We start from the raw sequence: 72,089 nt of genomic DNA, 5'->3' as shown, positions 1-72,089 counted from the left end.
ACTTTAACAGTTACGCCAAGGCTCTCCTTCTATCACTGACTATAATATTCCATTCAAATCATCTCATGCCAATATTATGCAAAAATATTGAAATAAAGAAATGTAAATAAGCATAAAAGGACTTAACCAGCAACTTTAGCAATTCCAAGAACAAGACCAACAGTAGAGTATGTGAAGGACATAATTGCAGCAACAATAGAGAGCCACCACACTTGATCAAAATCAGGGATCTGAGAGAACAAGATTTCAATGACACCAAATGCTATCATATATCCATTACTAGACATATGGCAAGGATCTCTCCTGTGACTCTTGTGGAAACAATTTGACCTTTTTATTGCCCTGTGAAATCAAAGATTACTAATTGAGTGCCGGACTATAACATGTCTTAAAAGGATTTAACTTATACAAGCTGATAGCGTAATATTTTTTTTACACTATCAATGTATTAATTTTAACTTATTGTAATAGAAGATTTGCTTTATTTTTCATGTAATAAAAGATAACCATCTATAGTTATCTTTTAGGTGACCTGATAGTGTAACTTTTAAAGAAGAATGATTAGAAGTTAAACTTTGTTTGAAAACATCAATACTTACAACATACTGACTGATGCAGCAATGGTGTATCCAATAGCCACGCCAAACAAGTTCAAGTACTGAATCAATCCACACACTTTCACTTTCTTCCCTCCTAATAAAAAATTTAAACAACTTCAGCATCAGCACGTTGTTGAAGGCTTATAATTAAGTAATTATTAAAGTTTTCTCTAACAATTTAAGCTTATGGATAATATGGTCACACAATTAAATATGGTATCAGAGTAGGCAAGAGGTCTTAGTTTCAAATGTATAGTAAAGTAGAGTAATTAAAAGTACGTCATTTATAACAGCTTAAGTTTTTAGATGTGATAGTCGACAGAAATAACAAACGAGATACATTCATTGATTTAACTAACCTAATATTCCCTTGACAGCCTCCATATATGTGTGATTCCTAGGGCCATTGGCAGGATCTCCAGTTCTGTAGCATTGAGACAGAAGATTTGAAGTATATAAAATGACAAAAGCAAAAAGGATCATTACAGCAGGTCCTGCTACCCAACCAAGTTGTCCTATTGCCCATGCTAATGAGAGGACTCCTGAACCAATAACAGCTGTGATTATATGTGATGTTGCAGTCCAGAAAGTCCCTGCAATACAAATTTTTATGCTATCAGATCACCTAATTAAAAAATAATCCACACGTCTGTTTATAATAAATGAGATTAGTAACCTGAAAACAATATCGATATCGCAGATCTACAGCTTAAGGAGAAACCTCTTTTTTTTTACCCCCACTAGATTGGAACATATTTAACCATGGTTTGAGAATAGATTTCCAATTTAATAGGAGTTGAAGAATAAATTAATTTTGTATTTGTTAAAGTACTTATTTGTGTTCTTGATGTTTGGTGACTTGTGGCACCAAATGTAATTTAAAAGTGCAGCCGATTCACAAGGTATTTCATGTTCACACCAGGTTCGGGAAAGGGTCGCATATCAAGGGTGTTGATGTAGACACCTTACCCTAATCCAAGCATTGTTGTTTCCGCGGCTCGAACCGGTGACCTATAGGTCACACGGAGACAAATTTACCGTTGCTCCGGCCAAGGCTCCTTCACAAGAAGAATACAACAAATGTAATTAATATTATTTAAAGAAGTTTACCTGTTCTCTTTAAACGGCCATCATCATCAAAGCATTTGGAGTAGTTGGTTTGAATGTTTATTGGCTCAGTTTCCTTTTGATGTTTCGGTTGGACATCCACTTGGAAATAGTGCTTAACATCATGCCTTTCTTCTACCTAGGATATATTTTGAGAAGAGGGAGAAGAATGTAAGAATTCTTGAGATAAAAAATGCAGAAAGTTAAATTCTTAATTGTATTATAATTACTCACTTCACCATGGTTTATTCTGGCAGGAAGAGTTCGACTCCTTGACAACATATTGCTGGTATAAACTGAGTATAAAAATGAGATAATTGGTAAGCTGGTTTTCTTCTCTAAATGCAAGTGTGAGTAGCATTTTATAAAGGAGGTTACGAGATCTATGAACCAGAAATGCAAGGGGACAGAAACTTTATGGTACTGTGCAACTTTCCTTTTTTAAGTATTTGTAGGAAAATGTTATTATTCAATATTACTATAATTAATAATGAAACAGTAAACTTTTTGAAACAAAAAACAGAAACAGAAAGTTAGCAGCAATAGAATGTCGGAATAATATTTGAAAATAATTTAGGAATAAATCGAGCCCACTGAATGCATAGTGTATTTTTAAGGAAATTATTCTCATCAAGTACCCGAGGTACTGGAATATTATCCTCCCATGATAGAACAATTTAACTCACCAGTGTATTGGTACCAAAAACTCTGATGAACTTCGAACCACTCAATGGTTGTAAAATACACTGGAAATTTTGTGTAGAAGAAGAAGAGGAGGAGGATCAAAGAATTTCGTAAGGAAAGATTCTGGGATCAAGGCATATTTAAAGCCATTTTCTGGCCCGTTTGAAATATTCCGGGAAGAAACGGACCGGGTCGCGTCGCGGGTCCTGAGTTATTTCGGGTTGAATTTTTGTTAATTAATTAAATAATTAAAAGAAATTTTGTCTAAAAAGATTAATCAATCAATCGATCTTTGACCGAATAAAGCTGAAGCCGAAGCCGAGCGAGCGACAATGACGACGGCGCGAGACTTACTTTCTTTCCAACTCATTTAACACCAAGAGAAGTATTTTCTCAATATAAGCACATTCACTTTTCTTTTCACCACCAATGAGGGACACTTGCTTTTTCCAAAGGAAAAGGGAGCTCACTTTCTCTCTACTTTCTTCCCTCCATAATCAATCAATCGATCTTTGACTGAAGCTGAAGCCGAGCCGAGCGAGCAACGACGACAGCGCGAGGCTTACTTTATTTCCAACCCATTTAATACCAAGAGAAGTGCTTTCTCAATATAAGCACATTCACTTTTTTTTTCACCACCAATGAGGGACACTTGCTCTTTCCAAAGGAAAAGGGAGCTCACTTTGACTCCACTTTCTTTTCCTCTATTTCCCATTCACCAATCTTTTAATGCCATCAATCGATCTTTGACCGAATCTGAAGCCAAAGACGAAGACAAAGCCGAGCCGACCGAGTGAGCGACAATGACGGCGCGAGGCTTACTTTCTTTCCAACCCATTTAATACCGAGAGAAGTGTTTTCTCAATATAAGCGCATTCACTTTTCTTTCAACCACCAATGATGGATACTTGCTCTTTCTAAAGCAAAAGGGAGCTCACTTTCCCTCCACTTTCTTCCCTCCATTTCCCATTCACCAATCTTTTAATCCCAATAATCCCCATATGAATGGGGAATGGCTATAAGACAAAGGAATGTACGGACGAGTATGTGATTTACATGCAAGGATTAATTGTATCTGGATAAGTAGGTTTCCTTTTGAACTTTCTGTAGTGCACTTATATTGGATATACTCAGTTAATCGGTAAATTTAATATCTTTAAACCGTCGAGCTTTGTTGTATACCTAGACAACATAAGTCACACAATCAACCCTTAACCATCTATGGTTCTCATAGTTGTGTTTGTTTCAACCATGAACACCGCCTGGTTTCATGAGTGCTTAGAGAATGAGCCTTTACTTTCATTCCCCTTGAAGCGGCTTACACTTCACACTCATATAGGTGATTTCTAAACGTGTAATCCTATAGACACACTATCTGGTCACTTCCTTCCACACTTAGCAAATCATTAAAAAGTTTAAGCTTTATTGACTCATCAAAAAGCCTTAATGCTTTACTCTGATTTCTGAACATTGTCTTCATCACGAGAATGGGTTGAGTTATTTGATAATATTGAACAGTCATTCATAACTTTGTTTGATCTCTTTGAACCTAGCTCTTGGGATCTCCAGTCTGCTAAGTAGAGTTATCGCCATGATAACTTGTCCTAGGCCTTAACCCAATTCCCTTTGATGATCTTTCAACTGCCTCTCTAGATAGGCCTTTTGTAAGTGGATCTGACACGTTATCTCTTGACTTTACTCAGTCAATCGTGATAACACCACTAGAGAGTAGTTGTCTAACGGTATTATATCTCCGTCGTATGTGACGATATTTTTTGTTATACATAACGCTCCCTGCCCTGCCTATTGTCGCTTGACTATTACAATGTATATATATAGGTGCCAAAGGTTTGGGCGAAAATGGAATATCTTTCAAGAAATTTCGGAGCCATTCAACTTCTTCACCGTCCTTGTCTAAAGCTATGAATTCACATTCCATTGTAGAACGGGCGATGCATGTTTGTTTTGATGATTTCCAAGACACTGTTCTACCCCCAATTGTGAAAACATATTCACTCGTGGATTAACTTCAGATGATCCGGTGATCCAATTTGCATCACTATATCTCTCGATCACAGAGGGATATTTGTTATAATACAAAGCATAATTTTGGGTATGTTTCAGATACTCCAAAACTCGTTTCATTGCCATCCAATGTATTTGATTGGGATTACTTGTAAACCGCCTCAGTTTGCTAATAGCACATGCTATATCTGGTCACGTACAATTCATGATATACATCAAACTTTCCAATATTTTTGCATAGTCCAGTTGTGAGTCACTTTCAACTTCATTCTTTTGAAGTGCATAACTCATGTCAATTGGAGTCTTGGCAATCTTGAAATCCAAATGCTTGAACTTGTCAAGTACTTTTTCAATGTAGTGAGACTGTGATAATTCTAGACCTTGTGAAGTCTTGTGAATTCTGATTCCTAAGATCACATCAGCAACTCATAAGTCTTTCATGTCGAATTTGCTAACCAACATATGCTTTGTAGTATTTATATCTGCCATATTTTTGCTCATTATCAACATGTCATCAACATATAAACAAACAATGACTTCATGACCTGGAGTATTTTTAATGTAAATGCATTTGTCACACTCGTTGATTTTAAACCCACTTGCCAATATTGTTTGGTCAAATTTGACATGCCATTGTTTGGGTGCTTGTTTAAGTCCATAAAGCGACTTCACCAGTTTGTACACTTTTTTTCTTTACCCGAAACCACAAAATCCTCACGTTATTCCATGTAAATCTCTTCCTCCAATTTTTCCTTTAAGAAAGTTATTTTACATCCATTTGATGGATTTCAAGACCATACACGGTTGTCGGTGCCACTAATACCCTAATAGATGTTATCCTCGTTACTGGCGAGTAAGTGTCAAAGTAATTAAGGCATTCCTTTTGTCTACAACCTTTGACAACAAGTCTTGCCTTATATTTGTCAATAGTGCCATCAACTTTTATTTTCCGTTTAAAGATCCATTTCGAACCTAAAGGCTTATTTCCTGGAGGAAGATCAACTAATTCCCATGTATGGTTATCCAAAATTTATTGAATCTCACTATTGACTGCCGCTTTTCAAAATGCTGAATCAGAAGATGACATAGCTGTTTTGAAAGTTTGAGGCTCATTTTCAAGCAAGAATGTCACAAAATCTAGTCCAAAGGAAGTAGATGTTCTTTGACATTTGCTACGCCTTGGATCTTCTTCACTTAGAGTATTTTCCTTTGGTTCTTCCCGTGGTTGTTTAGATCTTTCACATAACGACTCACATTCAGTTTTATACAGATAGATGCTTTCAAAGAATTCAACATTATCTGATTCAATTACCATATTAACATGAATTTCAGGATTATCAGATTTATGAACCAAAAACCGACATGCTTTACTGTTTGTAGCATATTCAATGAAAACACAATTCACATTTTTTTGTCCGATTTTTACCCTTTTGGGTAAAGGTACTTGTACCTTGCTAGACACCCCCACACTTTGAAATATTTCAAGTTAATTTTTTTTTTCTTTCCATTTTTCATATGGAATAGATTGTGTTTTGTTATTGGGTACTCTGTTGAGTATTCAGTTAGCTATAAGGATAGCTTCCCCCCACAAACTCTGCGGTAATTCGGAACTTATTAATAACGAATTCATCATTTCCTTTAATGTCCGATTTTTTCTTTCCGCAATTCCATTGGATTGAGGTGTGTATGGGACGATAATTTGATAGATAATTCCATATTCCGTATATATTTCTGCAAACGGAGATTCATATTTTCCACCCCTATCACTTCTAATCATTTTAATCTTTTTATTCAATTGATTCTCCAATTCATCCTTGTATTGCTTAAATGCTTCAATTGCTTTATCCTTACTATTAAGAAAATAAACATAACAATATCGAGTACAATAAAAGTTATAATACTTTTTCCCACCTCAAGATGGTGCCAATTTCATATCACAAATGTCAGTGTGAATTGGCATGTCCCTTTTTCTTATCCATTTTCGGGAGACGACAATCAGGGGCTTTGTGACCAGCTTTTTCACAATTGTAATAGTTGCCCTTAAATTTCTTCTTGTTCTGCTCCTTAATCTGTCCAGAAGACCTCTTCCTCTTCTTACTTTTTGGAGCAGTCTCTTCAACGATATTAGCTCCCATAATTGTTGAATTTCTACGAGACTTCTTCTCCGCTGTTTTGTTGTGTTCCTCAATCTTGAGACGAATCACAAGATCTTCCAACTTCATTTCTTTGCGCTTGTACTTAAGATAGTTTTTGAAATCTCTCTACGAATGAGGTAATTTTTCAATCATTGCAACTACTTAAAATGCTTCATTCACTACCATACCTTCAGCAATAAGATCGTGAAAAATAAGTTGAAGCTCTTGAACTTGCGTTCCAACAGTTTTGTTGTCTATCATTTTATAGTCTAGAAACTTGGCAACAACAAACTTTTCCAAGCATGTATCTTCAGTCTTGTACTTCTTCTCAAGTTCGTCCCATAATTCTTTCGAAATTTTCATAGTACTGTAGATATTGTACAAGTCATCCTCCAAAGCAATTAGGATGTAGCCTTTGCAAAGAAAATCAGACTGTTTTCACGCTTCAACAATCATAAATTTCTCGTTGTTTGGCATGTCCGCAGCAGACACTAGAGGTTCTTCACTGGTGAATTTCTACATACTAAGTGTAGTAAGCCAGAAGAACACCCTTTGTTGCCATCCTTTGAAGTTGGCTCTAGAAACTTTTCTCGGTTTCTCGGCCGGTAGCGCAGCAGTTCGGCTTGATGAGGCTATCAATACAATAAACAGTACTGTAATTAATGATAAACAGTAAGTTTAATAATAAAAATTGAAGTTTTTATATACTGTTTCACAGAAAACGATGAAGTTTTTATGTTCTTCAAATCGTTTCTAAATTTTAATACTCCGATGGAGTTTTTATTTCTTCAAATCAGAATAGAAAAAATTCAGAAGGAGTAGAAAGCCACACAAGTTTTAATCTCCAAAAACATAATACAGATTATAATATATAAACTAATTTCCTTAAGATTGTTATCCAATCTAAAGACGAAGCCGAGCGACGATGACGACGGCGCGAGACTTACTTTCTTTTCAACCCTTTTAATACCAAGAGAAGTGTTTTCTCAATATAAGTACATTCAATTTTTTTTCTACCACCAATGAGGGACACTTACTCTTTCCAAAGCAAAAGGGAGTTCACTTTCCCTCCACTTTCTTCCCTCCATTTCTCTCACTAATCTTTCAATCACAACAAATACAAGGAGTAACATTATGTTAAAATACAATTACATTGTACGTAGATCTTTATGTTCCAATTAGATTGAGTCGTGTCTCCGTCCAAATTTAAATTAATTGAAAAAATAACATTGTATGGTCTCTCTCAAAATAATAGCCGAAATTGTAACTTTTTTTGTAGATTTTGTACATTTTTGTATGTTGTATACAAAAAAATATATAAATTTTATACACTTTTATAGCTACCGAATGTAAATAGTTTTCGCCTCGGGCTAAAAGTGATCTTTGCCCAAATTAATTTTCCATGCTTCCTATATAAGCGTCCATAAAATATTCCTTGGGTGACATGATAATGTACGAAGTTTTTTGTCGCTATATAATTTAAATCCTTTATTGATATATAGTTTGGGTAAGATTTTTTTGATTCTTTGAGTTCCTTGCTGCAACTTTTTTTAACCTATGGTCAAGAGTCTTGCATATAAATAGAATAGTAGCCAAAAAAGCGTAAGCATTATCGTTAGGTATTAGCTCTATCTTTAAGAGCTTCATTCACCTTAATTAACAAGAAATCAATAATTTTCACTTATAGTATTAATTGTGATGAAATTAGTTACATCAAGTGAGATAATGGGAATCAAACGAAAGTGGAATAAGATCACTATACTTTAGATATAAACATATAATAAGACGGATAAGAATAAAATCATTATGTCAGGAAAGTATCTAACAAACGAAACCTCACCTTTATATACTAATAATTTTATGTTAATAATGATATTCAATATTCATCACCACTTAAAAGACAATGCTGCCCTGTCAAAATGATAGAGGTGAAAATTGTGTTATAGTAAGTCTTTTGTAGTTAACATATTTAATGACATGTACAAATTCGCACTATTAATTTTTTTTGATATAAAATTTAGACAAATCAATCCAAATAGCCGTTCACCCAATCGCTTAAATTAAAAATACACGGTAGAAGTATAATATATGCATAATTTATATATTATATGTGTATAATTGTGTATAATTAATGTATAATCTATGTATATAACTAGAAAAAGTAAACAATATGAATATAGCTATTTGTGTAAAGATCCCTAAAATTTACATATATTTTAAAGTTTATAAAGTATTATATATATATATATATATATATATATATATATATATATATATATATATATATATATAGGAGTATAATTTTTTATAGTTAGAAATATTTTGAATATTCCTTCAATTGCCTGGTTGGTTTCCTAACCTAAATTGCGAACAAGTTTATCTGAATACAAAATATTTTATGCGTCGGGCTACTTTTTTTTGCTGGACCAAATTGAATTGTGACATTACTACATGACGAAAAACTTACATGTTCATATTCCACACACAACACATTTTGCACTACAAGGCTTAATCACTTTTTCTTGCATAAAAAAGGAAACAACCAATGACCAATATCATAATTCACATGTTCTTTGCCAAGGCTAAATCAACTTTCACTACTGATACATGTCCTATGTACTGTTTGGAGTCCATTATTGAAATTATAATGGCTTGTGGAAATTATTGAATTGTGTGAAGTGATTCCCATATTTTAAAGTTGGCCGAATGTATGAAAGTTATAGGTTCAAGTTTTATCAATTATCAGTAATATAACACACAACTAATATTATATGCCCCGGTTTCAAATAAATTGTGATCGCTTGTATAAATTTTTATTGTGTCGCTCCGTTCATTTAATAATCTTTTAATTCAATATATTGAAAATAGTTTCTCTAGCACTAAAAACTCTTTATATTTCTTACTAACATAAAAATTTCTAAAAACTTGACATACATGGATCCAAAGTAAGCAATTAATGGAATTACTAAAACGTAATCCTAACTAATTTGACATTTACAAAGAAACATTTCAATTATTGGAGTCAAGTAGCAAAATCTGGTCTACACGTAAAGAGATGTGTTATAAGTATAATTAGGTAAATAAAATATCCATTCCTTAATACTTTAATTTGAAAATGAAATGATTCCCACAGTTTAAATGGGAAGATTTGAAGCTGGTTAGAGATGAGGGAAAATCAAGAAAGAGAAATTTGTTAGTTCCCTTCCCTCAACTTTGGAGGCTTTTCCCATGGAGCAATAAGGACTCGATGGTAGAAATGCCAAGAATTCTACTTCTCGGCCTATCATTCCCTTTTTTTGTTGCTCGAATTAGAGGTTTTGACCAATATTGTCCTTTATCTTTGAGGGTAGGTCTATTTTGATCCCTCAAATATAACCCTGAGCATATTTAGTCCCTTAAGTATGCTAAAGTGGAGCACCTTTAGTCTCACTGACACAATATATTCAAAAACTAACGGTGTTACCCAACTCTGATTCATGAAGCGAATCTTCTGCTCTAAAGCAAAATGTTTCCTCTCATTTTATTGGATAACGCAAATTATCACTTTAATTCCTCATTTTTAGATAATGTCTTCTAAAATTTTGATCTTGAAAATATCCCATTCTGTGCCAGTTTTCAATGAGAAAATGACACTGTATAGCCGCCGTTAAAATAATAGCCAAAAAAATATATAAAATTTATAAATTGTTTTGTGTATATATATACATTTAAAAATTTTGGTTGATTTTTCCAAAAAGAAAAGTTAAAATTTGAAAAAAATAGAGCTGCCAGGATCACTTCTAGGCATGTTATTGAAGCAAACGAATAACCAGGTTGTATTATCATTTTTAGCCCGTGCCAAAAATTATTTACATCTGGTAGCGGAATAAGTATATAAAGTATATATATATATATATATATATATATATATATATATATATATATATATATATATATATATATATATATATTTTATATATTTTTCGGCTATTATTTTTGTAGCGGCTATACAGTGTCATTTTCTCATTGAAAACTGGCACAAAAGGAGATATTTTCAGGTCAAAATTTTAGAAGACATTATCTAAAAATGAGAAATTAAAGTGATAATTTGCGTTATCCAATAAAAAAAAAAAAGAGGCAACTTTTGCTTCAGAGCAGAAGATTTGCTTCATGAATCAGAGTTGGGTAACACCATTAGTTTTTGAACACATTGTGTCAGTGAGACTAAAGGTGCTCCACTTTACCATACTTAAGGAACTAAATATGCTCAGGACTATATTTGAGGGACCAAAATAGACCTACCCTCAAAGATAACGGACAGTATTAACCTCCTCGAATTATATCGGGCGAAATACAGCAATAGTCACTTTTAAGCCCGCTATTTAAAACATATTCACAACTTATAATGTATTTAAAAATTAGTCAATTCACCCAAACTTCAGGACTAAGTATCCTGAATTTGGAAATTCAAGACTTAGTATCCTAAATTTTTGAGCTGCTAATTTGAAATTCAGGATTAAGTATCATGAATTTCTGAACTACTAATTTAAAATTCAGGACATAAGATTCGAACTTCGGGACACAATTTTCGAACTTTAGGATACGATATCTTGAAGTTTGAATTTTGAGGTTTAAACTCTAGGACGTCGTGTTTGAGCGAAATTGACTAATCTTTAAATATATCGTAAACTATGAATATATTTTAAACATGTTAAAAATGGCTACCTGGTGTCATTTCCATAATTATATCTTTGGGTCATTTACGCAGGAAGAATAACTAAGCCTCAAACATATTTGGGTTAATTCATCATCTTATCATTGTACTTGAAGTTGGTGGGCTTGTGAAATACTCAACGCTAGCTCTTCTATTGTCTGCCATGAGTATTTTGCTTTCTGAATTTGGGCCTTAAACCAAATGTCTTATTACTTCGAATTTTTTGTTGCATCTCTTTCTCATCTCGGTCATTTTAGGGTAAAGATACTTTTCGTACGCGGTCACAACTATTTATATTCTGTAGTCGAAAAAGTATATAAAATCTATATATTTTTTGTTACAGCATACTAAATTTATTTGAAAACGGCTATACAATGTTACTTTTCTGTCATTTTATTTAACCCAAGCATTTTTGGTTTCGTAGATTCAAGTTGAAATAGTTTGCTGTATTCTTTCATCTTGTAGTATTTTATAGCAGTAGTAGTGAAGTATATCGAATATAGAGGATTCATACAATTTACTCTGACTAGTCTTGGATTAATACAGCTAGTTGATTGATTACACCGGAGGTAAAATTTGGATTCACATTTGTTATTCAATGGAAAAGGCCAGGTCACAATGTCTAGCGTTGGTTTTGGATTTGAAGTTCTCAAATTTGAAATGCATGTTATTAATATTATTTTTATTGTGATTTATCTCAGTTACATCTGTTGTTGGCTGATGGAGGTTGACATTTTAGATTTTGTTTTTCTCGTTGCTATATATTTGATTGGTTAATTTTGAGTATTTGTTTATTGCCTACCTATCTCATTCATGGTTTCCTCAATTCCCCGCCGTTACTGTCTAAAAATGGAAATGCACTCCTTTTAATTGGTAAAATATTCTTACTTTCAACTAGCAGGTAGGAAATTTGAGTCATTTCAGGAATAAATAAGATACTATAATATTTTCGGTTCTGCGGAGAGTGAGAAATATCAAAATAAGAATATAAAATTTAAATGTTTTGTTTTTTTGGTAAATAACATAAAATTTAAACGTGGAATAGTAATTGATACTTACATTGTTATTCAATTCAACTGGACAACATCTACAAATGTTCAACTGTTCAAGCATGGCTTGATGTGAGAACATGCTGCAACCATCACTAGCATTAAAAAAGAACAGCTTCGTGAACTGATCATTCTGTATTTACGTAGTGTTCGGGAAAAGCGCGCCATAAGATGTGTGATGTAGACATCCTGCCATCACTAGCATTAGCATCTCATAAATATGTCTCCATGCTTTTTCAACGTACTTGTTAATTAATTCCAACGGATATAATCATGCTGAATCCTGCAACCTACACTACTAGAAATTCGGCAAAAACCGACCAAGGTCGATCGAGACCGACCAAAGTTGGTCGGTTTTTCAAAATATGTTATTTTTTAATTTTTTTTTACGAAACCGACCAACTTTGGTCGGTTTTCTTTGGCGCAAAAATGCGGGAAACTATTTTTGAATCCCGCGAAATTTATTTTTCAAGAAACCGACCAACTTTGGTCGGTTTTTCAATTAAAATAAATAAAAATTAATATTAAAAAAACCGACCAAAATTGGTCGGTTAATTCGACTGGTCATTTAAAAAAACCGACCAACTTTGGTCGGTAATTTTACTTTTTAATAAAACCGACCAACTTTGGTCGGTTATTTTCGTGCGAAAATACAATTAAAGATTATAAATCAAATAAAAGACTGTCTTAAAACAAAATGTACTAATGGTCTAGTGGTAGAATAGTATCCTGCCACAGTACAGATCCCGGTTCGATTCCCAGATGGTGAATCTTTTTATTACATAATTAAAATACTGACCAACGTTGGTCGGAAAAAAATAACCAACTTTGATCGATTTTTTTTTGCAATATTTTTTTTTTTAATTTAATTGACCGACCAAAGTTGGTCGGTATGCCTTTCCAACCACAAAAATACCGTCCACACGTAAATGGTCGCGTTTTGGTCAGTTTTTGGCCATTACCGACCAACGTTGGTCGATTTTTACCGGATTTCTAGTAGTGCTACAAAGTCTTAAGTCAAAGATTATGCATATTTACAAGATATATAATGCTACAATATTTGGCCACAAGGCAATTTTAAAAAGTCCTTTTTTTTTATTAACCATGTGGTATTATGTAGCGGTGTGCATAGGTCGGGTTGGTTTGGATTTCTAATTACCAAACCAAACCAATTATATCGGATTATTAAATCTAAATACCAAACAAAACTAATAAAAGTCGGGGTTTTAAATCTCGAATTTTTCGGGTTTTCGGGTTGTTTCGGATTTTCGGGTTTTTTTCATAAAGTCTTCATAGCACAAAATATAGAATTTTTGCTCAAAATATTTCTTTAGTCCTAATAAGAAAGAACTATATAAGGTATTTTTTTAATAAAATAACATAAATATGAGATGATTTATGGCATTGTACTAAAATATTCAACAATAAAGATGAGAAAATCACATAAAATAAATATTATTAATAAGCCATAATAAAAATAAACATAATTTAAAATTACTAATAAGTTGCTAAAATAAGTACGCCTAATAAGTACTATTATTTACATGACTAAATACTAAAAGAAAAATAAGTTATGCATTTTATCTAAACCATGGAAAAACTAAAAAATAGATATCCAACACTATTTTCATTCATTGTACAATTTAATTGAATGTCTTTATTTATCATTAGTATTTATTTGATTTTGGTTTAGGATTTATTTGAGTTACTGACATTTATGAACTATAAAACTTATTGGAGCATCCAAAAATTATAAGTCCAAACTTGAAATAATACGTTAAAAGATAAAATTATGAAAAAGCTTAAAAATATTTAAAAACTACACTACAATAAATATTTTCATGTATTAAATATATTTAAAACTTCTATACATATAATGTCGGGTTGGTTTCGTTTCGGTTTGACTTTTTTTAATTAAAATCCAATCAAACCAAATATCGTCGGGTTTTTTTTCCAACACCAAACCAATCAAACCAAACCATAGTTGGATTTTTTTTCTCGGTTTGACTCAGATTATCGGGTTGGTATGGTTTGTCGGTTTTATTTGTACACTCCTAGTATTATGTATTAATTGGCTCGACTAATTCAAATTTGCGCCGTTTATGACTCATCAAGGGGAGAAGCACATGACTTTACCAAAAATTTCTTCTTTCTCAATGCTTGAAGTCGAGACCTTTGATTAAGGAAGGAAGCAGAGAGAGATCCAAAATTTTGGAAAGACATATGCACTATTATGAAGAGGTGGATCTAGAATTTAAATTTTACAGGTTCTAACCTTTAGTTTTTTTCATATATATCTATACTCCTGAATCTATCAGACTTGAAAATTATGAAAGAATACACCATACAAATAAAGTAAGAAAAAGAAAAAGTACTTAAGTAATATGCAAAAAGTGACACCTTATATATCATGGGTGCCCCAAATTCTAGAAAAAGAAAGCAAAAATTAACAAGATAAACATAAGATTTAATTAACTCCCAACCTTAGTTAAAAGAGTGCACCCAATAATCATCAAATCATATGATACTTTAAATTTGGGTGTACATATACATATTTAAGTATTTTAAAAAAAGTATAATATTACTATACATGATTTAGGGAGAAGAGTATGTGTTCACGTGATACACCCCTAAATTGAAGGATCTCATCCATCTAGAGGCCGAGTCAGGATTTAAAACTTATGGTTTAGGATTTTAAATTTTTTAAGTTATTGGGTTCAAAATTAATAATTTGTACATATTCAATAAAATTTTTAAGACAACTACATGGTTTGGACCAAAGCTACTGGGTTCGGCCAAACCTGTAGGTTCTACTCTTCATCCATTCCACTACACTCCTTAATTCACCATAGACACGTGCTATGTTTCCATCTTTATTTCTTTTCTTTTTTTTTCTTTTCTTTTTTGTGGGTGGCTTCCAAAGGAATTGAAGGGAAGCATTGACCAAGAAAGAAGATAAGAAGATGGAAACGGTATGCCTATATAGGAAAAAAGAAGGAAATTGTTACCAAACATGGCATTATACTCAAGAGTAGTACAACATCTTTTATTAGGAATTGCCCTTTCTAGTTTTCCTCAGTGGTCCAACCCATATGCAGCTTAACATGTTTGAAAACCCACTTTGGCGAGTCTTTTTCCCTAGCTAGTCAATTCCCACCAAATTGTTTTAACTCCTTCACTTGCTGCACTTGTCAGGAGTACAAAATATCACTATACTCATTACACATAGTTGGTACAAATTAAATGTACATATACAATATATTCTAGCATAAGGTAACGGGTGCAGGCTATGTCTTTGTAGGCCATGGACACGGCCATGGTCCTTAGCGATGAAGTAGTAGTGATGTCGCTGAGACACCACTCCTGCTAAAATTAGATACATCGTACCATTCTATCTATGATTCTATAGGTTTATCGCCAAACCTAAAATCACGTACGTTAGACGCATATAAACCTAAAAGTCTAACACATCTCATTTCCAGTTCAAACACAAACCTAATCAACGTAATTGACTCTGAATTCTAACCTTAGATATAGAATACGTTGCATGTGCGTTACTAAACAATCAATCTTATTCGTTGGAGATGTCCATTTAAAAAATAAATTTAGGTCATACCATCACACTTGTCCCACTGCAATTCCAACTAAAATGGAGCTTTGAATTTTCAAAGATTTGCATTTATCAAAAAAGCACGACTAGCTCACTCTTCCTGAACAAATGGATAACAAGTCAATAAATAAGTACTAGCCAGACTTCCTGGTCATGTATTTTTCTTCTTCAATTTTTTTTTTTTTGAAATAAGGTGGCCAAGCTAATTAATTATAGGTGTGTTTCGTATGACATATTTCTAAAAATATTATTTTCCATATAGGAAGTGATGTTTGGTAGCCTTAAAATATTTTGCAAACAAAAGAAATTCCAACAAAATGAAAAAATAATTTTCTTATTTATACACGGAAGTCATTTTCCTTAAAACAATCTTAATTTTTAATTCATAGTGATGCTCCAACAATACTTAATATTAGTATTATCAATGTTTGATACTCAGAAATTTCGTTAAAACACTATCTAATTCTGCTAATGTTATTACTAATATTTAATACGTATCTCTTTTAAATACGTATCAAACACCAAAAAAATACATCCCGTGATAATTATTTTTCTTGAAAATGAATTCCATCGTATCATACATTAAAATCAAAATCAAGAATTAATATGTCCAAGACCAAATAATTTGGGGGTGGGGGTGGGGGGTGGGGTCAGTACTCATGCGGTCATGCCTGTCAATTTGCTTAAACGGCAAAAAATTTCGATATTTTGTTAGATTGTAATGGTCCAAGTTGGATGGCATCTTTTTAAAGGATAATTTAAAGTTGGCTACTTCAGTAAGGAAAAAATAATAATAATGGCTTTCAGAAAATTTCAATGCCATGCACTTTGAAAAGTTATCAGTTTTCCCACCTGTTTGCAACACTGTGATATTAATATATGCTGCTTTAGAGCATAATTAACGTTGATTACGACGGATTAGTTGGCATTTTTAGCTTTCTAAATTTTCGTTCTCTTTTTTATCTTTGACCAATGCATTCCTTCCATTGATAGTCAAAGCTTCCGAATGGCATGATACACACCTTGCCTTATATGGCGTTATGAGAAGATTGACATCCACTAAAATAAGATTAATTGATTTATTTAAAAATTAATTAGCCATTATTTAACAAAAACTCCAATGAGCAGTATTTAAGTGGCAGAAGTACTTATTCTCCATCACCTAGAACTATTAGTCATGTAAATAATACTAGTATTAGTAAAAGAAATAGAGAAGATTCAATTTATTATACTATATTATAGTTCCATAAATAACAATATTGGTAAAGAATCTAGAACAATTTAACCCAAAAAATCAAAACAAACAAATGGAAAGAAGGGGATGGACCCCGGACAAATATTTATCTCTATCGGGTGTTTACACCAACGCAATAATACATGATACATGTCTTTACAAACATACGTTATTATTACATTATAATTAATTAATATGTACTTTAATATTAATTAGTATCTACGAACGTGCGTTGCACGTTAATAATGGCACGTGGTGATTTAAATATTTGTTTATATTAAGGAATAATAAAATTTAATTAATGAGAGAAATTTTAGATATAATAATACAACAATCAACTAAATGCCGAAAAATATTATTACATTAGCATAATTGTTACGACCCGAAATTTTTCACCTACGGGATCGTGATGGCGCCTAACATTTCACTTGCTAGGCAAGCCAACGTTAGAAAATCGTTAAACCAATTCCTTATTTCCATTCAGTAAATAACAATAATTAATTAAGATGAAATATAATAAGTGCGGAATATTATAAAACTGTATTAATTACTACCACCCGGATCTGGAATCAGAATTCACGAGCATTCTAAAATTTACTACAAGTAATAGTCTGAAAGAAATACAACTGTCTGAATGAAAGAAACAGTAGAACAGAAAAGATAGACGGGGACTTCAAGGTCTGTGAACGCCGACAGATCTACCTTGAGTCTTCGGACAGTGGACCAATAGCAAAAATCTCGATCAACCCGAGCCGGTATCAAAATCTGCACAGAAAGTGCAGAGTGCAGTATCAGTACAACTGACCCCATGTACTGGTAAGTGTCGAGCCTAACCTCGATGAAGTAGTGACGAGGCTAAGGCAAGGCATCTACAAATCAACCTGTACAATTTAACAGTGTATATACAAATAGCAGAAATGAAGAACTAAACAGGAAATATCGGAAGGGGAATATACTGAGGGAAATACAAGATAAAGAACTACAACAGAATGATCATCGGGCAGTCAATATACCATGAATCAACAGGAATAGTGAATACAGTAAGGAAAAATGCACGTCATCATCCTTCGTGCTTTTACTCTCAATCTCACCATAAAATTAATAGAAACGGCACAGCATCACCCTTCGTGCATTAACTCTCATATCATGGCACGACATCACACTTCGTGCATTAACACTCACAATATGGCACGGCATTACCCTTCGTGCATTAACACTCACAATATGGCACGACATCACCCTTCGTGCATTAACACTCACAATATGGCACGGCATCACCTTTCGTGCATTAACACTCTCTCTTACCATAATGCAATGTATAAATAACAACAGGGAGATAGAATAACAAGTACAAACCTTACTTCAACATTTGGTTCCATAATATCAATCTTAACTTGAAATAAAAACTCAATTATCACTAGAAAGTCCGTAAACATAATAAGAACGATAAATTGAACAACACTAGTATAACACGTAGCAATTAGGCATAGGAATGAGACAATACAAGAAAAATAAAGAAACATAGAAAACAGGTAAATTGGCGACGCATAAGTACTCGTCACCTCACATATACGCCGCTCACATGAATTTCACTTAGCAAATAATCTAAGGTTCCTAATTCCCTCAAGTCAGAGTTAGACACAACACTTACCTCGCTCTGAAGGCCACTTTATTCTCAATCACAGCTTTTCCTTTGGAATTCACCTCCAAACCACTCGTATCTATTCAAAAATGACTCAATAATATCAAATATTGCTAAAGGAATCAAATATATTGCATAAATTAAATTTTCTAAATTTTTCTCCAAAAAGTCAAAAAATTGACCCCGAGCCCGCTTGGTCAAAACCCGAGGTTCGGACTAAAATTTATTTACTCATTCATCCCCGAGCCCGAATATATAATTGATTTTGGAATTCGACCTCAAATTGAGGTCTAAATCCCCAAATTTCTGAAATCCCTAGTTTCTACCCTAACCCATAATTCTACCATGAAAACTCTAGATTTTAGGTTGAAAATTCAAGAAATGTAATGGGTAATTGAAAGAAAATGGTTTAGAATCACTTACCAACAATTTGGGGAAGAAATGGCTCTTGAAAAATCGCCTCTCACCGTTTGGTTTTTGAGAAAAATAATTTTTTTGGCTAAAATTCCGTTTTTGGATTCTGTTAAGTACTGGGCGACAATGTTCATCACGTTCGCGAGAGCACTGTCGCGTTCGTGATAGCACTGTCGCGTTCGCGAAAGGTACTGTCTGCCAAGCCTTCGCGTTCGCGACCAAGCTTTCGCGTTCGCGAAGAAGAAATTCCTGCCTCATCAGTTTACTCTTCGCGTTCGCGAGAGGACCTTCGCGAACGCGAAGAAGGACATGCCAGAATACCTGCTGCAGCAAAATACCAGATTTTCAAAGTCTAAAACATCTCGTGACCTATCCGAAACTCACCCAAACCCTCGGGGCTCCAAACCAAACATGCACACAAGTCTAAAAATATCATACGAACTTGCTCGCGCCATCAGATCGCCAAAATAACACCTAGAACTACGAATTTAGCACCAAATCGAATGAAATTCTCAAGAACACTTTAAAATTACTATTTTCTCAATCGAAGGTCCGAATCACGTCAAATCAACTCCGTTTCTCACCAAATTTCTTATACAGGTCTTAAATATCATAATGAACCTGTACCGGGCTCCGAAACCAAAATATGGACCCGGTACTAACAATGCCAAACATTAATCAATTCTTAAAAATAATTAATTTTTAGACTTTTAATTTTCATCAAAAATTCATAACTTGAGCTAGGGACCTCCGAATTTGATTCTGGGCATACGCCCATGTTTCATAATTCGATACGGACCCACTGGGGCCGTCAAAATACGGATCCGAGCCCGTTTACCAAAAATATTGATCGAAATTATCTAAAATCTACTTTTGAGGCAAAAATTCTTATTTTCATTAGTTTTCAATATAAAAGCTTTTCGGAAACCTGCCGGACTGCGCACGCAAATCGAAGAGGGTAAAAATGAGATTTTAAGGCTTAAGAGCGCAGATTCGAGTTCTAAAACATAAGATGACCTTTTGGGTCATCACAATAATACATGGATTTAAATAAAAGAGAATCATCAAAACTTACACAAATGATCAATTTTGTCATGTTAGTTAGATAATTATGTATTATAATTTAAAAGTATTTAATATGAAGGTATCTTAACAAACACTTCTTTGTGCACAATATTATTTTGTGTATGTTTCCTCCTAATGCTTTGGTTGCTCTTCCTTAACCAATACTCTTGTTGTCAATTTTGATATCCCTCTTGAAAGTGCAACGTACAATTGTTCGTACAAGAAAACATATTGCGGTAAATATAGTCCAATATTTAGGATGTTTGTCCACGTGCTTTATTTGTTATATTTGCAAAACATAAACATACTAAAAATTATTTCACATAAATTTTATTCCTTAGTTTCGGAAGACGAAAGTTGAATCCAGGAATAATAATATACTTAGAAGCAGAATGACTGGTATCATAATTTTTGCATGTATAGCATTATTGTCAAAACTTCTATATATCATATGTGTGCTATTACATAAGCTATTCGGTGTATCTAAGTTTTTCGGTAGCATGACAGACATATACATTTTTTTCAAAATTAACCTATATACAATGGAAGATCAATTTTAACTTAGTCTATTATATATACTGTGACACTAACACACGTAAGAAATAATAAACTCGACAACAAATATGTATGGTAGAAAGCTATTTGGTACTAAAGTATTTAAGTATTCTTCTTGGTAGTAATTATTGGTATCATTTTCTACTAAATCAAAAACTAAAAAATATTTTATTTTTATTATAAAAATTTACAATCAACCTTTTATTTAGTTGATCAACATATTCATTTTTGCTAGCTAAGATATATTTTTAATTCTATCATGCGATTTGCACAAATTACGTTTTAATCTAATCATAAAAATATTTCTCTTATTAAATGCACTACTATTACTATTGGGATTGATAACCAAGTGTTCAGGAAAAATCAAATCATCTTTTATTGGATGCTCTTCTTCGTTTTCTACACGAAGTAAGAAGACACTGAATACTAGATCTGTTCTTACTTTATATTTCTTGTCGGTTGAATCTTTTTCATTTGAGGCTAGAAGTATAACTTTGGCAAGTTAGCTTTTACAGTCTCTGCTTTTGTCGATTTTGGAACTACTGATAGTACTTGATAGAAATCACCTCCCAAATCATTAATTTTCCATCAAACGGTTCATTAATAAGAACCCCGGGCAATTATTTCGATCGTTTGACACTTTGCCATAAGTGCTTCATCTCATATTATCAATTTTGCTTTCCTTATAAATTTAGCCCCATTGCTCTGCTTTGATATATTTGTGATGGTTATTTAAGTTATTTGAAGAGGTATATCAAATCTAAAGTGAGTGGCCTCACAATAAAATCGTTGTTGGTATACCACTTGCTATTATTGCTAACAATGTCATGCCTTTTGATATGATATTTGCAAGTAATGCATGACATAGAAATATTATTTTGATTCTGCCGAAGGCATCTACAAAGAATAATCTCGTTATACCAGAGTCGACTCTTTATAATATAGTCTTGAAAGCTTGTTCTTGATTAGGATTTTGCTTTGATTATGCTTCCTTAGTCACTTGTATAGCATGTTGATTCTTAATAATATGCTAACCTTTTTACTTTGTGTTCTAACGCTCTTTTTATGGAATAAATTTATGTATCTCAAGATTTAGTTTTAACTTGAATAAGAATTTTACTCATATGATGAATTTAAAAAATAATTGAATTGGATTATCTTGCTAAATAATTAACTAAAAGATTTAATTATTTGGTCTTAACATAAAAAAAATATTCTATGTTGATTCAAATCTTAATATTAGTTCATCTCTTGTTTTGAATATTTAGCCTTAATTATAATTTTATCTACTATAAATTTTATTTTCAAAGAGTAAAAGATTGATATGACATTTCGCTTTTAGATCTTTATTTTTGTAGAATTATTAGTGGTATTGACTCTTACCAACCATATTTTTTTCTTTCTCACACATTTATATTCTTAAATATTTTCTTAGTTGTTATTGAATAATTGGGTATTTTTCAATATTACACAAAAAATTGATTAAAAAATATTATTTGAGTAGAAAAATAGTTCAAATATAATATAAAAATATATTATCGTGGGGGTATTGTTTTCTCAATTTCAACTCTTTATGCAGTCTATTTAATATTACTTTTATCTTTTTTTGGTATCGGATATTATGGAGTGGTAATGTATTGCTATGGAGGATTTTTATGAAATTGATTTTATTAAACCTTTCTACATAATTTTAATAAGAATTCAATAGAAAAATATTTATTAATTTTTAAAACTTAAATATTAAAAATTAGCAAAGAAGGTATTGTAGTCCAAAAAATAGGTTATTGCAGTTATGTCATTTCCCTATGAGTTATTTCACTTAATATTTTAGGGCTATTTTGGTATATTAATATTGTATTTATGGTTTTATAATAAAATAGGCTCTCCTTTTTCTAAATAAATTTGGACAATATAATACATTCTCAATTTAAATTAGTAATAGGACATTATAATACGTTTTCGAATTAAATTAGTAATAAGAATTTTTAAGAAGTATATCCTAAAAGTAATAGGATTACATGACTAAAGATATTTATTTATTCAACTTTATATGAATTAGACAGCCCGAAAATAATTATAGTAATAGAATTACGAAAGATAATCATGTAGGATTCCTAATGTTTAGTATTATGTCCTAAAACTAATAGGATTATAAGGCGAATATCTAAAATTTCGGTTATGTCCTTTTATTATGAGTTATTATGCTTAATATTATAAGATTATTTTTGTAAAACGATATTGTATTCATGCTTTTATAATAATATAGATAAATTTATTACTTAATCATGATAAATTTATATAATTTAGTATAAATATTTAGTGCATAAATTTTTAAGAGTGGACCCTTCTTTCTTGAGTAAGCAACCACACTTGGCACAAGTAAAAAGAATCATTATTTTGCCCCACCAAACTAAATCCTTGTCAAATGGAGTATCTTTCTAGAAGGAAGAAGGTAAGAAAAATTGGTAGGTGGTGATGATTGTACTAATTTGACATTATTTTCAACCGATTAAAATTGATGCATAGAAAAAAGATGTTTAAACTTTAAAAAACGAAGGATTAAGTACGTCTTAAATACGTGTCACTCAACTTCCACTATAAGTTGTAGTTTATTACAGATTATTTATGTTTCTTAATTTAGTTTGACTCAAGAGATAAAAGAAATAAAAGATCTAGAATCCAACCAATAATGCAACTTTATATTTCTCACATCATAGATATATAGTTGTTTGTTATATTATTTTTCCTTCTATGGATTTGAACTACTTATTCCAATAATACTATTATCTCCACATTAGTGGGGCATGTCTTCCATTTCTAGATTGAATCGTCTAGTAGCCAATAAGCCTCACCAACCTATCACACAAAAAGAAGAGAAAAGTAATCTTTGTGTTTTCCTCTCAAAGAAATCATCTATGTTGTTTTAATACCAAAAGTGCTACTTTTCCTTTATATAAATAAGAAACAAAAACGTTTGGAACACTTTTGTTAACTAATACTGTAGTTAAAAACATACTATCAATAATGGTTGTTTACTCGTGACTCATAAGTTACGGGTTCGAGTTGTTGACTACTTACATTATATTCTTAGGATCTGGTCTTTTTCTGGACCCTGCGTGAATATAAAATATTTTGTGTATCGGGCTACCGGTTGTGGTAGAATGGATAGGTTCCCTTCATTAATTAGAGATTTGAGTTCGAACATCGAGAATGAAATAAATTTTGGTAGGAAGCGCTTCCCCTTTTAATGAATCTTAATTAGGCTGACATAAGTTGAGATTCATCATGCCCCAAAGCAGACATTGACATTGAGCGGTAAAACCAAAAAAAATAATACTTACTCTCTGGTCCAGTTTAATTGATTTTTGGTTGACACATATTAAGAAATTCACCTTTCAGCATTGATTAACAGTGAAATTGACCGTATTAACCTTAATTTGTTAATTGAAAATACAACAAATACTCCTAAGCGCTTTACTCCAAGGACAACTTAAAAAAAAAAAGTTAATTCTTTCTTGTAATTTTAAAAATATTATGAACCACAAAAAATTACTAAAAAATCAATTAAACTAGACCGGAGGGAGTAACACGCTACATTGCCAATGACAAAAATAGTAAAGAACCAACCCTCTTCATTAAGGCAACAAAAGATTGCAGGTAAAAGTAACATCAGAAATTTAACTTTAACTACTTTAGTAATATTCCACGTCTGCTAATAGACAAAATTAGTAAGCGCGCAACTCCATCCAGATTCATTAGCCTTTTTCTATGGTTAGGTAAATTATAACGTTAATCATGGTTTAGACTATAATTTACAGGTCTAACGAATTTTTATCCTCTTCCTTTTGTCTGCTGCTTTTACAAGGTTGACCTGCTCTTTTTATATGATTTGTCTAATTAATTACTGTATAAATGAATGAGATTAGAATTAATGTACCTTATGGGTTTAACTAATCCTATATTATGCAGGATTCAAACCTCACCATAAGCAATTTCCTCCTTTTTCTTCTTTCCCTTTCCTTATTCGTAATAAAACTAGTTTCAAAATCATATTACAAGTTTAAGCAATTCCATTGTGCAAAACATGGTAAGTTCTAAACCGATAACAGATTAAATAATGTCGCAGTAGGTAGCAGACCATTGCAAAATAACAATATTATGATTTTTTTTTGTCTCCGTGTCCAATTCCCGCATTGAGGTCTTGACCAATTCGAATCCATGCAGCGTAAGGCCCATTAAAGGAGAAAGCGCTATCTAACATGATTTTTCCATGCTCAGAGCTCGAACCCGATCGAGACCTCTGATTAAAGGTACAACAATTCTATCCATTCCACCACAACCCTTCTTTATTGTAACAATTTTATGATTAATCTATACAAGATTAATTATAAGTCGATACCAACTAATTTTGTGAGAAGTAATTCGATTATGTAAATATTTGAAGTGCAAAAGTTTAGATTCTATAGTGATGAGAGTGGCCCGTTTTACAAAGATTGAAATAACCAACATGTGATCAATACTTCTCAAACCCCCTGTAAAAGGAAATAAAACTTCAAGAAGGAATAAAACAAGAAGTTTGTGTTTTGTGCACTGGTAATAAAAATTATTTTACAGTAACTTATAATAACATGTAATTCATGATCTCCCGTTCACATAAAGCAAACCTAAAATGTAATCTGATAAATAAAGGCAATAATCTACTATGATTAAATTTCAGTGATAGTATCAAGAATTTAATTAACGATTGTATAAAAACGTAAGAGAAAAAGTGAAGAAAGAGAGTGAGACAATGATGTAACATAATGGAAAGCCAGAGCTAAAAATGTTGTATTTGTGATTATTACCCGGACTGTATGTTGAGAAAAATTTTGTCCTTAACGAAATATAGATGTTACCTATAAGGAGTAGAATATAAAGGCTACTTTTGCAAACCATGCATTTCCAGTTGCTTGAAGTCAAAGATTATTTTTAGCCCAAAGTCAAAATTATTTATATTTAATAACCAGAAAATTATATAAAATTAATATATTTTTGTATACGTATACAAAATTGAAAAATTATTAAAGTGAGTACGGATATCCAAGAGATGCATAAGGGGTCCACATATTTATGGAAGGGAAAAGGGGTTGATGCATGTGATGTTGGGAAGTTGAACTTACAAACTATTTAAGGCAAGGATATATCAAATAATGAGCCCATTGATAGAGAGATGCAATAATTGTATTGTTATAGTCAAATATCTCTATAATATCGTTATTTGTTTCAATATTTTTTGGTTGCTATAACGAAATGCTATTATAGAGAACAAATAATATAAGATAATATGAAAATTCATTCCAAAATAGACTTGGCCATTATAGTGAAGTATTGTTACAAGAAATGACTATTATAGAAAGGTTTGACAATAGTAGTAGTAAGTTGTACCAGCACCAGTGGACATCCTGGTACACTAAACTTCTGCTATATACGGGTTGCGGGGAATGACCTGACCAAAAAGGGTCTATCGTACTCAACATGACTAAATGTGGAAAAAATAAATATCTCATAGAAGCTTCTAATGTCTCTACCTAACACATTTGAAAGAAAAAAATAGATGGGAAGAAAGAAAAAGGTTGAAAAGTTGGCCCTTTTCGTTGTGCGAATGGCCACTCCTTTGCTTTTCTTTCCTTTTTCTTAGAGGAATAAATATGAATATGATATTATGTGATACGTCTTTTTGATTGGATAAGTTACACATGCTTCAGATTGCGTTTTGAAAGGGTTGTCTCCATTTTTTCTCATGTGGAACATTTCATCTGATTGTTGATTAATTAATGGACGGATTTAAGTTACCTAATATGCTTTGAAGAAACCGTGACTATATATGTTATAAATATATAAGAAGACCGTGGAATTAAGTCTAAACCAAAATCCTAAAATTTCTGGAAGGTTTAACAAGTGGAGAAGTAGAAAATGACGTAACTAGAAAAGTTGATGTCACGTGAGCAAGAAGTCATGAGTTCGAGCCGTGAAAACAATCTCTTACAGAAATGTAAGGTAAGGTTGCGTACAATAGACCCTTATGATCCGGTTCTTCTCCAAATCCTGCCCATAGTGAAAGTTTTGTGTCGGGCTGCCAAAAAAGTAGTAGAAAATGGGGAATGAGTATTTTACTCATTGAGGAGAAGTATGATGACATGGTTGAGATTATCTATGTTTAAGTAAATGTTTCGAGTTCGAGCCGTATGAATTGTCACATTCTCATCTTTCTAACCTAAATCCAAATTAATTGAGCCAATAGATTATTTTTATTTCATACTTAATTAGCCGAAAAAAGGAAAAAAGGTTTGGACGGTATAACAAATGTATAGTCAAACAAACCAAAAGAACTCAAGTCTATTCAGTAGAAATTTTAATTCAGTGCAAGTCAACTTAACACTGTTTTTGGTGTATGTTAGGTTTAAAAAGTAAGAGTTGCTGCTTGACTGCTTCTATAAATAAGTAATCACAAGATGTTATTAGCTAATTTATATGACACATATTTAACATATATATATATATATATATATATATATATATATATATATATATATATATATATATATATATATATATATATATATATATATATATAAAATCAACATAATTTAAAATGAGACTGAAGCAGAACAAAATTAAAGTAGTGTAGAAAATCCAAAAGCTACTAAACAATTATGTATAAGATGAAGGATTTAAGTTATATACACTAATATTGTAAAACTTTTTTTTTTTTTTTTTTTTATATTATCAGAAAATTTTAACCTACAATAACAATTTAGTTATTTTTTTTACTAGATTATCAATTAATACTTATCAAGAATTTTTACTTGTAATTATTTAATAAGTAGCTTTATTGTGATAGACAATTAAAAGAGTAAATTTATGGGTGGTCAACCAACTTTGTGTTCATTACACATAAGTTACTATTCTTTTTTTTTTTGTTATACAAAAATTATTTACTTTTTTCTGATTATCACAAAACTCCCACATGAAAAGATACGTGACAACCCTAATTAGTGCTTTTTTGTATAAATTACGGTGTCGATTTCTCAAAGTTTTTGTATATAACTTAAATATGCGATAACTACATTAGAAGTGCTATATTTAATCATAATCTTCTACCCAAAAAAAAATAATTAAAATGTTCAAAAAAAACCGTAACAAACAAACAAAATCCCACACAATTTTGGTAGTGAAAAGAAATGTAAGTTTGGGGTCTTTGGGCCCCAGGGAAAGGGGAATGGCAGGTTAGTTAGATCACAAGTAGGGTAATAATTGTTAGGTTGGTGGATTTATGGATAGTTGTTAGCTAATTCACGCATTTTATACACTTAAAAAAACACTATTAGATTACTTTTAAAACAACTGAAGGTAGCTAAAACTTTATTACACTATAAGTAAAATATAAGATATATCTTTGTATATTATTGTAAGGTACTTTTATTATTACAACGGTAATAGACGCCACTAGACGGGATATATACAATAAGGGTCATTGTAGAATACTAAATATTTTATCCTTTAACTTATAAAGGTCTTGGATTAAAGTCTTGATATGACTTTATCTTTATTAGGGAATATTTTACTTAAAATGTAAGATTTTTCTGGAATTTAATAGAGCACCGAATACGGAATACTAGATGAGAAAAGAAAAATACAATAGACAGATAGGTTACCAACCTCTTGTCATCTTCTTTTCTTCTCATCCTCTCACTGCTTATCCAGTTGCCCCCAACTCCTCAACCCCACATACAGACACACGACAATAATTAAATCTCATCCAAAAAAGAAAAAGAATCAAAGAATCTAAATTTAGAAAAGGAAAAAAGTAATGAACAGAAAATGGTCTAAGTGAGCACTTTAAAATTCTTCATGTCACATGAAACGACCAGCATATGTACATTATAAATATTATTGTTAAGATAAGGACCAAGCCAAACCTTATATTATTATGATCAAGGTTTACAAAAAAGAATATTTAAAAAAAGAGAGAGAAAGAGATAGAGAAAATGTTTACCCTAAAAAATGGATAACAATTAAATTTGTAAGTGATTTTAAGGATACATGGGTTAATTCAATACAAATGATAAATTGCGTTAGATTAAATAGATAAGAGACGTAATAAATTATCAAATCAATCAAGAGGAGTGATCCCGAACTTAATAACATCTTAATGAAATGCTTGCCTTTGATCCCAGGCTCACATTATTGATTAATTGATGAACAAAAGTAAGAATTTTGAATAACAGAGAAAATAAGAATATATTGTCTTGATATGCGTGTTACAGTGTACCTAATGAATAATCAGACCCCATTTATATAGTAGGGGAGTTTTACCCTAAGTGTAATTCCACAAAAGGTAAAAATCTTTCGTTTAACTAATCACCAGTTTTCTGCCGATACGTGCCGAGATTCACGCCGTGACATCTGGCTGGTCACGGATATCACAGCCTTTTGTTGGTCATGCTCGATTATCTAGTAATGCCCTCCGAGATTTTTCAGATTCGAACCGATCCTAGGGGTCGTGGCCTCGATACTCCCGAGAGCAGACGTTTTGCCCGGACCCCGGCTCGAGGGGCTCCTTGCCTCGATTCCGGTCCCTTATAGTCACGTCTCTTCCTCCGTTTACTTCATCGAAAATCGAAGCGTCTCATGGGCTCGGTTTCACCCGTACACAGATAGTTCCCTCGTTTCTCGAAGAGTAAGTTTACGAAAATGACGAGAAATGATATGTGCACTTCGATTCCTTCTTCAATACGCCGTGACAAAAAAGACAAAGAATCCGAAAAGTCCCGTCACTCGCGTCATTATGACTTTAAATGCGTGTCAGCCATCGGCGGGTCGTTCCCTCATTCGTTCACTTTTTACCTTTTGATCAAGTTTCTACCTTCGAGTCTTCAGGATATCACTGCCCTTCTTCATACTCTAACATTTTTACCCATGTTCTTTGAGATTCCTCGGTAAATTGCAAGTTTCTACTTATTTTCTATCCAAACCAGCGCACTTGACTTTCTCACTAAAGCTTTTACCTTTCATTTCCCAACCTTTCTTCATATTTTTCAAACTTTTTCCAGATATCAATGGCTAAAACTTCCAAAACTGTTTCCCCAAAAGTTTCTTCCTCTTCTTTACAACCGATCGCCGAAGTCGAAGAGACTACTCCCGATGTGGTCGTACTCGAGAGAACCGCTCTGGGCGCAGCTACCGATGAACTGGCTCCCAAGCCTCCCTTGAAAATGTTCGTCCCCGGGGGGTGCTCAATCGCAGATGATTTTAAGGTCGAAAAGCCCTCGTCGGTGCAGGGCTGGTGTGAGGCGGTATCTAGGTACATATGCTCCATCACCAAAGAGGTCCTTCCTGCGGTTCGAAAGGACTATGGCTGGGCGGATAAGGACATAGTAATCCCCGGGCCCGAGGATGACATTACTACTCATGTGGAGGTGTATCTGAGTGTTTACACTTATCCCTTCACATTGGGCCCGGTGGACCCGGTTATTCTAGACTTTTGTAAGAGGTATGAAGTATGCCTCGGTCAGATTCACCCGTCGATGTGGAGGATTGTAATCCTTATTAGATACTTTGTGAACAAAATCGACTCTTGTCGGTTCACCATCGATCATCTACTCCGTCTGTATAATCCTCGAATCTTCTGAAGGGGACTGATAAAGCTCGTACGCCGGGCTAGCAAAGCCTCATTCTCAAGCATCGATGAGGACCAGGATTGGGGCTGGCAAGGACACTTTGTCCGGGTGAGGATTGCAGACTTGATCGTTGCCGAGTTTAGGCCATTCCCCGAGAAGTGGAATGTATCACGTAAGCATAATTTTCCTTTAAATATCGATTTTACATTCATCTCCTTTTTCCTCACCAGTATTTATGGTGGTGCAGCTGTTGCTTGTGTCCCAAACGCCATTCCTCGACTCAAGGAGTATCTCCAGGGCATTTGTTTGGAGATGCCTTATTCTGAGCGCACATGGCGCGAACTCTCGAAGAGCCGTTGGGAGACATGTTCTCACGGTAAGAACTCTTTCCCGAATAAGTAACATTAGCCCCCTTTTCAGCACCATATTCTCATTCCCTTTCTTTTCTTTTCGCAGGATTGCCTAAGACCATTGAGCTTAAGCCTTTAGTAGGGGACAAGGACCTATCCGTTGACCCCTCTGCTTTAGGGCAGCTCGGGGCCGTAGCAGGAGAGAAGAAAAAAAGGAAGGCTCCGAGTTCCCCGAGCTTAGAGAAGAAGAAGGCTGGCCCATAAGCCAAAGGAGAGTTCTAGCTCCCAAGCACCCAACTCGGGCTCGCTTTTCCGGTTCAGGGACGAGCCCAAGGAAGGTGATATTTTTGTGGCCTGTAAGTCGACCTTCCCCGAAGAGCGGGCGGCAGCCGAGGGGGAAATAACAAAGGCTGATCCCCTTCATGTTCGGGAAACCGATGTAGAGATGAGTGTTGAGACCTCTCAAGACACCTGCTCTGGTCTGCCTGGTGTCATAGATATTTCGGGGTCGCCTTCATTCACCGAATCGACGTTTGACGAAGCCCGAGCGTTGAAGGAGCGATCCAACGAAGGGGCCCATGGAGCATACAATCCCCTTCGTTCTTTTTTCGAAGGTGTGGATTCGACCACTCTGGAAGACTTCTCCGGGTTGGGTGACTTGGAGGTGCCGAGGAAAGACCCATCTTCAGAGGTAGGCGGGCTGAAATCGAGTCCAAAATTAATCAACTAGTTCCCTGCCTCGAGCATGGATTCCGGCCGTAAGAGGTCAATAATCATCACCGTCCCGAAGGATGCCCGAGTTCTTTCTACCCCTGTTGGAGTGGCGAGCTACCTCCGGTGCCTGGTAATCAAAGAAGATCAGGCAAAAATGAACGAGGTGGATGTGACGTGCTTTTTCAATGAAGACCAGCAGGCGCTGAACCGGGTAAGGCATCATTACGTTCTTCCATCTTATGACTTAGTTTTTTGATATTTCTCACGTCTTCTTTCTTTTAATTTTTTGGCAGGCCTCGGTACTCCATCATGAAAGTTTTCTCCGGTACCGGGCTGAGGCTAATCAGCTCGAGGCCGAGGCTAGGGAACTCGCCGAGAAGAGGAACACGTATAAGCTTCTCAGTGAGCAACACGAAGAAGCTTTCAAGAGTATCCGGGTCGAGTTGGGTGCGACTCAGAAGGAGTATGCCGACCTGGTAGAACAAGTAAAGATTTTTTTAAGTTAGCGATGATGGCTTAGCCATGGTGACTAACGATTAAACCTCATATGTCCAGCAGAAGGTTGACCGTATCGACCGGCTCCAAGCTGAAATGAACGATGTCCAGGCCATGGCCGATGTCTGGAAGGAAAAAATGGACAGACTAGTTTTGGAAAAAGGAGACCGCCTGAGAGCAGCTGGCATCGGTAGAGGTCCAACTCTAAGTGGAGAAAGAGAAAGCCGATGCACAGGCTCGACAAAATGAGGACCTCCAAGCTCAACTAGGCTCGGCTATTGCCGAATGGGATGCCCTTGTCAAGGAGCTTGAAATAGCAAGGTCCAAGTTGGCGACAACCAAGGCCGACACTGAAGAGATGGTGGCCTAGTATAGGGCTGATATTGGGGCAGCCGAGGCCCGTCTGAAAGTCACTGTTGAGTACGTGAAGCGGTTGTCTCGAAGGGAGACCCTCCAGGAGATCCATGCCCGAGGTTTCGATCTGTCAGCCGAGATCAAAAAGGCTCGAGGTCAAGGCCAAGAAACTAGCGGAGCTCGAGGATGAAGAAGGCTCTGAGGGCTTCGGCTAACCCGAGGATGGAGAAGACCCTGACGGCTCTGGTGACGAGGCGAGTTCTAGTGAAGATCAGACGTATGTGCCTTAGGATTATTTGTCTGCATTTTTTACTTTTATTTTGTTGAGGCCGTTTTCATTGGCCTTTGTAAGGACATTTTGGAATGTATGTATACAAGGTTCTTTTTCCTCTTGGCAATTTTAAAGTCTATTACCTTCAACATTCTTTTTACAATTGCAAAGATTTCAAATGCCTTAGCATGGAATAAAACGTAGTAATAAGTTGTTGTTTGGAGGTCCAAACAAGACTTGTTTTCGATGTAAGTTTAATTTGAAAGTTGTGGGAACTTGCTATGACATGAAGCTTTCCCCAAAGTGTTTGTTTAGATTATTTTAGACTATAATTTTGTCGAGGGTAACCTTTGAATCAGTTTGGAATTTTGAAGGCCTTATGTTTTGATTACCGGCTTCGGACGTCTTCAAGCCATTTTTAGGGTGGCCGTAGCCTTTTAAGTTCAGGCCCTGCCTAATAGGCTTTGTACCTCCGGGCTTCGATAGCCCGAGCCATCCGAGCTTGCCTTGGACGACAGTCCCTGAGCGGGGGTGGCCGTAACCTTTTAAGTTTAGGTATTGCCTAATAGGCCTTTGTGCCTCCGGGCTTCGATAGCCCGAGCCGTCCAGGTTTGTCTTAGATGACAATCAACAAGTGGGGGTAATCTATTGGACCCAGATAGAGGCGGCCCAAGGGCTCGATATCCTTAAGGAACAGAATGTAATAGTCTTAAGGGAAAAAATATGTATATGCAAGGTAGAAACTTTCTTTCATTCTTATGCGTAATATACAAGATTGTTAGTGTGTACAAGCTTCGTGTTATGGCTTAGGTGGTCTACGCGGGTACGGTTTATTTGACCATTTGGCCATTATAATAAATCCTATCCACCGAGCCTAGACTGTTCAAGCACAAAGTTTCCTTCCTTGCTAAAAATCATTACCCGAGGGTGATGACCCCCAGTATCCGAGGTCGATCGTCGAGAGGGCTCGGATACTGCTCTAGTTCATAACTGGTTGTGGATTCTAAGTTAGCACAATCCACTATTTCCTCGTTAAAAATCTTGTCGGAAAACCCATTTGAGACAAAACCGGTTCAAGAGAAAAAGAGTGCAATGCGTGATTTCAAGCCTAAAAACTACATCATCATTTGTCTATTGCCTGTAAGTGTTAGTCCAATTTGCAATATATTTAAAACAAAAAGAATGGGGTTGTACCTCAACAGTAGTATCATTTTAAGTGGGTTACGTTCCAGTTGTTCGGTAGTTGCTCATCGTTCCCTGCTTCGAGTTTGTACGAACCTTTACCGGTAATCTCGATAATTCGATATGGGCCTTCCCAATTCGGTCCCAGCTTCCCTTCGTTCGTGTTCTGGGTATTTAGTGTCACCTTTCTTAATACCAAGTCCCTGATATTAAAGTATCATAGGTTGGCTCTTTGGTTATAATACCTTTCGATCCATTGTTTCTGGGCGGCCAACCGAACGAGGGCGGCCTCGCGCCTCTCATCTAATAGTTCTAGGCTCGTGCTCATGTCCTCACCGTTTGACTCTTCGGTCATATATCGGATCCTAAAACTCGATTCTCCTACCTCGACCAGTATGCACCGTAGACCAACAAAAAAGGGGTGGCCCCGGTACTAGACTTTGAGGTCGTACGGTATGCCCACAGGACTTCGGGCAAAATTTCCTTCCATTTTCCTTTGGCGTCAGTCAATATCTTCTTAAGGTTTTGGAGTATGGTCTTGTTTGTAGACTCCGCCTGCTCGTTCCCACTAGGGTGATAGGGTATTGACATGATCCTTTTGATCTTATGGTCCTCGAAAAATTTGCATATCTTACTGTCGAAGAACTGCTTCCCGTTGTCACATACGATCTCGGCCGACATTCCGAACCGACATATTATGTGGTCCCAAATAAACTCAATGACTTCTTTTTCTCTGACTTTCTCAAATGCCTGAGCTTCAACCTATTTAGAAAAAATAGTCAGTCATAAATAATATAAATTGAGCCTTATCGGGTGCCCATGGCAGGGGACCAACGATGTCCATTCCCCATTTCATGAATGGCCAAGGTGACAAGACCGAATGCTGTAGCTTCCCGGACTGATGGATCATTGGTGCGTGCCTCTAACAACCGTCGCATTTCCATACGAACTCATTCGCATCTTTCTCCATGTCGATCCAGTAATAGCCGGCTCTGATTATCTTACGAACCAATGATTCGGCCCCCGAATCATTCCCGCAGGTGCCTTCGTGAACTTTCCTCAAAACGTATTCGGTGTCCCCCAGTCCCAGACATATGGAGAGTGAGCCATTGAACGTTCTTTTGAACATGGTGTTATCCTTGGTTTCGTGGGCAGAGCTCTCGATTCTTTAGGATCCGAGGGCAGCTTCTCGGTCTTCAGATAATCTATATACTTGTTTCTCCAGTCCCAAGTTAAGCTTGTCGAGTTTATCTCGACGTGGCCTTCTTCCACTACCAATTTCATGAGTTGTACAACCATTACCGAGCTGAATTCATCGTAATCAACTGACGATCCCAAGTTAGCTAGAGCATTGGCTTCGCTGTTTTGACCCCGGGGTACATGTTGCAGGGTCCACTCCTTGAATCGATGTAGTGTTACCTGTAGTTTATCCAGGTCTCTTCGCATTCGTTCCTCTTTCACTTCGAATGTCTCATTGACTTAATTCACCATAAGAGCTTCAATCACCTCGTCCCCCAGACTTTTATCCAGTTCGAGACTTGCAATCATGATCTTATACTCGGCCTCATTGTTAGTCAATTTCACAGTTCAAATAGATTGCCTAACTATGTTACTCGTGGGCGGCTTCAACACGATGCCGAGTGCGGACCCCTTTGCATTCGAAGCACCATCCATAAAGAGGGTACAGATCCCCGAGGAGGTCCTTGAGGTTAACAACAATTCCTTTTTGACTTCGGGTATAAAGGCCGGCATGAAATCAGCCACGAAGTTTGCCAAAATTTGAGATTTGATTGTGGTTCGAGGTCGATATTCGATATCGTACCCACTAATTTCCACAGCCCATTTGGCCAATTATCCCGAGAGCTCGGGTTTGTGCATTATGTTCCTCAATGGATAAGTAGTCACGACACATATGGGATGGCATTGAAAATATGGCCTTAACTTCCTGGAGGCGCTTAGCAAAACGAGCACCAATTTCTCTAGGTGAGGATTCCTCGTTTCGGCCTCGCCTAGAGTCCTGCTAACATAATATATAGGGAATTGTGTACCTTATTCTTTCCAGACTAAGACTTCACTTATCGCTATCTCGGATACTGCTAAGTACAAGTACAAATGCTCGTCTGCTTTCGGAGTATGAAGTAAAGGCGGACTCGAAAGTTACCGTTTGAGTTCTTCCAAAGCTTGTTGGCACTCCCGGGTGCACGAGAAGTTATTCTTCTTCTTCTTCATTAACGAGAAGAACTGATGGCTCTTATCGTAGGACCATGAAATGAATCGACCCAAGGCGGCTATGCGCCCGGTTAGTATTTGAATGGACTTGACATTGTCTACCACGGTGATGTATTCTATGGCCTTGATCTTGTCGGGATTGATCTTGATTCCCCGGTTGGACACCATGAATCCAAGGAACTTCCCGGACTCGAGTCCGAATGTGCATTTCTCTGGGTTCAGCTTCATGTTGTATTTCTTCAGTATGTTGAAGGTTTCCTGCAAATGTTTCAAATGGTCCTCTGCTCGCTGGGACTTAACTAACATGCCGTCAATGTATACCTCCATTGATTTTCCTATTTGCTCTTCGAACATCCGATTTACTAGGCGTTGGTAAGTGGCACCGACATTTTTTAGTCCGAATGGCATTACGTTATAACAATAGGTGCCGTATTTAGTAATGAAGGAAGTCTTTTCCTGGTCGCCCGGATCCATCCGGATCTGGTTATACTCTGAATAGGCGTTGATAAGTAGGAATTTTAGCCTATTAATTGCTCTCTTTCACTTGTGTTTTGGGCCAAATATGCGTGAAGGTATTCCCGGAAACTAACTTAATATGCTTGCTTTCAGGGATTGTTCAAAATGAGACAAATGAGCCATAATCAACTCATAAAAGGAGTCAAAACCTGAACAAAAACAAAAACTGGGCCAAGTGTTGTGGAACGCGGACCGCGACAAATAAGTGCGGCCGCAAAAGTATCAACGCGGGCGCGACCATTATTTCAAGGTCCGCAATATGAATAATCAGAGATATGGTTTTTTTATTTTTTGGCACAAACATGAACGCGGACCTCGACAAGAAGATGCATCCGCGAAAGTACCAGCATGAGCGCGATGGGAATTCTGCGGACCGCGGTTGCTAAGGTTCAGAGAGTGCTTAATTCAAGCAAAAATGAGAAGGGCGGTCCACGTCAAAGTTACGTGGCCGTGAAAGTCTCTCACGTGGATGTGGTAGAAATTACGCGGTCCGTGAAACAAGGTTCAACCCAGGTCCAGGTGTGAAGAAATGCGGACCGCGAAAGCAAGTGTGCGGCCGCGGTCAGAATTATGCGGCCGCGAAACTTTCGCAGGGGTATTTTTGTCCGAAAATTTCATCTTAGTATAAATAGATCTTTTTGTTAATTTTAGGGGATGTTATGTTTTTGCTGAGTACGTGAGACGGCTAGGTTTTCCCTTTTGGGAAATTTTGTACAAGATTTACCTTATAACATTAGATTTTCATCTTTTAATTTAGTATTATGGATTATATCTTCTCTTTATCTTTGATTTCTGCTATTATTATGAGTAGCTAGACCCATAGCTAGGGTTGTGGCCCAACCCTAGTGTGGGTATTTAATGGGTACTGAATTTTAGGGCTTGAATGTTTATGGGTTAGTGATATTTAGCCTAGTTCTTGGAAGAATTATAGAATTAGTGGTTGCAAACACTGATTCATGCCTTTATGACTTGGTCTCTTCTTGAGAAAGAGGGATTAAGTATGGGAAAACTAGGCTAACAAGGAATTGGGGTGAACTCAAGAAATTGATAGCCCTAATTAAAGGGTTAAACCTAGAGATAGTAATACCCGACTTGAGCTAATATCACATGACCTGCATGAATACCCAGTTGGACTTGAGAAAGCCAAATTGGGCAAAATCACTCAAACTATCGAGAGATATAGAGTGAGTACTTGGGTGTGATAGCTATATTACGATCCCAAATTAATCAAGCTTGTCCTAGATTCTTGCCACCCTTTAGATGTGCACCTAGGCGAAAGTCACTACCCTAGTCCTTTTAAATACTTTAAAACCAACATCAAAAAAATATTGTACTTAGCTTTAATCATTGCATACAATAGAATAAAATTAGAAGTAGAATCAACACCATCATGTTTGGAAGTGCAATTAGGAACAAAACACGCATCTAGACTTAGATATAAGCCTAATTCCAAATCAATTAACTCCCTGTGGAAATCGATCCCGGGCTTGTTGGGTAAAACTGCATCGACCATCCTCGCTACTCAATAGTGGTGTAAGTTTGGACCCGATCAATTTTTGGCGCCGTTGCCAGGGAGTTAGATGGTCTTAGCTATATATCTAACTATTTGTGTGTTTTATTTTTCTTTCCTTCCATTTTTCTAATTTTTGTGTGTCAATTACTTTTAGGTACCAAATGGCTCTTAACGAGGTCCTCAAACATATTCCTAAGGGGGAGGAGGTAGATGAAAATTAAGTGGATGAGGTTCATATTGAACCTCAAGTACAAAGAAGAGGACGCCCGCCTCATGACAACGTTCCAAACCCTCCCCCACTTCCTCAAAGGGCAGCACACCGGGTGTTGCCCAATGAAGGCTACGCAAGTGCAATTGTCCCGCCCCAAATTCGGGCGGGAAATTTTCAAATAACCAATGTCATGCTTACTCTATTAGAACAAAGGGGTTTCTTCACTGGAGATCCACATCAGAACACATATATGCATCTTAAAGGTTTTGTAGACACATGCTGGGGGAGCAAGCAGACGACTGTATCTGAGGACGCTTTGAGGTTAAGGCTTTTCCCTTTCTCACTTAGAAGGAAGGCTTTAGATTGGCTTGAGAGGCTACCCAACCATTCCATCTCCACTTGGGATGAGTTGGCCGAGAATTTCATAGCGAAGTTTTTTTCTCCGGGACATATGGCAACATTGAGAGATGAAATCCTTGCTTTTAAACAAGAGCCAAATGAATAGTTACATGAGATTTGGGAACGGTACCGGACAATGGTCAAAGAGTGCCCCAATAACGATATGACTGAAGCAATGATCCAGCAAACCTTTTATAGGGATATCAACACAACTAACCAGTATGTGGTAAATCAGCTCGCAGGGGGTAACTTCATGAACACGCCATATTTAGAAGCATGTGAAATATTAGATGAGATGGCGGACACCTCTTCAGCTTGGCAAAGTCGAGCCAACATTCCCTAGTGTGACCCTAATGGTATCCACCTTCACAAGGAACTACATGACCACGGACAAGCCATAGCAGAGTTGACAACTACCATGAATCAGTTAGCCAAGGCACAACTTCAGCTGGTTCAGGGGCCAAAGCAAGTAAATGCCATGGAATGAGTGAATGTAATGGTTAACAAGAGGAGACAAAGAGGTCAATAAGTTCAACACAATCAGGATCAATTTGAGCAAAGTGGTAGTGGGTACAACCAAGATGACTCTTATGACAATCAAAGTGAAGAGGTTCAATATGTGAACAATTACCTAGGTCAACGGAGCAATGCTCCAAATTAACAACACTGGAGATCACAGGGAAACAATCAAAATTGGGGCAACCAAGTCCAAGGGAATTGGAATAGTGGCAACAACAACAATCCGAACAATTGGGGGTACAACAATCAAATTTGGGGGAATCAAGGTAATAACCAAGGCAATTGGGGTGTAAACAATAATAGTAATTGGGGAGGCAATGAAAACCAAGGGGGTTGGAACAACAATAATCAAGGGAACTGTGGGTCGGGCCCTCAAAGACCCCCAATGTATCAACAACCCAACAACCCGCCTCCATATCCGTCACAAGGGAAAAGTTCTTCCAACAAAGAGATGGGATGGATAGAAAGTATGTTCAAGCAAATGATGGAAAGAAACACCGACTCTGGTGCCCAAATAGCCTCCCACAATACTTCTATCTGCAACTTGGAAGTACAAATGGGTCAAATTTCTCAAGCATTTAATACTCACCCTAAGGGGGCACTACCAAGTGATACGGTAGTAAACCCGAAGGGTGGGAACAATACAAGCCATGCTATGGCGGTGACCACAAGAAGCGGTAGAGGTGGAGATGCAAGTACCTCCAATCCAAGAAAGATTATGAATGATGATTTGGTTGTGCAAGAAGATGATGAGATCCAAGCCAATGATGAGAATGTGAATGATGAAGTGAGGATGGAAATTGATGACAACATGGAGGGGACACAAAATGATGTGAACCCGTCTAGGGAACACGTGATAGACATACCAAAAATGGTAGTGACCAAAGCCAAGGCCCCTTTTCCAAGGCCTCCTCCACCGCTCCTCAAAAGCTCGCAAAGTAAAACAACGAGAACCAATTCAAGAAATTCATTGATATGATGAAAAGTTTGTCCATAAATGTACCTTTGGTTGAAGCTCTAGAACAAATGCCGGGATATGCCAAGTTCATGAAGGACTTGGTAACAAAGAAGAGATCAATGAACTGTGAGACGATCAAAATGACACATCAAGTGAGTTCCATTGTGCATTCCATGGCTCCAAAGCTAGAAGATCCCAGTGCCTTTACAATTCCATGCACTATCGGTAGTGCCAATTTCGCCAAAGCCTTGTGCGATTTGGAAGCAAGCATTAATTTGATGACATATTCTGTGTTCAAGACATTGGGGATTGGGCAACAAAGACCTACTTCCATGAGGTTGCAAATGGTGGACCGAACAATGAAAAGGCCATTGGGGATAATTGATGATGTGCTAGTTCGGGTCGACAAGTTCATTCTTCCCGCAAATTTTATGATACTCGACTGTGAGGTTGACTATGAGGTGCCAATCATATTGGGAAGACATTTCCTAGCAACATGGAAGGCATTGGTTGATGTGGAAGCTGGGGATCTCACCTTCCGGGTGGGCGATGAAAAAGTTGTGTTCCACGTGTGCAAATCAATGAGGCAGCCTAATAGCAACGAAGTATGCTCTTTTATGGATCTTGTGACGGAGGTGATTGTTATGACACGAGTTCTATGATCAATATGGAAGACCCTCTGGAAGCTGTGTTGTTAAATAATGAGGATGATGAGAAGGCAGGCTTGATAGAATGTGCAAATGCCTTGCAAGGAATGGGATCCTACACTATGGACCCCGTAAACTTTCCTTGGACCTTGAGAACCGGAAGACTCCGCCAACAAAGCCCTCAATCGAGGAGCCACCAACATTGGATTTGAAGCCCTTGCCTTCACACCTCAAGTATGAGTTCTTACGCCCTTGTTCCACATTACCTATTATTCTTTCTTCGTGCTTAACTCACGTTCAGGTAGATTACACCCTTGCAATGCTTCAAAAAAGAAAGAAGGCAATAGGTTGGACATTGGCGGATATTCGGGGTATAAGCCCCGCCTTCTACATGCATAAAATCATATTGGAGGAAGATCCCAAACCCTCTGTGGAACATCAAAGGAGATTGAACGAGGCCATGCAAGAGGTAGCCAAGAAAGAGATCATCAAGTGGCTAGATGCAGGGGTTGTGTACCCCATTTTCTGATAGTTCATGGACTTCGCCAGTACAATATGTCCCAAAGAAGGAGGGCATGACTGTGATCACAAATGATAGAAATGAATTGATCCCCACAAGAACTATCACCGGTTGGAGGGTATGCATGGATTATAGAAAGCTGAACAATGTGACCCGCAAAGACCATTTTTCATTGCCATTTCTTGACCAAATATTGGATAGACTTGCCGGGCGTGCTTATTATTGCTTTTTGGATGGGTACTCCGGGTACAACTAGATTCTCATTGCACCTGAAGACCAAGAGAAAACCACCTTCACCTGTCCGTATGTCACATTTGCATTCTCACGGATGCCGTTTGGTTTGTGTAATGCACCGGCTACCTTTCAGCGGTGTATGATGGCAATATTTACGGATATAGTGGAGGACTCCCTCGAGGTGTTCATGGATGATTTCAATGTTGTGGGGGATTAATTTGAAGAATGTTTGGATATCTTGATAAAGTATTGGCCCGATGTGAGGAGACCAACTTAGTGCTTAATTAGGAGAAGTGCCACTTTATGGTCGAGGCGGGGATTGTCCTCGGCCATAAGATTTCCAAGAACGGCATTGAAGTGGACAAAGAAAAAATTGAAGTGATATCAAAACTCCCTCCTTCCATTTCCGTCAAGGGAGTGAGGAGCTTTCTTGGTCACGTAGGGTTTTACCGTAGGTTCATCAAGGATTTCTCAAAAGTGGTGAATCCCTTTTGCAAGTTTTTGGAAAAAGATGCCAAGTTTGTGTTCAATGATGATTGCATAAAAGATTTTGAGCTACTCATGTATAGGTTGACTACCACTCCCATCATTACCGTACCCAATTGGAGCTTACCATTTGAGCTCATGTGCGATGCTAGCGGCGTTGCGGTAGGAGCGGTATTGGGGCAAAGAATCAACAAGATATTTCATCCGGTCTATTATGCAAGCAAAACAATGAACAATGCCCAAGTAAACTATACGGTGACCGAGAAAGAGCTATTAGCCATTGTTTTCACCATGAAAAAGTTCCACCCGTACCTCATGGGTACCAAAGTGATTGTGCACACTGATCACGCGACACTTCGTTATTTGATGAGTAAGAAAGACTCTAAGGCTAGGTTGATGAGATGGGTTCTTCTTCTACAAGAGTTTGACCTTGAAATCATAGACCAAAAAGGGAGTAAAAATCAAGTGGCGGACCATTTGTCCTGCTTGGAAGAGGAGGGGCGGCCCCATGATGGCCTTGCGATTAATGATTTGTTCCCGGATGAACAACTCCTCTCCTTGTCTGTGACTGGGATACCTTGGTTCGCCAATGTGGCTAACTTTCTTATGACCGACATTGTCCCGAATGATCTCTCTTCAAACCAAAGGAAGAAGCTCAAACAGGACTTCTTGGATTATTATTGGGACGAGCCATATCTTTTCAAAATTTGCAATGATGGTGTTATCCGGAGATGTGTTCCGGAAGAAGAGCAATTGAGTATTCTAGAAGCTTGCCATTCCTAGCCCTATGGTGGTCACCATGGTGGGGCGAGAACTGCTACAAAGGTCCTAAGTTGTGAATTCTATTGGCCCACCTTGTACAAAGACGCTAGCGAGCTTGTTAGGCATTGTGATGAGTGTCAAAGAGTTGGTGGAATTTTCAAGAAGAATGAAATGCCCCTCACCACTATTCTTGAGATTGATATTTTCGATGTGTGGGGCATCGACTTTATGGGGCCATTTGTGAGTTCATGTGGGAACACTTATATTCTGGTTGCTATTGATTATATTTCCAAATAGGTTGAAGCTGTGGCTTTTCACAACAATGAGGCACAGAGTGTGGTGGATTTCTTAAAGAAAAATATCTTCACAAGGTTCGGCACCCAAAGGGCTATCATTAGTGATGGGGGTTCTCATTTTTACAACAAAGCCTTCGACACTTTACTTTCTAAGTATGGTGTCAATCATAAGGTGTCAACCCCTTATCACCCACAGGCTAGTAGACAAGTTGAGGTCTCCAACATGGAGATCAAGAGCATATTATCCAAGATTGTCAATGCAAACCGGACTGATTGGTCAAGGAAACTTGACGACGCTTTATGGGCCTATCATACCACTTATAAGACTCCAATTGGTATGTCTCAGTACCAGTTGGTATTTGGGAAAGCATGCCATCTTTCGGTTGAATTAGAGCACAAGGCCATGTGGGCGCTGAAGAAGTTGAACCTTGAATGGGATGTAGCTGCCAATCTCCGGGTAGAGCAACTAAATGAACTTGATGAGTTCCGGTTCCATGTTTATTCCAGCTCATTCTTGTATAAGGACAAGATGAAGTACTTACATGACAAATATATCTGGAACAAAGAATTCAAGGAAGGTGACTTAGTTCTTCTATTCAACTCTCGGTTACAGATGTTTTCGGGAAAGCTCAAGTCAAAGTGGAGTGGCCCTTTTGAAGTGGTGCATGTAACTCCGTTTGGTGCTCTCGATTTGAAAAACAAAAATGGTGAAATCTTTAGAGTCAATGGGCACCGAGTGAAGCATTACCTTGGCAAGATTGATGATAGCCACGTGGTGGCCTTGATCCATTTCAAATGATGATAGTAACATGTGTCGTGCCGCGACGTTAAATCAGGCGCTTCTTGGGAGGTAACCCATATGTTTTTCTTTCTTTTGATTTTCTTCTTAGATTAGGCATTGTTTTGGATTAACTGCTTGTGAAGTGTATGTAGGAACTGGTTTTGCAGTGCAGGATTTTGACAAGGAAATATTTGGCTAAGTGTTGGAAGTTCGCGGACCGCGCCCAAAATTTTGCGGTCCGCGTGAGCATTTTGCGGCAGCACATTTTTGTCCGCGGACACGTACTTGTAAAGAGCAAAATGCCAACTCTATGAAGTTGGACTGTCAAAAAAATCCTTCAGAGATCACGGACCGCGTTCCAATTTTCGCGGATCGAGTTGAATTTTGCGGGCGCGGCCAATATTCCGCTGACCGCGCCCAGGTGCTTGAAGCTAGTCTACATAAGGTGACATAGCACGGACCGCGATAGAATTTCGCGGCCGCGCTCAGGTAAGGCGGTGGGAGGCACAGTTGATTAGTATAAATAAGGGTTCCTTAAACATTTTACACTTTTCGAACCCTAACATTTCACCGCATAAAAAGCACTGTTAATCTCATCCTGCGCTCAATTTTCATCTCATTCACATTAAGAGTTCATCTCCTACTACAAGTTTACAACTGGTATGTTCAATTCCATGATGTGATTTTATCTTTTTCTTTTATTTTCTCTTAATTTTTCTTTGTTAGTTAGGGTTAGATGTATGCCATGATCTCAAATTAATGCTTAATTGATACTTAAATACATGTGGGTAGTGTTTATATGCCTAATGGGGGCTTTGGTTATTAATTTTGCTTGGTTATTTGAACTAATTGTTGCACACATAGTGAAAACCCTAGTTATCAGTGTTCTTAGTGCCGATCCTATTTGAATTTCGCGGTCGCGGTCCATTTTACGCGCCCCGCGATAGGGTAGGTGGTCGCGTTCATTTTCTTTTATGGTCCGTGCTACCCCAGTTTTTAGTTACTAAGTGATTGCTAAGAATTCGCGGCCGCGGTCACTTTTACGCGGTCCGAGGCTGGTCCTTTGCGGCTGCGTTCAAGTTTTTGCGGTCCGCGCTTGTAAACTTTAAAGACTTTGTTAATTGCATTCGTGACCACGTCTAATTTTTTGCGATCCGCGTGTGTCCAAGATCAGAGAGTCAGTAGTCTGAACCTGACCTCTTCGCGATCGCGTTCACTTTTTTGCATTTCGCGATGGGTATTCCGTGGCCGCGTCTACTTTTTCGCGGTCCGCGATGCCCTGTTTTGAGAAGCACTATCGTTCATTTCATCTGTACTGCTTTAAGGTATGATTGAGCCCCAATTCTAATGATCTTTCACTAATTGTGTGTTGCAGAAAATGGTGCGATCTCGTGGAGGAGCAGACAAATCAAAAGGGAGAGCAGAATCCTCCCGAGGCCAGGGCAAAGGAAAGTAGGCTTTTCCCTTAGTTGCTCAAAGAATCCTAAGAAAAAAGAAAACCCTCACTAGACCTCCTGCCGAATCATCAGACACAAGTGAATATCTCCCATCCCAGGAGATTTCTTAGGGGGAATCTACACAACCTTGACAAGAGGCCCAATCACAACCCTTTCGCCTAATCAATGAATCTACCTCCTTTTCTGGGTCATCTGATGGCTCAGAGGGAGGTAGTGAGGCATTAGAGCCATCTTCCCCGCCTGCTGCAACTCTGGCCTTAACAACTGCTCCTATCAATATAGATAATGATGACGAGGTCCAGGATAATGGTAGAGGAGGTGATACCAATGTGGGTGGTATTGCTAGATCAAGGAAGCCCGAGGTGTGGGCGGATAGATTCGTGAGCGAGAAAGCATACCTCAAATTCCAAAAATGGTGGCCCCAAAGGTCGCTCACCCTTGAGCGACAGTTTATAGAAAAAATCACCTTCCTCACAATCCAAATGTCAAGAGACAGTTTGAGGAGAGAAAAGGGTGGAAGTACTTCACCAGCAAGGTTCCGGATGCCAATGAGTACCTTGTCAAGGAGTTCTACGCTAATGTTGCCCACATCAAAAAGGGCACCACTGTGACAAAGGTACGGAACTTGAAGATACGGTTTGATGGCGACACCTTGAACAAATATGCCGATTTTGAGGATGTGGAAGTTGTACAGTATTTGGAAAAGATGGCCCTAGATGAAGCAGCCCAGCCTTGGCTAGCGAAAGTAATAGCCATCGCAGGAACAACACCGGCCTGGCTCGCAGCTAGAGTCCCAATCGCTAGAAACACCCTCAGCTTTGAAGCCAAGGGGTGGTGCACATTTGTATGCATCCGGCTTGATCCTAGCCACCATGATAGTGTAATCCCACTCTCCCGGGTGATCCTAATAGCTTCCATCATGGTGGTGTATCCAATCAATGTGGGGAACCTCATGTCCCACCACATCGCCAAAGAAACTGGAAAAGGAGAAAGTTCCTACCCCAACTACATCACTATGTATCTCGAGGACCAAAGGGTAGAGAGGAGGCACTATGACACGAAGGTGTAGCCGAAGAAACCTTTCTCCTGGTATAGCCTCCAAGGACCGGACAACCCTAAAGCAAAGGGTAAAGACACTACCTCCACTGGCCAGTCTGAAGAGCCAAGGGTAGTGGCCACCGGGTCAGAGCCTTCCACAGCGGAGGGACCTTCAGCTGCCATGCCTCATCCTTCATCTGGGCCATCCATCACTGTGCCCTCATATTCTACTTACCCCCAGACTGCAATACGGGTTTCTCAGACCTTATCCATCATCAACAACTGGATGCAGGTAGCTACATCAAAGCTATTTGTCTTATTCAGTGCATTAGCAGTACAGTCAGCCCCAGCACAGCTTCAGGTACCTCCATCAGTAGAGGATTCATTGAAGGAGCTTCTGGACAACCAGAAGAAGCTCCTGGACAACCAAAATAAGATCCTAGAGACTTTGGATACTCATGGCAATGTGATCAAGGATTTGGGCAAGCAGGTAAAGAAGATGAGAAAGACTCAGGCCTCAAAGGAGTCAATGGAGAAGCTGAAGAAGGAGGTAGAGAAGTTCACTTCTGCTGGAGATATCCCACTTGACTTGATTATAGAGGAGACTGACCCAGTAGCACAGGTAGTAGAGCATGAGGCAGACAGAGCTCCAGTTAGAGGATTTGTGGTCCCCCAGTCATAGGATTTGGAGATCCAGTTAGAGGACCCGGAGGGAGTTGATGACCCTATGCAGTCCGAGGACCCCACTCATGTGCCTGACCCCATGCATACAGAGACCACATAGGGAGTTTTCTTTACTCTCTAACCCTTCCCTGATCTTATTTTGATATTAGCATTGAGGACAATGCTATCTTTTATTTGGGGGGAAGGGGGGTGTCCATTTTGATTTGGTTATGATTTGATGACATTGGTATGTAATAACTATGATACTATTTTTCTTTACCTTTATTTATCGTTAATTTCACTTTCATTATTTTTCACTTTTGGTATGTATATAACTTTACCATTCGATGTATATATTCATTTCCATTTTGTACATATTCGTTTCACTCCATTATTGTACATATTCATTTTACTTTCCGTAGTTTACTTCATAACTTCTTTCGTATTTTTCCTTAATAGCTTAGCTTCTTAGTTCCTTTAGTAGCTTATTTTTGAGTTTTTAGCTTCTTTTTACATTCTGCGTGATCAATAAACCCTTAGTTTTCTTAATGCCATGGTTCTTTCCAAAGGTGGATGTTGTGTGAACCGGGTGGCTCTTCCCAACGATGGATGGCGTGACAACCTTCTTAAGGGATCGAGGCCGTTTTCTTTTTGTTTTGGTGTATATAGTAGTAGTAATGAATAAAGGTATCTCAAGAAGTCTTTACTTGGTACTAACATATTTACCTTTGACCTCATGGTTAGAGACAAGTTGATTGGCAAAGATTAGCTCTAGTTGTGACCTTTAGACTCTTGCGTTGGCTAAAACAATCATCGAGTGGTTTTCTTGAGCCATTTGTGATTTTCAATCTTATCTAGGGTTGTTTTGGGCCTTCGACTCTGTTCTCTTTAACAATCCAGCTGCTTGAGAGGTGAGGTATTGAATTGTAAGTCCAAGTCCCGTGCCAATAAGTCTAGAACTTTCCCTGAATGTTTGTCTAGGCAAAATTCTAAATGTAGCTCGACTTGAGAAATGATTGTAGGCTCTCCTTCTTGGTCCAAGTTGAACTTTGAAAGCTTCCGTAGCCTACCAATATGATATCTCTAGTCAACTCCTTTGAGCCTAAGCCTTTTACATTCAATAGCCACATTACAAGTCTTTATCCGTTCTATAATGACCCTCTCTTGGCACCCAATCTTTCCTTAGCATTCATCATGAACAATTGGCAAAAGCATAAGTTTGGGGGAGAGACGAGTAATTTGAAAGTGATAAAAGGTTCAAAGAAGAAAAAGTATTGTTGAAAAGGAAAGGCAAAGAAAAGGAAGAAAAGCCAAAAAGAAATACGTCAAAAAGAAAGAGAAGGTTGAAAGGGATTCAAAGAACATAATGATGAAAGGCAAAGAATGATGAGAAAAGGAGAAAAATGATTGTCATGAGTAGAAAGAGTGATGGTTTGTCTCTCTAGTTCCCTTAAGGACGAAGAAAAATGATTCAAAGAGTCAAGAAAGTATGAACCGAAATGAGAAAATAGAGTGCTTGAGGAAAGATGAAACCATCATAGTTCGTTATGTTCTACCTTGATCCAAAAGACTTAATTACATCCCTGCTAAAGCCCTATATGATTTTAAGTTGAGTGAGCTTACATTAGTGGTGATTTACATAAGGGGCAAGCTTATGGTTCTTAGAGCCGGACTTGTAGCATTCTTTTGCGAATGATGAGCGCACTTCTTCACAATCTTTGTTTTGAGTGTTACATTCTAAAAAGCGAGATTTGCTCATGGAGAGTAGCGGAGGAGGAGTTTGGGATCCACAATGACCTACGTGAGAGAGCGAGCTTCCCTGATGAATTGAGTCAACTCTTGATGCTCTAGTGTCACATTAGAACTATGGAACTCAAAAGGTCATAACATGACGTTGTTGATAATTCATTTGTGTTGAGGGTAATTGTTAGTCCCAATTGATGCTTGATGAAGTCACCTTAGGCTAGCTGAAATATCCTTTCCTTTTTCTTGTGGAAGTGGGAATTACCTTATTTTCTTGAGGACAAGCAAAAGCTTAAGTTTGGGGAAGTTGATAAGTAGGGATTTTAGCCTAGTAATTGCTCTCTTTTACTGGTGTTTTGGGCCAAAAATGCGTGAAGGTATTCCCGGAAACTAACTTAATATGCTTGTTTTCAGGGATTGTTCAAAATGAGAAAAATGAGCCATAATCAACTCATAAAAGGAGTCTAAACCTGAACAAAAACCAAAACTGGGCCAAGAGGTGTGAAACGCGGACCGCGACAAATAAGTGCGGCCGCGAAAGAATCAACATGGACGCGGCCATTATTTCGAGGTTCGTGATATGAAGAATCAGAGAGATGGTTTTTTTGGGGCACAAACATGAACGCGGACCGCGACAAGAAGATGCGGCCACGAAAGTACCAGCACGGCCGCGATGGAAATTCCACGGATCACGATTCCTAAGGTTCAGAGAGTGCTTAATTCAAGCAAAAATGAGAAAGGCGGTCTGCGTCAAAGTTACGCAGCTGCGGAAGTCTCTCACGCGGATGCAGTGGAAATTACGCGGTCTGCGAAACAAGGTTCAATCTAGGTCTAAGTGTGAAGAAACACGGGCCACGATCAGAATTACGCGGCCGCGATAGCAAGTGTGCGGCCGCAGTCAGAATTACGTGACCGCGAAACTTTCGCATGGGTATTTTTGTCCGAAAATTTCAACTTAGTATAAATAGATCTTTTTGTCAATTTTAGGGGATGTTATGTTTTTGCTGAGTACATGAGACGACTAGGTTTTCCCTTTTGGTTAATTTTGTACAAGATTTACCTTATAACATTAGATTTTCATCTTTTAATTTAGTATTATGGATTATATCTTCTCTTGATCTTTGATTTCTGCTATTATTATGAGTAGCTAGACCCATAGCTAGGGTTGTGACCCAACCCTAGTGTGGGTATTTAATGGGTACTGAATTTTAGGGCTTGAATGTTTATGGGTTAGTGATATTTAGCCTAGTTCTTGCTAGAATTATAGAATTAGTGGTTAGAAACACTGATTTATGCCTTTATGACTTGGTCTCTTCTTGAGAAAGAGTGATTAAGTCCGGAAAAACTAGGCTAACAAGGAATTGGGGTGAACTCAAGAAATTGATAGCCCCAATTAAAGGGTTAAACCTAGAGATAGTAATACCCGACTTGAGCTAATATCACATGACCTGCATGAATACCCAGTTGGACTTGAGAAAGCCAAATTGGGCAAAATCACTCAAACTATCGAAAGATATAGAGTGAGTACTTGGGTGTGATAGCTATATTACGATCCCAAATTAATCAAGCTTGTCCTAGATTCTTGCCACCCTGTAGATGTCCACATAGGCAAAAGTCACTACCCTAGTCATTTTAAACACTTGAAAACCAACATCAAAAAAATATTGTACTTAGCTTTAATCATTGCATACAATAGAATAGAATTAGAAGTAGAATCAACACCATCATGTTTGGAAGTGCAATTAGGAACAAAACACGCATCTAGACTTAGATATAATCCTAATTCCAAATAAATTAACTCCATGTGGAAATCGATCCCGACCTTGTTGGGTAAAACTACATCGACCATCCTCTCTACTCAATAGTAGTGTAGGTTTGGACCTGATCAGGCATCAAGAAACCTGAGTATCTCATGGTCGGCCGCCACATCGATCATGCAATCGATGTTAGGCAAATGAAAAGTGTCCTTAGGGCATGCCTTGTTCAAGTCTTTGTAGTCTACACACATTCTTATTTTATTTTCCTTTTTAGGCACTACCACTACGTTTGCTAACCTGTCCGGGTACTTAACTTCTCGAATGGAACCTATTTTAAGGAGTTTGGATACCTCGTCTTTGATGAATGCGTTCTTGACTTAGGATTGAGGCCTCCTCTTCTGTTTAACCGGGTGAAACTTCGGATCTAAGCTCAACTTGTGAGTAGTTATTTTCGGTGGGATCCCTGTCATGTCAAGATGGGACTAAGTGAAACAATCTATGTTAGCCATAAGAAATTCAATAAGTTTTTTCCTGAGCTAGGGAGTAAGCCTCGTGCCCAGGTATAACTTCCGATCGGGTATGTGCTCGATCAATATGACTTGCTCCAGCTCCTCAACCATCAACTTGGTGGCATCAGAATTGTCAGGGGCTATAAAAGACTTGGGGACTCCATATCGTCCTCCTTTCCCATCCCCTGCTTTTCTGGTTTGGTCGGGGCCGGTGTCGTACTAGTGGTTTATCATTATTTTTGTACTAGTGGTTTATCATTTGCATATCCTTTCAGAGAATCACGTTACCCATTATCACTTTTCTAGACTATGCATGTCTTCAACAAAATATTCAAACATCATAGCTACATGGTATTACTCTTGTTTCATTGTATTTAATAAGCCTCACTATGGCCCTTCCTTCCCCACTTGGGGTGAATGTCCCGGTTTCTGACACAAGTCTTGAATTTAGCAACTTGAGGGGCATATGTCTCATGTTTCTTGTTCGACTATTAGGGAGATTTAAGTCGCCACGGTATTAATCACATAAGTGTTCTACTCTTATCCGGCCATACAGGCCTGGGGATTCTAATTCCTCATGTCAATATCCTTTAGGAGTGTAACACAACTTTTTGCATTTCTGGATTCTTATAAAATTCATAGTACAAGGGTTTCCTTATTGTGGGTTCAATTGACTCTCCTTTCATAACTTCTTGTCTCCTGTGAGAGGCTTACACTCTCATCATTAATCTCCTGGTCATGCCCTCCATATATCACATGCTTATATAACAAATTTTCTTTTACACCTCAGGATCATATACATTCTTCCCACACTACCCTCATGTGCTATTTAAACTTAGGTCTCATTTATCAAGTCAATGTCTCTTTGGAGGTGGGTAATCATTTTTATCACTTTCCTCATATAAAGTATGCTCATGGTAGTATGTACTAATCTTATATGTCCATACCATTTGTTCAACATGATACATGTGCCATATCCATAATATTTAGCCCTTTTCCCATTTGTCATGTCATATGGCAGTATTACTTGGAATAGACGAAAGAGCGTTTAAACTTACCTTGAACCTTAACAAACGAGTTAGACGACAATCTTATAATCAAGCTTTATCGCACGATCTGAAGTGTTTAAGAAGGGTAACATTCCTAAATATCCATGTAGCCTCCAACTTATAGATGTGGTCGACAACACACCGATAAGAAGGACTCTACTAGACACGGCTCCGAGACATCCTAGGACACTTTAAAACCTTAGGCTCTGATACCAAATTTGTCACGCCCCAAAATTGAGAAGCGCGACCAGCGCTCAGCCGAGTGAACCCGGCCGAGCAAGCCTGTTAGACACATTCTACCCAACTCACTTACGATCAAGAGAAGACATGATTTCATCAATTATACAACAGGAATTTCATACATACGATGCTAAATCATTTGATTAGACATTGCGCCTTTAAGTCTCAAAATACATAGTTCTTATAGTTCGAATGGAACAAGTGATCAAACACAACATAACTGGTTTAATATTCCCAACACCCATATACAACCCACATAGTGTCTACGGAACCTCTAAAGATACAAAAGAGAGTGAAGATGGTGCCGGCAACAAGGCCCCGGCTATACCTCAAAAAGTGATCACAATATAAATAAAAGGTACAATACATGACCCTAGAATGAAATGGGCCTCACCGAGTCTGCTGGCAAGATGATGATGTACCACTAACTGCGATCAACACTGTCTATTATGTAACCACCTGCATCCATTTAAAGATGCAGCGCCCCTGACAAAAAGGACGTTAGTACCGCCGAATAGTACTAGTATGTAAAGCTAAAACACCATCTCAATATAATGGACAATAATACAAGGGGGAAAATAGTCATGAGTTCAATAAGAGCTTCAAAACAATACTAAAATATCAAGTAAGGATCACATAAGTTCTCAAGTCAATTTCCATCTTATTAGGTTGGGTAATCTTTAGTGCCATATGCCACAATCCACAATACCACCATTTTCTTACACGGAATCTGATCTCGACCCGATTGGCTAGGTCATCTCATTTGAGACATCAACCATATCCACAATTTTAATTATTATTTTCAACACAGTTACCACCATGTATGCGGCATGGCATCCGATCACGGCCCGATCGGCTAGGCCATCTCACTTGAGACATCATCCATAACCACAATTTCAATTATCTCACATCATAATTCTTTCATATTCTTTCGATTCATTGGCACTAGTAATCACGATTACAAAATCATTCTTGGCACTTAGCCGTATTTCATAATTCCAGTCCCATTTTCCACATTCAAATATCATTGTCATAATCATTATCAACAACAATAAGGCTTCCCGTTCAAGACATTAAATTCACATAACACAATAATTTGGGAATCTTAGGCACATAGAGGTTTTTCATACAATTTGGCATAACAACCTTCATTTCGATCTTGACATGAAGTCTTAACATTTCTAACACATATTCCACATTTTGAACATATCCTCAAATGGCAAGATGACATGATAAAGCATTTAGAATAAATATTGAACATATATCCTTCGACACAACCACATTAGGAATAGCCAATTCAATAATGATCAATGTCTTCAATTACATGAACACTGTGGAATTCGATTATAAGAAGAAGGGGGTTTAGCCATATATACCTCAATTGAGCTTCCTTAAACTCTACAATATTACGGAATTCTTAGCAACCTCAATCTATTTTGGAAATATAATAATTTAAAACAAAATTAGGAAGATGATCTTGATTCTAGCTCATTTGAGCATTCTATCAAACGCTAGGTGCACATTAAGTCTCAAAGGTCCTTTTATAGAGGATTTCATCAACCTACAACCCATCCTTCACCATTTTTGGCTCAACAATGTTCCTATACCCGTTGATAACACATGCAAGCAAGATAACAACTCCAATACCCATGAGCTTTCTTGATAATTGACCATCTTTTAGTTAGAATTCGAAATTAAGGGTTAGGGTGTAGAATCTTACCTCAAGGATGAAGATCTAGTGTGTTTTCCTTGTTAATCTTCAAAGATTTGTGTAAGAATTGAAGGATGATTTAGTGAAGATCACTTTCTCACTCCAGGGCTCATTCTCTCACTCTAAAGCATCAGGTTTTTGCTAAAACATGACCCATTGCGTGTATTTAATGAAGTTGGGTCGAGTTATAGTGATAAAATAATGGATACTCCGAAGTTCTGGACCGGGCTACAGACCTGGTCTCGCCAGGCTAAAGACTGGTCTTAGCGTGCAACAGGCCTGGCCTCACTAGGCTAAAGCCTGGTCTTAGCGCGCTATAGGCCTGGCCTCGCCAGGTCAAAACATTTCAACTCCCCAATGCACTGTTCAACCCAAAAACTCCAAAAATACAATATATTAGCCTACCTTGGCACCACAAAACCTTAAATTACTTAGTTAAATTTTCCGGGGCCTTACATTCTCCCCTGCTTAGGATCATTCATCCTTGAATGAGAAGTAACGTGCGCCCCAAACGTTTAACATAACTTATCGCTTTTCTTACACACCTCAAACTCCCAAAATTTGACTAACTCCGAAACTTTTCAGAAATGTCGGCAGAGTTTCCTTTGTAATTCGGCCTATCCACCTGCCAGAGAATCATCAAAAACCAATCCTAACAACATATACATAATCCAATGAAGCAACATGATATGAAACAACACCAACCGTGGCCTTTTAAGTAATACATTATCGGAAAGGAATACCTTTAGCATAAATTGTACAGGTGACACACAATTCATAGGGAACAAGTTCATAGAAATGATTACATAGCTATTCAAAGAAATGAGGGTACTTCTTCTTCATTTCTTCTTCGGCCTCCCAAGTGGCCTCTTCAACCTGCCGGTTTCGCCATAATACTTTCACAGAGGCAATATATTTATTTCTTAGCTTTCGTACTTGCCTATCAAGAATAGAAACTGGAATTTCTTCATAAGTCAATTCCTCATTAATCTCAATAGATTCAACCGAAACAATGAGTATTGGATGTCCAAATACTTTCTTCAACATAGATACATGAAAACACCGGGTGTACTAATAACATCTCAGGTAGTAGCTCGAGCTTGGACGCCACCTCACCGATCCTCTGAATGATTTTGTATGGTCCGACATACCTCAGACTCAATTTTCCTTTCTTACCAAACCGCATTATGCCCTTCATAGGGGAAACTTTTAAGAATACCCAATCATCTTCTTTGAACTCTAAATCCATACGACGAACAACCGAATAGGATTTTTGATAACTCTGAGCAGTCTTCAACTGCTCCTTAATGATTTTAACTTTTTTCATAGCTTGATGCACGAGGTCTGGTCCTACCAATTCAGCTTCTCCAACTTCGAACCACCCAATATGAGATCTATACCTCCTCCAATATAATGCCTCTAATGGTGCCATCTGTATACTAGCATAAAAGCTGTTGTTATAAGAAAACTCTATAAGTGGTAAATGATCATCTCAACTTCCTTAGAAATCAAGAACACAAGCACGCAACATGTCCTCAAGCATCTGAATAGTCCGCTCTACTTGCCCCTCGGTCTGTGGATGGAAGGATGTGCTAAGATTTACCTGAGTGCCCAAACCTTGCTGAAATTTCTTCCAAACGTTAGCTGTGAACTGTGCCCGTCGATCGGAAATGATAGAAACTAGAGTGCCATGCAACCTGACAATTTCCTTGATATACAACTGATCATACTATTCTGCTGTGTCGGTAACTTAACCGGCAAAAAGTATGCTGATTTCGTGAGTCGATCCACAACACCCAAATTGAGTCAAACTTGCGCGGAGTGTGCGGTAATCCTACCACAAAGTCCATATTAATCATTTACCACTTCCACATTGGAATTTCTATGTTCTGTGCCAACCCACCAGGCCATTGGTGTTCAGCCTTCACTTGCTGACAATTTGGACACTTCGCCACAAACTCCGCTACATTCCTCTTCATATCGTTCCACTGATAGACTTCCTTAAGATCATGATACATTTTCGTAGAACTTGGGTGCACGGAATACCTAGAAGTGTGAGCTTCAGTCATAATTCTTTCCCGGAGACCATCTATATTTGGAACACATAGTCGCCCTTGGTACCTTAGTGTACCATCATCCATGCCAAGAGAAAAGGCCATGGTCTTATGTTTATGAATCCCCTATTTCAATTGCACCAACAATGGACCGTTGTATTGCTTCTCTTTGACTTCCACAACAAGCGATGATTCAGCCCTATTTTGCACAATTACCCCTCCTTCACTCGTGTCCTCAAGACGTACTCCCAAACTAGCCAATCAGTGAACTTTCTTAGTCAATGGCCTTTGGTATGCCTCCGAGTGAGCCAAACTACCCATAGATTTCTGGTTAAGAGCAGCCGCCACAACATTGGCTTCCCCGGATGATATAGAATATCAATGTTGTAGTCCTTGAGTAACTCAAGCCATCTTCTCTGCCTCAGATTCAATTCCTTTTGTTTGAAAATATATTGAAAACTCTTGTGGTACGTGAATACATACACATGGACCCCATACAATTAATGACGCCAAATTTTCAATGCAAATACCACCGCCGCAAGTTCTAAGTCATGTGTTGGGTAATTCTTTTCATGATTCTTGAGTTGCCTTGAAGCATAAATGATCGTCTTGCCACATTTCATTATTAGTGGGACATCTATATCATATTTCTCTTTCATATGACCTCCTAGGAATTGAGTTCTACAAAAATTTCCTTAATACGATTACAGTCTCATTAGTACTTGCAACTTGCTTTTCCTAAATTTTTCAACAAAAGACATTACTAGGTCAGTTTTCTTATAGGACCATCTATTTCAAATGAATAACATCTACTAGCTTGTGCGCATGCCATGATAATATCAACCTGCATGGCATTGCCTCAAATGTGAAGTAACACCGTGCTCATACCTTTCTTAGCCACCCTCTTTACTCCTTATAAGTCTTATAGGATTTTAAGAAACCACTCTACTTCCCTCGTGAACATTCTCACGATCCCTTTTTACTACTAAACACTTCCCAAAATACATATCAACACCATTCATACATATTCACTTCAACAAAAGTCATTGGCCCGAACAAGGCCTTTTTTGAAACTTGAGATCCTTCTAAATTCTTCAACGACGACTTCTTGTTTCCCTTATAAGTGTAGGACTTAGTCCACCCGATTCCATCCTCGATGAGTAACTCACCTTATTCCCGGTATTGTAGTCACCAATAGTGTTTCCTGGTATTGCAGCCTAAAAGCTATCATGTCAAACATGTTTGGTTCGTAATAAGTGTTCATCCTCTCTCAATCCATTTTGAACATTTCCTTTTTTGCCCTTAATTCATAGTTGACAGCCTTATTGTGCCACACACTTATCTGCCTCCCGTGAACTCGTAGTATCATATGCCTGGTTTGTTGAGCTTATCATACCACCACTTCACCGCCAGTAGTCTCACTTTCCATTGTCATTTGTAGACATGAACTCCTTCTAGATCTTTTAGTTGATATTCAGTGTCACCCAAGTCGGTTGTATTACGGTTAGTCCTTTATACCTTTTATTAACACTAGTGCTCTAGGCGAGTCTCCATTCTGATACGAACTATTTTACGATAACCATGACTATCATAATTTATAGATTTCCTTCCCATTTCTTCTCGCCTCATTCTTCCTAATTAGGGAATAGCTATGCACTCTTCTGTATGTTATGTGGTCTTTTCTCTTAGTTAGGAATTCATCCTACTCACATCTCGACACTTGTTGGGATATCCGCGGAAAAGTGTATTCATCCGCGTATCACTTAATACTTCCTTGCTTGTAAGATTCTTAAGAGGCCCTCCATAAAGTCCAAATGCACTCTTGGGTTATTATAGTATCACATTTATTTCTCCCACTCGTTCTGCCTTTCTTAAAGCCTTGAAACTTTAGTTAAATCGCAAATCCATGATTAGACCATTCGAAAAACTCGCAACCTTTCACATTTGACCTATAGTACTTCCTTGGTTTCCATTGTTCCTGACCCTTTAACAAGTATAAAATCCCTTTAGAAACGTTACTCTCTTAGTTTCTTTGCCACGTGCGATGGCTGATACGATGCCGGTGGCATCGACGTTGAAGTTGTACTCCGATAACCTTGGTGCTTCCTTAGACCTGATGGGTCTGTCAATGCCATTTTTCCTCATAAGACCCCGGTCATTATGACCTTGATCGCTTCTTCTTTCACTTCTCACAATGCTGCGTCTGGACCCATTACCCCTTCATTGTCCATTGTATGGTTGATAACGGTCTTGATAAGTGGGGATTTTGACTACTTATTAGCACCTTTTAGCTTTTGTTTTAGTCTAAAAGTGTTGAATGGTATTCCCGAAACTAATGAAATATGCAAAATTGCAGAAATGTTGGAAATTGGACTCCGAGATAAAATCCGACTCAAAAAGGAGTAATCTAAACATAAGGCAATAAAAGGCACAGAAGCTCATAAAGTGCAGACCGCAGAATTGCATCTGCGGCCGCAAACAATGAAGAAAATTCCAGTAGGCTTTCAAGCAAACTGCGGACCGCACAGGAATTGTACGGCCGCAAATGACGAGCTGGAGATCAACTTCAGAGGGTGAATTTCTAAAGTCCAAGTCCCTCAAAATTGCGGACCGCACAAGAATTATGCGTCCGCAGAAGAAGTGCCTTGCGGCTGCAGAAGTAAAGATTCGGACCGCAGAAGACCAGATTGCGGCCGCAGTGATAAATATGCGGACCACAGAAATATTGCCTCGCAGCCACAATTGAGAATTGTGCGGCTGCAGAATCCCAGCTCTTGCAAGATGAAGAATTCTGCGGACCGCACATGGAATTGTGCGGCCGTAGAACGTCCCAAAGGGCATTTTTGTCCTAAATTTCTAGCCTTGTATAAATAGACGAGTTTCACAAAATTAGGTCAACTTTTGATTTTTTAGTCCTGTAGCCGTTTATTTTTACTCTTTTGGAAATTTTCTATGTTTTGGAGTATTTTACTATAGATTTTATCATTTAACTTTACAATATGAGTTTAATTAGTATTTCTTTTTCTATTTCTTCAATTTCAAGCATGAGTAGCTAGATTTTTACTCGGGTTGTGACCCAACCCTAGTGTGTAAACTTTATGGATGTTTAATTTAGTGTTTGTTTATGATTGAGTGTTTATTATTTAGCCTTGTTCATGCTTTAATTTGTGGAATTAATGGTTGCAAACATTAGTTCATGCCTAATTAACTTAGTCTCTACTTGAGAAAGAGAGAATTAATCTAGGAAAACTTGGCTAACAAGGAATTGTCACTCAAGAGATTGATTAACCCACTTAAAGGGTTCAACCTAGAGAAAGTAATAACCCGACTTGAGATTTTATCAACCATTTTATGTGATACCCATTTGGACTTGGGAAAGTCAAATTGGGCAAAACCACTTCTTGACCGAGAGGTATTGAGTGGGTAATTGAGAGTTGATAGCTATAATACACCTTGATCAACAAAATAAGCATTAAGGTTTATATCCTAATAGGCAAAAACTTAGGCGATGGTCATAGCCCTAGGCTTTTTATAAACTTGAAAAATAACAAAAACAATTATCCTAATCTTATTTCTCTTCTTTGCAATCTTTAGCTTTAAAATAGAAATAGCAGCAGAACCATTTTGTGGAAGTGCAAATTAAGATAGTTCAAATTCACGCATTAGAATATATACTCCTAACTCCCATCTAGCTCCCTGTGGATTAGATCTCGAATCTTCGTTGGGTTACTATAATTGCAATCGACCGTGTCATACCTTGTTTTGAGGTGTACATTGCGCAATAGGTCAATTTTTGGCGCCATTGCCGGGGAGTTAAAAATGGTGTTAGCTATATATTTGGGTGTGTTTTTGGAATACCTTCTTTTCCTTCCGTGTTACTAACGTTTTGAGAAATTGTAGGTGCAACCATGGAAAACAATGATCACGGAAATATTGCTTTGGGGGAGACCTCAAAACAATCAATGAAATTGGAATTCTCACAGCCAAGGTAATTGGAGTGGTGGAAACAATCAAAGCAATTGGAATAACAACAACAATCAAGGAAATTGGAGTGGTAGCAATAATCAAGGGAATTGTCATAACAATAATAACCAAGGTAATTGGGGAGGCAACAATCAAGGCGGTTGGAGTAACAATCAAGGAAATCGGGGGTCAGGTTTTCAAAGGCCCCCGATGTATCAACAACCGAGCAACCCGCCTCCTTATCCTTCCCATGGTCCTAAATCTTCCAACAATGAAATGAGACGTATTGAAAACATGTTCAAGCAAATGATGGAGAAGAATGCTGATTCCGATGCCCAACTTGACTCACACAACACATCGATCCGCAACTTAGAAGTGCAAATGGGGCAGATCTCTCAAGCTCTAAATTCTCGTCCTAAGGGGGCACTACCAAGTGAACCCAAAGGGTGGGAATAACACGGGGCATGCCATGGCCGTTACTACAAGAAGTGGTAAAGGTGGGAATGCACCCAGCTTAATTCAAAGGCAACTTGTGGATAATGAGCAAGTGGTACAAGAAGAAGAGATCTCAAAGAATGTAGTGCAAGCAAATGATGAAGTGCAGATTGATATTGATGACAATTTGGAAGAGACTCAAGAGGAAGTGAACCCATCTAGGGATCATGTTATTGACATACCGAAATCGGTAGTGCAAAAGGCTAAGGCACCATTGCCTAAGCCTCATCCTCCGTATCCTCAAAGGCTTGCCAAGCAAAATGATGAGAATCAATTCAAAAAGTTCATTGACATGATGACGAGTCTCTCAATCAATGTGCCATTAGTTGAAGTCTTAGAGAAAATGCCCGGTTATGCAAAGTTTATGAAGGATTTGGTGACAAAGAAGCGGTTGATGAATTTTGAAACTATCAAAGTCACTCATCAAGTGAGTGCAAGTGTGCATTTTAATGGCTCCTAAATTGTAAGATCCCAGTTCTTTCACAATCCCTTGTACCATTGGAAGTACCGAGTTTGCTAAAGCTCTTTGTGATCTTGGGGCAAGTATCAATTTGATGCCCTATTTGGTTTTGAAGACCTTGGGAATTGGGCAATCAAGACCCACATCTATGAGATTACAAATGGTCAATCGTACCATGAAGAGAGTATTGGGAGTGATTGAAGATGTATTGGTTTGTGTTGATAAGTTCATTCTTCCGACGGATTTTGTCATTCTTGATTGTGAAGTGGACTATGATATGCCGATTATTTTTGGAATACCTTTCCTTACTACGGGGAAGGCCTTGTTGATGTGGAAGCTAGAAACCTCACTTTCCGGGTGGGTGATGAAAATGTGGTATTCCACGTGTGCAAATCTATGCAGCAACCAAATAGTAATGAAGTGTGTTCGTTTGTGGACTTGGTGACCGATGTGATTATTGATGATACAAGTGCCACGATAAATGTGGGTGATATGTTGGAGGCTGTCTTGCTCAACTTTGATGATGACGAGATGGATGGCTTCATGGAATGTGTGAACTCTTTGCAAGGGATAAGGTCGTACAACTATGCACCCCAAAAACTTTCCTTGGATATTGAAAATAGGAAAACTCCTCCTACAAAGCCTTAAATTGAAGAGCCTCCTACCTTGGAGTTGAAGCCATTGCCTCCACATCTTCGGTATAAATTTCTTAGCCCTTGTTCTACTTTACCGGTTATTCTTCCCTCTTGTTTGACTAACGTGCAGGTTGACTCTACAATGGGTGTGCTCCATAAGAGGAAGAAGGCTATTGGGTGGACTTTGGTGGATATTCGAGGAATAAGCCCCTTATTTTGCATGCACAAGATTAACTTGGAGGAAGATGCCAAACCATCTTTTGAACATCAAAGGAGACTCAATGGGGCTATGCAAGACATGGTCAAAAAGGAGATTATCAAGTGGTTGGATGCTGGGGTTGTCTACCCCATTTTTCATAGTTCATGGACTTCTCTGGAGCAATGTGTCCCAAAGAAAGGGGGCATGACGGTTGTCACTAATGACAAGAATGAGTTGATTCCCACAAGAACGGTGACCGGGTGGAGAGTGTGCATAGACTATCGCAAGCTAAACAAAGTCATAAGGAAGGATCATTTTTCACTTCCCTTCCTTGACCAAATGCTTGATTGGTTGGCCGGTCGTGCTTTCTATTACTTTCTAGATGGATATTCGGGCTATAACCAAATCCTTATTGCTCTAGAGGATCAAGACAAAAACAACTTTTACATGTCCCTATGGTACTTTCGCCTTCAAGCGGATGCCATTTGGTCTATGTAACGCACCGACGACTTTTCAAAGGTGTATGATGGCGATCTTCACGGACATGGTAGAGGACTACCTTGAAGTTTTTATGAATGACTTCTCGGTGGTCGGGGAATCCTTTGATGATTTCTTGGCAAATTTGGATAGATGATTGGCAAGGTAAGAAGAAACGAACTTGGTGCTAAATTGGGAGAAGTGTCATTTCATGGTCGAGGAAGGCATTGTCCTTGGCCACATGATCTCAAAGAATGGCATAGAAGTCGACAAGGCAAAGATTGATGTGATTTATAAACTTCCACCTCCGACTTCGGTGAAAGGCGTACGGAGTTTCTTAGGTTACGCGGGGTTTTACCAGCGCTTTATAAAGGATTTCTCTAAAGTGGTGAACCCGTTGTGCAAGCTCTTAGAGAAAGATGCAAAGTTTCACTTCAATGATGATTGCATGAGAGCCTTTGAATTGCTAAAGTTCAAGTTGACAACCACTCCCATTATTACCTCTCCTAAATGGATTATCCCTTTTGAGCTCATGTGCGATGCCAGTGATGTAGCGGTTATGGCTGTTTTGGGGAAATGCATCAACAAGATTTTTCATCCGGTCTACTATGCTAGTAAGACCATGAATATTGCCCAAGTCAATTACACCATTACGGAGAAAGAAATCTTTGCCATTGTGTTTGCAATTGAGAATTTCTGCACGTACTTGATAGGTGCAAAGGTTATTGTTCATACGGACCATGTGGCACTTTGCTATCTTATGAGCAAGAAAGATTTAAAAGCTCGGTTGATGCGATGGGTGATATTGCCGCAAGAGTTTGATATTGACATCCAAGATCGAAAAGGGAGTAAAAATCAAGTGGCGGATCACTTGTCTCATTTGGAGGAGGAAGGGAGGCCGCATGATGGCCTAAGGATCAATGAATCCTTCCCCGATGAGCAACTCTTGGCTATTTCAATGAAGGAGGTGTCATGGTTTGCGGATCTAGCAAACTTCCTTGTGTGTGGAATCATCTCGGATGAGTTTTCTTCAAATCAAATGAAGAAGCTCAAACGGGATTGTCAAGATTATTACTGGGATGAGCTATACCTTTTTCGGATCTACACGGATGGGGTAATTAGAAGATGTGTACCGGAAGAAGAGCAAAGTGAAATTCTTGGGACTTGCCATTCTTCGCCTTATGGTGATTACTATGGCGGAACAAGAACGATGACCAAAGTGATAAGTTGCGGTTCCTATTGGCCCACTCTTTACAAAGATGCAAGTGATGTGGTGAAAAGAGGTGATGAATATCAACGGGCCGGTGGAATCTCGAAGAAGAATGAAATACCTCTCAATACCATTTTGGAGATTGATATCTTTGATGTGTGGGGTATTGACTTCATGAGTCCTTTTGTGAGTTCTTGTGGAAACACCTACATCTTGGTCACGGTTGATTATGTGTCTAAATGGGTTGAGGCCATTGCTCTACCAAACAATGAAGTGAGAAGTGTGGTGGCGTTCTTGAAGAAGAATATTTTCACAAGGTTTGATACTCCGCGGGCTATCATAAGCGATGAGGGGTCACATTTTTACAACAAGGCTTTTGACACTTTGCTTAGCAAGTATGTTGTCACTCATAAAGTTATGACTCCCTATCATCCACAAGCTAGCGGTCAAGTGGAAGTCTCCGACCGGGAGATAAAGAGTATCTTGTCCAAAACAGTGAATGATAACCGGACGGATTGGTCAAAGAAGCTTGATGATGCATTATGGGCTTATCGGACTGCTTTTAAGACACCTATCGGAATGTCTCCATACCGATTGGTGTTCGGCAAAGCTTGTCATCTTCCGGTGAAACTTGAGCACAAAGCCATGTGGGCTTTAAAGAAATTGAATCTTGATTGGGATGCAACCGCTAACTTAAGGGTTGCGCATTTGAATGAATTGGATGAGTTCCGGTACCATGCCTATGCAAGTTCGTTCTTGTACAAAGAGAAGATGAAGTACCTTCATGACAAATACATTTAGAACAAATAGTTCAAGGTGGGAGATCTTGTTTTGTTATTCAACTCACGGTTGAGTATGTTTCCCGGAAAGTTAAAATCTAAATAGAGTGGTCCCTTTGAAATTCTGGGTATGACGCCTTTTGGTGCATTGGAATTGAAGAACAAAAATAATGAGGTATTCCAAGTCAATGATCACCGGGTGAAGCATTATTTGGTAAAGGTTGGTTATGGCCACATTGTGGCAGTGATTTATTTCAAATGATGGTAATCTGCATCGTGCCGCGACGTTAAATCAGGCGCTTCTTGGGAGTTATGAGGCAACACATGTTTCTTTTTCTTCTCTTTTATTCTTTTGTAGATAGGTGTTATTTTTTTGCTAACTGGATTTGAAGTATGTTGCAGGAATGAGTGTGTTTTACAGGAAGAGTGTACAAAAATCTGGTTTAGTGTGGCACGAATTGCGGACCGCACAATTTTGGTTGCTACAGCAAAAGGTACTCTGCGGTCGCACAATTGCATTGCGGACCGCACAAGTTGATGGTGGAAAATGTCAACTCTCTAAACTTGGTCCATCAGAGAAATGGCCAATCTGCGGCCGCAACCCAAATTCTGCGGTCCGCAATAAAACTTGCGGCCGCACACCTAATTCTGCAGACCGCAAAATGCCAGGGCAACTAGGCCCTCAGGTAACAGAGTACGGACTGCAATTGGAATTTTGCGGCCGCACTCAAGTCCCCTTTCGCTGCCAGAACTCGTTCACTATAAATAGAAGAGGCTAGGGCAATGTTCCCTTTATCCCTCTCTGAGCTCACAAATTGCACTAAATTGAAATTTCTTGTTAAATTATCTACGCACAAGCCTAACAACTGTTGATCACTCATCTCTTGCACTCATTCATATCTGGTATGCATCATCATCTTGATTAATTTCTTTTAATTTTTAGATTTTTAGTGAAATTTTGGACCATTTGTTTGATTGAAACTATTTGAACAACCATGTGGGGTAAATATGTAGTGGGTAGACTGGTAAATGCACTAAGGGGAATGTATAAATTAATTTTCATGCTTAGATGTTGTTTCCATGTCAAAATTGTGCAAAGATTTCAAGCCTTAGGTGAAAAACGACCATCTGTTCGTAATTGTTGGAATCTGCGGCCGCACAAGAAATTGTGCGGTCCACAGAAGTTAAAGTCTAGGTCATTATAGTAAGGCATGGTTCTGCGTCCGCAATAAAAAATGTGTGGACCACAGAAATCCCATTGCGGCCGCAGAACAACCTAATCTCTGTGATCAGAGAGTTGCCATTTTGGTGACTCTCAAGTGCGTCCACAAGACTATATATGTGGACCGCAGAAAACTGGTTGCGGCCGCAAAACAGCTAACTCTCTGTCATCAGAGAGTTGACATATTGGTGATGTATGAATTGCGGTCGTAATGAGAAATGTGCGGACCGCAATCCATTTTTGTGGCTGCAAAGGAATATTGTGCGGTCCGCAAATCCCCACCCTACAAGTATGTCTCTACTGTGTTTTTCACTGTAATCTCTGGTGTGTTCTTGCATTCATTTTGTGTCTGAACTTGAATTGCAACTAACAATCGCCTTTGCTTGGTACAAAACATGGTTCAATTTAGAGGACGAGGCGACACTTAAAAAGAAAGGGGTGACCATTCTCGGGGACGAGGGAAGAGACCCTTACCTAGTGCCCAACAACTTGAAATCAGAAAGAAGATAGCAGCTGGCAGAGGGAGAGGTGCAGACCTCTCAGAGACCAGTTCTTACGTCATATCTAGGGACGTCTCATAGGGCAACTCAGCCTCGGTACATGAGCAACCGACTGTCCAATCAAGGCTGCCAAGGAGATATCAGCTTAGGGATGAGCCGTCATCATCACATAGCACCTCCGAGGGTTCGGAGAGTGCCAGTCAGGCTTCTGAGCCTTCCACTACACCTGTTTTCCAAGCACCAGAGACATCAGTTCAAGACATCCCCGATGATGGCAGATGGGGAAATACTACTGTTACCGGCCTCGAGAGGTCGAAGAAGAAAGAGGTGTGGGAGGACCGGTTTGTCAGTTTGGCTGCCTTTACCAGTTTTCGTCAATGGTGGCCAGTGAGGTCGCTCACTCTTGAGCATCAATTCCAATTGAGAGATCTAGAAAAGTACAACCCTACAATTTTCAGGAAGTTTTGAGAGCGCATGGGGTGGATGTGGTTCACCCAGAGTGTGGTGGATGCAAAGGAATACCTTGTCCGAGAGTTCTACGCCAATGTGGCACATATCAAGAAAGGGACAAAGGTAACTAAAGTGAGGAACCTCAAGGTGCGTTTTGATCAGCACACACTGAACACTTACCTGGGGTCTAATGATGTCGAGCCCATAGAGTACCTTGAGAAATGTGCACACCATGGATCACAGCAGGGGTTTCTATTCACCGGAGTACGTTGATCTTTGAGGCAAAGGGGTGGCAAACTTTTGTATGCATCCGACTAAACCCGAGCTAGAATGAGACATATTTTCCTATACCGCGGGCAGTTCTAGTGGCTTCCATCATGGCCGGGTACCCCATCAATGTGAGAGCCGTGATGCCGGCCAATATCTATATGGTCGCTCGGCAAGCTGACACATCCTACACATATCCTAACACCATTACAGAGTATCTTACGGATGTGAGGGTAGAGCCGAGGGACTTTGATACGAAGGTGCGGGCGAAGAAGCCCTTCTCATGGTACTCATTGATAAATGCACACAACCCTAAGAAAAAGGGTCAGCCGTCTACCACCACAGGCTAGTCTTATAAGCCATCGGTGGTTGCTGCAGAGGCAGCTCACATTCCATCCACTTCAGCCGAGCCTTCAGCGAGTGTCGCAGCTATGCCTCCACCATTACCCTCAGTGCCTACAGCAGTCCCTGTCATAGGTTCCACCTCAGCTTTGAAGCCGGTGCCGATGCCTACTGCTCCACTCTCTGCGCTGCGAGTCTCCCAGACATTGGCGAACCTCAACAACTGGATGAAGACAGCTACTTCAAAGCTTTCTGACATATCCAGTACTGTTGCAGCATAGTCCTTCATTCTGGCACCTCAGATACCCCCAAAAGTGGAAGAAATATTGAAGAAGCTCATGGAGAACCAGAACACGATTATGGCTATATTGGTGCAGCATGGGTCTGTGATAGAAGAGCTGGGCAAGAAAGTGAAAAAGATAAGAAAGTCCCAGGCCTCCAAGAAGTTAGTGGACAAGCTCCGAAGATAGGTTAAGAAGCTTGCAGCAGCCGGAGACATTCCCTTTGACATGCTGATTGACCCATACTATCCAGGCCCAGATCATGCATCACCTTCAGCACCAGCTGGACAATCTGAGGAGCCAGGCCTTACTGCTTACACTACCGAGGTAGTGCGTCAAATGTTCACCAACCCAGTCACTCACAGAGTTGAGGATGATGAGATCCAGTTGGATGAGACTGAGGTCGATGACGCTGTTATGGACACAGAGATGGCCAAGGAGCCATAGGGAGTTTTCTTCACTCTTACCCTTCCTTTACTTTTATTTTGTTAAGCATTGGGGACAATGCTTATTTTTATTCGGTGGGGGTGGGGGGGAGTTTTTTGATCTAATTTGATGATTCTAAGACAATTGGTTTGTAATAACTGACAGTATTTTCTTCTTTTCCCTTATTTTGTATATATTCTCTCTTTTCTTCTCTCATTATGTATATATCGTATATATCTTATCTCATTTATGTATATTCTTTATGCTTTCAATAGTTTTTGCTTTGTAGGTTCTTTACGTTTGTTTTCTTATTAGTTGGTGTTTAACTGAGTAGCTTCTTTTTGAATTAGTAGCTTCTTTTTATGTTTTAGTAGATAATAAGCCTTTGGTTTTCTTAATGCCACGGTTCTTTCCAAAGGTAGTTTTTGTGTGAACCGGATGACTCTTCCCAACGATGGAAGGCGTGACAACCTTCTTAAGGGATTCAGTCCATTTTTGGTGTTTAGGTAATAATAGTAGTAGTAATGAATAAAAAGACCTAATTAAGTCATGTTCGAAGAGTCAAACATGCTTCACTTGGTACCAACACACTTAACTACGTGCTTATGGTTAGAAACAAGTTTTGTTTTTGGAAAGAAATAGCTCTAGTTAGTAACTTTGTGACTCTTGTATTGACTTAGGCAATCATCGAGTGGTTTAATCAAACCATAGTGATTTTCAATCTTGAATGTGGTTGTTGTAGGCCCTCGACTCTATCCTATTTAACAATCCAGTTGCGTGAGGGGTGAGATGTTTTGTTGCTAGTCCAAGTACCCGTGCGAATGGTCTAGAACTTGCCCTGAATGTGTTTCAAGGCAAAATCTTAAGTTTTGCTTGGCTTAAGAAGTGATTGTAGGCTTTCCTAGACCCGCTTAAATTTTTCCATTGCCTACCAATGTTCTTATCCATAGTCAACCCATTTGAGCCTCGAGCCTTTCTCATTTGATAACCATGTTACAAGCCTTTACCCATTTTGTCGTGATCCTCTCTTGGCACCCGAGCTTTCCTTAACACTCTTGTGAGACAATTGTCTAAAATCGTAAGTTTGGGGGAGAGACGAGGAACTTGAAAGAGGTATCAAGGCACAAAAAGATAAAAGAAATAATGAGAAGGAAAGGCAAGAAAAGGAAAGAACAAAAAGAAAAATGCAAAAGAAAGTGAATAAGTGGAGGAGTTGAAGGGATTCAAAGAAAAGTAATGATACAAAGCATGGAGAAATCAAAGAGGGAGAAAATGAATGTCATGATCAAGAAAGAGTAATGTTAAGTCTCTCTAGTTCCCCAAGGAAAAGAAAGTGCCTCAAAGAATTGGCAAAAGCATGAGCCGAGAATAAAAAAAAATGGAGTGCTTAAGGAAAGGTGAACCCACTCAACCATAGTGTATCCAACCTTAGTCCAAAAGCCTTCATTACATCACAAAAAAACCCTACATGATTTCAAGCTGAGTGAGCTTACATTAGTGGCGATCTACATGAGGGGCAAGCCTATGGTACTTGAAGTCGTACTTGCGACATTCTCTTGAGAGAGATGAGTGAACCTTTCGCAAATCTTTGGATTGAGTGCTAAAATTCTTAATTGAGCTAGGCAAACGGAGAGTAGAAGAGGAGGAGTTTGGGATCCACAATGACCTATATGAGAGAGCGAGTGTCCTTGATGAATAAAGTCAACTCTTGATGCTCAAGTGTCACATTAGAACTATATGTGTATAAAAGTTTAACTTGTCGTCTTGTTGATAATACATAAGTAATGTGGGTAATTGTTGGTCTCAACTGATGCCTGGGTGGCTCACCTTTGACTGGCTGAAATGACCCTTAACTTATAGAGGTGGGAACTATTTTGTTTTCTTGAGGACAAGCAAAAACTTAAGTTTGGGGGAGTTTATAAGTGGGGATTTTGACTACTTATTAACACCTTTTAGCTTTCGTTTTAGTCTAAAAGCATTGAATGGTGTTCCCGAAACTGATGAAAAGTGCAAAATTACAGGAATGTTGGAAGTTGGACTCCCGAGATGAAATCCGACTTAAAAAGGAATAGAATCTCACAAAGTGTGGACCGCAGAATTCGATATGTGGCAGCAAACAATGAAGAAAATCCCAGCACGCTTTCTAGCAAACTGCGGACCGCATAGGAATTGTGCGGCCGCAAATGACGAGCTGGAGATTAACTTCAGAGGGTGAATTTCTAAAGTCCAAGTCCCTCAAAATGGCGGACCGCACAAGAATTGTGCGTCTGCAGAAGAAGTGCCTTGCGGCTGCAGAAGTAAAGATACGAACTGTAGAGGACTAGATTGTGGCGCAGTGATAATTATGCGGACCGCATAAACATTGCCTCGCAGCCGCAGTTGAGAATTGTGTAGTCGCAGAATCCCAGCTCCTGCAAGATGAAGATTTCTACGGACCGCACATGGAATAGTGCGGCCGTAGAACCTCCCGAAGGGCATTTTTGTCCGAAATTTCGAGCCTTGTATAAATAGACGAGTTTCACAAAATTAGGTCAACTTTTGACATCAGCAAGTCCTGGAGTCATTTTTCTTTGCCTCTTTTAGAAGTTTTCTATATTTTGGAGTATTTTACTATAGATTTTATCATTTTAACTTTTACAATATGAGTTTAATTAGTATTTCTTTTTCTATTTCTTCAATTTCAAGCATGAGTAGCTAGATTTTTACTAGGGTTGTGACCCAACCCTAGTGTGTAAACCTTATGGGTGTCTAATTTAGTGCTTGTTTATGATTGAGTATTTATTATTTAGCCTTGTTCGTGCTTTAATTTGTGGAATTAATTGTTGCAAAAATTAGTTCATGCAACATTGTGTCACTCGAGAGATCGATTAACCCAATTAAAGCGTTCAACCTAGAGATAGTAATAACCCGACTTGAGCTTTTATCAACCGTTTTGTGTGATACCCATTTGGACCTGAGAAAGCCAAATTGGGCAAAACTACTCCTTGACCGAGAGGTATTGAGTGGGTAATTGAGAGTTGATAGCTATAATATACCCCAATCAACAAAACAAGAATAAATATTTATATCCCAATAGGCGAACACCTAGGCGTTGGTCATAGCCCTAGGCTTTTTATAAACTTGAAAAACAACAAAAATAATTATCTTATTCTTATTTCTCTTCTTTGTAATCTTTAGCTTTAAAATAGAAATAGCAGCAGAGCCATTTTGTGGAAGTACAAATTAAGATAGTTCAAATTCACGCATTAGAATATATACTCCTAACTCCCATCTAGCTTCATGTGGATTCAATCCCGACTCTTCGTTAGTTTACTATAATTGCAATCGGCCGTGTCATACCTTATTTTGAGGTATGCATTGTACGATAGGTCAGGTCTCTGTTCGATCTCGGTTCATAATCGATGACCCTTTTGGATCTGTCACTAGTCCTGACGGGATAAACGGACCCGGAAGGATCCCCGAGCTGACCGTCTTCGACCCTTATTTTTGATTGGTACCTGTTATGGATGTCGGCCCAAGTTACCGTCGGGTATTCTATCAAATTTTACTTCAACTGTTGTGAAGCCAATGAACTTTGGGGGTTGAGTCCTTGGGTGAAGGCCTGAATGGCCCAATCGTCTGCAACCGGAGGCAAATCCATCCGTTCCATTTGAAATCTCGATAAGAATTCCTTGAGCATCTCGTTATCTCTTTACTTTACCTTGAAAAAGTGTGACTTCCTAGTCTCGACCTTTGTGGCCCCAGCGTGCTCTTTTAGAAAGGCATCTACAAGCATAGCAAATAAATTAATAGAATTAGGGGGTAGGTTGTGATACTATATCTTGGCTCCTTTTGACAAGGTCTCTCTGAACTTTTTCAGCAGAACAGACTCGAGTTCGTCATCTTCCAAGTCGTTTCCTTGATGGCGCACATATAAGAGGTCACATGTTCGTTTGGATTGGTTGTCCCATGTTCAGAATTTTGGGCATACGGAACATCTTTGGGATCAGCTTCGGAGCTGCGCTCAGAGGAAAAGGCTTTTGGATAAATATTTTAGAATCCAAGCCCTTCAGTATCGGAGGCACTCCTGGGATTTGGTCGACCTTAGGGTTATAGGTCTTCACTTTTTTGTCGTTGGTTTCGATTATCTTTTCTCCCGATTTCACCCGTTTTATCAGTTCCTCAAGCATCTTTATTATCTAGGGTTGGTCCGGGTTTCGCTTCACCCGGCCTTTCTGTGGCCGGTTCATTTCCCGGGACGATTCAGACTCAACT

General features: G+C 38.2%; 3 protein-coding genes across 3 annotated transcripts in view; 1 reads left to right on the top strand and 2 right to left on the bottom strand.

Moving 5' to 3' along the window:
• Positions 1-2,092, bottom strand: part of LOC104099191 (amino acid permease 4-like) — a 4,084-nt gene extending 1,992 nt beyond the window's left edge. Inside the window, exons 1-5 of the mRNA XM_009606110.4 lie at positions 1,941-2,092; positions 1,710-1,845; positions 959-1,192; positions 600-693; positions 128-342 (exon numbers count right to left, since the gene is read on the bottom strand). Coding sequence (XP_009604405.1) covers positions 128-342; positions 600-693; positions 959-1,192; positions 1,710-1,845; positions 1,941-1,988 — 727 coding nt within the window. The 5' untranslated portion in view covers positions 1,989-2,092. The remainder of the gene's footprint in view (positions 1-127; positions 343-599; positions 694-958; positions 1,193-1,709; positions 1,846-1,940) is intronic.
• Positions 2,093-40,355: 38,263 nt separating this feature from the next.
• Positions 40,356-40,844, top strand: LOC138899665 (uncharacterized). The gene has a single exon (XM_070186345.1). The coding sequence runs from the start codon at positions 40,356-40,358 to the stop codon at positions 40,842-40,844; it is 489 nt and encodes a 162-aa protein (XP_070042446.1).
• Positions 40,845-54,885: 14,041 nt separating this feature from the next.
• Positions 54,886-55,507, bottom strand: LOC138899664 (uncharacterized). Its single transcript, XM_070186344.1, has 2 exons — positions 55,295-55,507; positions 54,886-55,113 (listed from the first exon to the last, which is right to left on the bottom strand). The coding sequence occupies exons 1-2, from the start codon at positions 55,505-55,507 to the stop codon at positions 54,886-54,888; spliced, it is 441 nt and encodes a 146-aa protein (XP_070042445.1).
• Between the last annotated feature and the right edge of the window lie 16,582 nt (positions 55,508-72,089).

Source organism: Nicotiana tomentosiformis, chromosome 10, assembly GCF_000390325.3.
Source record: "Nicotiana tomentosiformis chromosome 10, ASM39032v3, whole genome shotgun sequence".
Lineage (NCBI taxonomy): Eukaryota > Viridiplantae > Streptophyta > Magnoliopsida > Solanales > Solanaceae > Nicotiana > Nicotiana tomentosiformis.
This window is presented reverse-complemented; position numbering and strand designations above follow the sequence as displayed.

What these genes read in the sequence shown, in the direction of transcription:
- LOC138899665 (XM_070186345.1), top strand. Translation starts at nt 40,356, where the DNA reads ATGGCTCCAAAGCTAGAAGATCCCAGTGCCTTTACAATTCCATGCACT.
- LOC138899664 (XM_070186344.1), bottom strand. Translation starts at nt 55,507, where the DNA reads ATGGCACCATTAGAGGCATTATATTGGAGGAGGTATAGATCTCATATT. An exon ending in AGTTCAAAGAAGATGATTGG is followed by an intron (nt 55,114 to 55,294) that starts GTATTCTTAAAA and finishes TCTATGTTGAAG; the next exon opens with AAAGTATTTGGACATCCAAT.